General features: G+C 30.5%; 7 protein-coding genes across 13 annotated transcripts; 3 read left to right on the top strand and 4 right to left on the bottom strand.

Moving 5' to 3' along the window:
- Positions 1 to 7,224: 7,224 nt before the first annotated feature.
- On the bottom strand, positions 7,225 to 13,760 carry LOC106772114 (protein NRT1/ PTR FAMILY 5.2). Its single transcript, XM_014658292.2, has 4 exons — positions 13,528 to 13,760; positions 11,214 to 11,431; positions 8,605 to 9,170; positions 7,225 to 8,439 (listed from the first exon to the last, which is right to left on the bottom strand). The coding sequence occupies exons 1-4, from the start codon at positions 13,649 to 13,651 to the stop codon at positions 7,563 to 7,565; spliced, it is 1,785 nt and encodes a 594-aa protein (XP_014513778.1). The 5' UTR covers positions 13,652 to 13,760; the 3' UTR covers positions 7,225 to 7,562.
- Positions 13,761 to 31,426: 17,666 nt separating this feature from the next.
- Positions 31,427 to 34,817, top strand: LOC106772678 (multiple organellar RNA editing factor 2, chloroplastic). The gene is made up of 3 exons (XM_014659222.2): positions 31,427 to 31,978; positions 32,055 to 32,120; positions 34,423 to 34,817. Exons 1-3 carry the CDS (start codon positions 31,492 to 31,494, stop codon positions 34,563 to 34,565), a joined length of 696 nt encoding a protein of 231 aa, XP_014514708.1. The 5' UTR covers positions 31,427 to 31,491; the 3' UTR covers positions 34,566 to 34,817.
- Positions 34,818 to 36,099: 1,282 nt separating this feature from the next.
- LOC106769734 (protein NPGR2) lies at positions 36,100 to 40,291 on the bottom strand. 4 transcript variants are annotated; one of them, XM_014655471.2, is made up of 6 exons: positions 39,573 to 40,291; positions 39,024 to 39,295; positions 38,241 to 38,493; positions 36,871 to 38,078; positions 36,582 to 36,738; positions 36,100 to 36,416 (listed from the first exon to the last, which is right to left on the bottom strand). In XM_014655471.2, the coding sequence occupies exons 2-6, from the start codon at positions 39,270 to 39,272 to the stop codon at positions 36,100 to 36,102; spliced, it is 2,184 nt and encodes a 727-aa protein (XP_014510957.1). In that variant the 5' UTR covers positions 39,273 to 39,295; positions 39,573 to 40,291. The 4 variants fall into 4 exon arrangements, with proteins under 4 accessions (XP_014510957.1, XP_022641020.1, XP_014510955.1 ...); XM_022785299.1 differs by having other exon boundaries at positions 39,651 to 40,291; XM_014655469.2 differs by having other exon boundaries at positions 39,727 to 40,290.
- A 6,795-nt stretch (positions 40,292 to 47,086) lies between these two features.
- Positions 47,087 to 48,784, bottom strand: LOC106770578 (glycine-rich cell wall structural protein). Of its 3 annotated transcripts, XM_022785298.1 has the most exons (3): positions 48,137 to 48,784; positions 47,681 to 47,968; positions 47,087 to 47,598 (listed from the first exon to the last, which is right to left on the bottom strand). In XM_022785298.1, exons 1-3 carry the CDS (start codon positions 48,714 to 48,716, stop codon positions 47,354 to 47,356), a joined length of 1,113 nt encoding a protein of 370 aa, XP_022641019.1. In that variant the 5' UTR covers positions 48,717 to 48,784; the 3' UTR covers positions 47,087 to 47,353. The 3 variants fall into 3 exon arrangements, with proteins under 3 accessions (XP_022641019.1, XP_014511863.1, XP_022641018.1); XM_014656377.2 differs by having other exon boundaries at positions 47,681 to 48,784; XM_022785297.1 differs by having other exon boundaries at positions 47,087 to 47,664; positions 47,747 to 48,784.
- Positions 48,785 to 57,779: 8,995 nt separating this feature from the next.
- On the top strand, positions 57,780 to 58,538 carry LOC106770576 (uncharacterized mitochondrial protein AtMg00810-like). Its single transcript, XM_014656376.1, has one exon. It carries the CDS (start codon positions 57,780 to 57,782, stop codon positions 58,536 to 58,538), a length of 759 nt encoding a protein of 252 aa, XP_014511862.1.
- Positions 58,539 to 62,307: 3,769 nt separating this feature from the next.
- Positions 62,308 to 63,309, top strand: LOC106771698. The gene is made up of 2 exons (XM_014657702.2): positions 62,308 to 62,497; positions 62,622 to 63,309. Exon 2 carries the CDS (start codon positions 62,730 to 62,732, stop codon positions 63,114 to 63,116), a length of 387 nt encoding a protein of 128 aa, XP_014513188.1. The 5' UTR covers positions 62,308 to 62,497; positions 62,622 to 62,729; the 3' UTR covers positions 63,117 to 63,309.
- Positions 63,310 to 66,609: 3,300 nt separating this feature from the next.
- On the bottom strand, positions 66,610 to 70,781 carry LOC106769826 (peroxisomal membrane protein PMP22). Of its 2 annotated transcripts, none has more exons than XM_014655600.2 (8): positions 70,760 to 70,781; positions 70,435 to 70,565; positions 70,175 to 70,273; positions 69,791 to 69,892; positions 69,560 to 69,635; positions 68,285 to 68,355; positions 68,118 to 68,203; positions 66,610 to 66,887 (listed from the first exon to the last, which is right to left on the bottom strand). In XM_014655600.2, exons 2-8 carry the CDS (start codon positions 70,504 to 70,506, stop codon positions 66,836 to 66,838), a joined length of 558 nt encoding a protein of 185 aa, XP_014511086.1. In that variant the 5' UTR covers positions 70,507 to 70,565; positions 70,760 to 70,781; the 3' UTR covers positions 66,610 to 66,835. The 2 variants fall into 2 exon arrangements, with proteins under 2 accessions (XP_014511086.1, XP_014511085.1); XM_014655599.2 differs by having other exon boundaries at positions 70,675 to 70,762.
- Positions 70,782 to 72,089: the final 1,308 nt, after the last annotated feature.

The following is a 72,089-nucleotide window of genomic DNA, read 5'->3' as shown; positions in this document are numbered from 1 at the left end:
GAGAGCCATAACTTTTTTTAACCTTCGTATTATTAGTTATTGCAAAAGTTTACTTTCTTTCTCAAATTTTAATTTTAGAAAATATATTAATTATCTAATATAAAAACATATAACATTAAATTTGCTTAAATTTATAAAACATAATAATTTTTGTTTCAATGTCTATCTTATCCAAATTAAATAGATAAAATAAATATGTATTTGATATACCTTGATGTCAATTTTAAACTAGATTTAGAAAATATAAATCAACACTTAAAAAGGATTTAAAGTTTAAAACAAAATGTATTTTTATGGACCTTGTACTGAATATAGATTGTATTTCTAAAAATCTATTGTTCACGGGTGTAGAAGTTATTTTTGTATGCGATTCTCAATTCAACTTCACTAATTTAGTTTTGGTTAGAGAATCAAGTTCTGTGACGTGAGTTCTCTTCATTCAACATTAATCAGATGGACTGAAATCAATAGTGTAATGTACTTCCAAAAAAATGATTTAAGATAAAATAGTGAGTGATAATGCAACTTTTATAACATCTGAAGCTGACAAAAGAGTCTCTATTTCTGTCGTGTTTTTTACTGACAAAAGAAACACGCGAAAAAGGAAAACAAAATGACAACTAAATGGACAGAGATGTTTAGGAGGGTTAGATAAGCAGATCAAAACCTTGAAGTTGGTTCTCATATACATTATGCTTTCTACACAGTTGATAATTTGATATCTTGTATCAGAATAGGGTAGAAACTAGTAATTGAAATAAATGGAGATACAGAACCTTAAATAGGGAAGCTTTCTTCAGTAATGTAACTAATAAATTTGCATTCAATATTTACTCTAGGAACTGCAACGTCAGTAAGCCCAATTTAATGTGTTTCTAACCTTATACTAAATGCTTATCAATCTCCATAAATATCTTAAAGACACCTGCAAGAAAAGATTAAATTGTTACAAAACAATGTTATTTTTACGTCCAATGTGAAATAACTATATTCAATTTCTTGTATCAAGTAATACATTTGAATAGCCCAGATTTGATATTTTTGAGTCAATTTTTTGTGTGCTAACTTCTATTATTATATATTTGTTTGTAAAGTGTGTATATTACACATGTTTTGTTTTGACAAGATTTGCACTGTAAAGTTGTTAAAAACTACATTTCTGAAAGAGGCTAGCAGACCAAAATTCAATCATTTACTATCTCTTTTTTATTTTTTTAGTTTCTCTAATTTTTCTACATCACATACATTTATTTCACTTGCCTGTACTCTTTAGAAAATTCAAAAAAAAAATAACATTATATAGAGATTTTTCATGTTTTTACATTTTACGTTTTTCAAACAAATTTTAAGACATCAGAAGAAGTAAGGAGCGAGGTGAAACTTAGGAGCATGCTTTGAAAACGAAGCAAAGTGCAATGATGCAGAAGCAAGACGTAAAAGAAAATAAGAGGGATGACAAAGCTGCAAATGTATGTGAGATACTCAAACGAATAAGCCCATGGAACTCTGTTGTTCAATCATAAACAATTTTTATGTGTTTTTTGTGTGATTTATCATTAATTAGTGACCAGTTCCTTATAGCTAATATTAGAGATAAATTTAGAGTTTAATTCATAAAAAAATTATAATTTTTTATTCATAATAAAAATTATTTAAATACTAATAATTTTTAATTTATAAACTGTATCTAAATTAGTTATTATATTGATTAATTAGTTTTTATTCATAGCTAAAAAATTTTCACATAGTATTTTATTTTACTTTTTTTTAATAAATTTTCATGTGATATGATAAATAATTAATGGGTTGAGGTGTCAATAGCTGATAAGTTAAAGTTTATTATGATGTTTAAAACGAGGTTGAAAAAATGAGACAAAGTTAAAAATTTATATATCAATGTTTTACGGTTAAAATTGTGTACACATATATAAGATATAAGTTAAAATTTCAGGATCTGACATATAAAAGGCGAAGAGAATAAATAGAAAAGTAGGTTTAAAATTAATGAAGGTGAAAAATAAAAATGATTGGAAAGATTTAACATAAAGAGAAAGTGATATAAATGTTTTTTGGATGAATCGAAGGAAGAGAGGTTGAACCACAGGAAGAGGAGCACTATGAGCAATGAATGGCCTTGGAGGTTGAGCTACGTATCCAATTATTAAACCAATGACCTCAACAACTTATATAATATTCTTGTCATGAAATTACGAAATCATAATAAGTTTGTAAGGATTTTGATGGAGCAGTTTGTGCACTATATTCATTCTCATCTCGAACACTAGTGGAACCTATCTAATATTACTCCATCTTCGTCCCTACCATTTATATTCTCTCAAAGATACCTTTTTTCATTGTGGAAAACAGGTCCCCACCATTCATTTTACCTCTTTCATACCTTATCTACACATACCAATTATTCACACCATCTATCATTTCTCTTTTCTAATTTCATCGTCTCATCTATTTTTTCTCTTTTGGTTTAGACCATTATACAAAGTCAATGTATAATATATTTATTTTTGGAGTTTCAATAGAAACCATCCATCACGTAGCTAAGAATAAATTATGAAGAGGATACATGAGATTCTTATCTAACATGTGAAGGAGAAAGATTCATCAGAAAAAGATTGTATAAATATGATCACATTCAAATTTATATAAAGAATTAACATCATTTTTAATTCAAAACTTTGAATCAATGAATTGGTGAGTCTTCTATTATATCTTCTTTTAACTTTCTGTATTAAATATGGAACTTATACTTAGATTTCAACATGATATAGTGGTGTCGAATGTTTGAGTTTTTCTCATGATGTTTTGCACGTGTAAAACTGAGGAAAAACATTCATGATGATCAGATGTATCGCTAGAGTTATACATATAGTACGTCATAGTTTGGCAATTGCGAAGTGCATATAAGTCATGAACCGTAATCATTGAAAGGAGTAAAATATAAAAGGCAGCATAATTTGTTCTGATACAATACAAAACTTGGTTGTATGTAACACTAAAGTCACATTACTTGCATTTCTGCTGGGGAGAATTTCCATGATCGTTTGTTTACGTGCATGATATCCACAGAGTTTAATGTGGTTGATCCCACTTAACATGTCTACCTCCACGAAGGAGAGAGGTCAAATCTAGTACGAACAACATTACAATTCAACTTTTGAATGAAAAAGTGAACGAATTGACCCTCCACCACTACAACTTTGCACGGATAAAGCTGTTATTCTTCTCCCACTACGAACAACATTACAATTCAGGTTTTAAGTAAATATCTGATAGCTCTCGCATATCTTTCTCATTTATCACTCTTTTTTCACCTATCTTATTGACGAAATATATGCATCTTCCACTAAAATGGAATATTTTAACTTAATCTAGAATTACAAATCTGGATATAAAGTCAATAATTTGTGACTCCACTGATGAAAACAGTCTCGAGAGGTCCAATGATACACATACCATAAACCTTTGATTTCGCTTCAGATACACTCAGTTGCAGTGGCAAGTGGTCCTTAATTAGGAGCATTTTGAAAGGTTTCTAAGATTCGTCTATGGTGCACACACTGGATATCATAGCTCTTGCATGAATGATATATGCTGACAATGTTATACACATAAAAAATGGTTCCCAACTGTCTGGATCCATTGACTAATGTAGAAACACTTTCGAAAATAAAATAAAAGGTCCAACTGCCATTGGAGAAGCAAAAGCAGCAAATTCTTTTAACAAACATCAGCATCTCCAAAAGGATTGCTGCTTTCTTTACACTCAACAAAAACTAATGAAAACCAAACTTCCCAGATTCTCTGTCAACATCAAATCCAAAATAATGAAAAAATTCTCCAACTCACATCTTTTTTCTTAGTTAATCATATAAAACAACCAAAAATGAAACAGGGTTGCGTTTTCCTGAAGTGTAACTTCTAGAAATATTTGAATTTGTTCAGATATATTGTTTATAGAACTCTATAAGATCCTGATTATACGTCTCAAGAGTACCTTCTTTTTTCATTGAACATTTACTTCAATATAACCAGATTTTTGGCAGCAACACAAGACCTTACGTATCACGAAAAGTTCTTGTTAACTTAATAAACGACCATATCCAAATGCAGTCCCAATGAACCACTATTATAATGGATAACAATATGATTATTCTCTCACCGTCTTTTCAATAAGACGGATTTAATTACACTGACATTAAAACATTTATTAGTTTAGTTTATAACATTAAATAAACTTATGTTTTTCTTAAATATTTACAATTGTTATTAATTCATTTTTTTAAGACTTTATACATGTGAACTTTAATTGGACTCTGTTTTAATTGAATTTTTGCATGATTTTTTTTTTCATATATTTAGTTTTCATTTACTCTTGCATCGTTGTTATTTTTTTTTTAAAAAGTGTGGATTGAAGTATCATATCTGAAAGGAACTTTATAACTTTTACAACCTTAAAAAAGGAAGTGATTTAAAATATTACAAGAAAATATTTTTTTCTAATAGAGGTTATGAGGCACATTTATAGATAATTTAAATCAATCCTCAGAAGAAAATAATAAGCTTTTGAGAATCCTTAAACGATTTAATTTCTATTAGTGGTAGAGTTATTTCTTCCAAAAAAAATTTCTCCGTGCCTGTTAAAGTTTTTTCTTTTGATGATATTTTATATAATCGCTACTCATTATTGTTTCGGTTATAAATTTTTTATTACCATTATTCTTTTATATTACTACTTGTGTTGTTCCAATATTGAAAAACTAAATCAATGATATCATTTTTATAATTTTATTTGTAATTACCATTATTGATATTGATAGGTTTAGTTATCATTAAACAAATAATAAAATAATTTATTACATACATTCAAGAGATTGATAATAAATTAAGAAACTTACATTTTGTTTAGATTTAATTAATGGATTAGAGAGAATATAAGGGAAAAGAAAAAGAATGAAATGTAAGATTGACTAGACAAAGCCGGGTAAAAAGTAAAAATAAAAATAAAAATAAAAATTAGTGAATGATTTCTAATAGATATGATTAATTTCGTATAATAAATAAATATTTTATTTAATATAATAAATTATCAAAATATTTTTAGTTAAAATTGAAGTATTATTGAATATGAATAAATTATTTTATAAAATTTAAAATGTTGAAAATTTATTAAAAAGTAAAAGTTTTATAATTAAGATGTGAAGTTTATTGTATTAATTAGTCTTTAATCTATCATTATACCATAAGTTGCTTCTAATATTGTTGTCATGAGTTTTTTCTAATATTGAGATGTGTAATATTGGTGTTATGACAAGAGGTTTGTAGAAGCATATAGCGCCACATGATATGGACTTTATAAGATTGTAATACTATCTTTAATTGAAAATTTTAATATTGTTAATATGTGTTATTTTTCTGACCCATACCTATAGCACTTGGGAGTGTAGAAGTTGCATGTCTGGTGGCAGATGGACTTCATCATCCTCATGTTGAATTCAGGCAGCCACTACCTAGCAATTACAAAATAATTAATACCCAAATATTCTCATAAAACACTAAAAAAATCGATGTCAAAATACAAGCTTGCATTCCCCTATTTCTGAGCCCTTCAAACCATACAAACTACTCATTAATTATTATGCATCAAAGAATATTAATAACTTAAAGGATATCATATTATTAAGAGATATTTTATTTAATTCTTTCTATGTAAAGTAATTTTTTTTTTTGCCAGACTCCTGTAATTTACTGATATGAATAAGCATTTAAAAAGTATATATATAAATGAGTAAATTGTTTTGAATTCAAAATGAAAAAAAAAATGTTTTTCAAGTATAATTATAAGTTAAATTACTTTGAAATTTGTTTTGGAGAAGTTATTGTCTAAATATACGATTTTGCTCTTTTCTTTTCATATAGAAGTATTTGGTATGTATAATTTCTTTTTTAAATTTGTTATGTTTTTTTTTCATAGAATTATGCTTCGAATGCATGATTTTTTTTAAGAAAATAATCTTTTAAAAATTTTATGCATTTTTATGAAAATATTTATTTTGCGATTTTTTTTATAATTTGATTAATGAATTAAAATTAAAAAATAATCTTTTTTTACTTTTTAAAACTTTTCGTTCTTTTTTGAAATTTCATATAAACTTTTTTTTTTGGAGATTTGTTTTCGATAATAACTAAGAAATTTTAATTTAATTTTTTTATGACGACATAATAAAAAAGCTTGAACTTTTTTTTTTTGTTAATAATGGAATAGAGAAATAAATTAGTAATATTTTTTGTTACCTATTCAATATTTAAACTACCTCAATCTCAGTATTTATAAACTAAAATAAAAGAGTAAAGATTTTGTTTACATTGTATATGTAAAATACGTTAAAATGAACGACTTTATACTAGACTAAAAATTAAGTTTATTTATTCTTATTTATTAAAATTATATATGTGAATATTTAAAAAATATATATATATGCGATACTGTTTTAATAGTTAAATTTCAATTCATCAATCAGTTTATAAAAAAAAAAAAGGTATTCCAAAATAAAATACTTCAATCAATACTAAAATTCTGTTAAAAAAAAAAAAAGTTAAGCGTATAAGTTGTGTTTTCAAAGTATTTACTTTGAAAGTTGTATTTTTAAAGTACAACTTATTTATATTATTAATAAATTTGAGTCGAAAAGCTTAAAAATTTAAGGTTGTGAACGTATTTATTGAACGAAGTAGCGAACTTATAACAACATGCCATGCCCATTTATACATGCAGTCCATAATGTAACATTTTGTTTATGTTGCGAAAAAAGTGGTAAAGCAGTAGTTATTGAATCTGTGTGTAGTCATCGTCATCAAAATCAGTCTGTAAAGGATAATAATATATCACTCCAAATGCTTCCCACAAATGGAACTTCCAACAACAAAAGATAAGAGGAAAAAAGGAATTCTTCAAGTTTTTCGAATCATAAATTTTTAGCTTTTCAAGAAAATATTATTTCATATAATTGTAATTTTTTTAACATTTCGCTCTTTTTTTAAATATATACAAACTAAGTTTTTTTTTATTTCTCATTTTCATTACTATTTGTAAGAGTTTTCGAATTAGAATAAAAACGAAAATCAACTTGCAGTCTTTAATTAGCTGCCGACAAAGAAATCGCTTTAATATTAGAAAGAAAATTTATTGAATGAAATAAAAATCTAACCTGATAGATTTTGTCTTCAACCCTTTATTGTACAATTTCTTAACTAAAGAAAAGCTTGAGTGGCCAGAGAAATTCTAAAAAAGATAAACATCAAACACATTACATTTCTTTTTCCCAATATTGTTTTTTTTTTTTTTTGGAGATGCATGTGACATTTCTCGAAGGTTACAAAGGATAAGGAAAAACGATCACATGCTAAAACGACCTCCAATAACTATAACTTGATTAGGTTCTCTTCTGAAGTGGCTTCCAAAGTCAACACCCACACACCCCACACACACACACATACTTACTTCTTTGGCCATCCAAATTTCTACATAACACCAACTTTTCAAACTACTAGTCTTTCGGATTCACGACGTTCGACACGGTCTTTTCCTTCAGTTCTTTCGCAAGCACGTCAATGGAATCTGAAACTTCAACCCTATATACATAAAACCTTGTAACAAACGCGAAAAAGATGAGGTTCAGGAAGTTTAGTACTGCGAAAAATGCATAGTAGTAGTCAAGATGAGACTCGTTCAGGTTGTTCAAAATCCACCCCTTGTGACCATTTCTCTGGGTGACATGTGACACTGTTGAGAGAAGAAAGGAACTGATGAAGTTACCAATGCCCAATGTAGTTGTGGAATACGAAGTTCCAATGCTCTTCATATGTTCTGGGGCTTGATCATAGAAAAACTCGATTTTGGCAACCTCTAAGAAGGCATCGGCAGTTCCCATCAGTATAAACTGAGGAAGCAAAATGAATATGCTCAAAGGAACCTGTGCTCCACTTTCAACTACTCCATGTTCTCTTGCAACCTTTAGTCTATAGCTTTCGGTCCCAGATGCAATTATCATGATCAGTGTGTGGATTACAAGGCCAATTCCCATCCTCTGAAGAAGGGTAATGCCTCTGGGGTTCTTGGTAAACCTTTGCATGATCTTCACAAAGAAACGATCGTAGAGCACAACACACACAAGCAAGGACACGGTAACAAATGCAGCCAAACTAGCAGGGGGGATTTTGAAGCTTCCGATATGTCTGTTAAGAGTAGTTCCTTGCTTCACAAAAAGGGTATTTATCTGAGCCATCATTGTACTAGGAACAAAGGTAGCAACCAAGATAGGAATCATCCTCAGCATTTGTTTTGTCTCCTCCACTTGTGTAACTGTGCAAAGCATCCATGGACTAGTGTTTGAATCTGTTTTAACGCAGGCCTTATCAAGGAACCTACAAAAATATGCATTATTATTATTACTGAAGACATGAAAATTGCATTGTAAAACTACGCTCATCGTGTATACAAAACCGCATGCTCCATGTACAAGTGTCATTTATTATATTATTAAGTAAATTGAAAAAGAAAATACTCATGTAAATGGTAGAGTTTTGTACCTGAGTGTTGGAGTGTGATCAATTCTGTAGTTCACTTTCTTTGCATAGTCTTCCTTGTCAAGTTCATATAGTTCTTTAGAGTTACTAGGGACAGGCACTTCCCATTTCCTCAAAGCAGCCACAATGACCCTAGCCATTCTAGTGAAGGTACTACCAGCAGGCACTTTGTGCCTATAGAAAGGTGTGCCTGCCAGGAATATCATGATTGATACTAAAAGGCCAAGTGTTGGAAGAGCGTAACCAAGAGTCCAGCCCACATTATCTTGGATATACACCAGAACGCTGTTTGCAAAGAGGGTCCCAAAGAAGATGCTGAACATCCACCAATTGAAGAAAGAGAGCTTTTGCAACTTCTCTTTAGGGTGAAAATCATCAAACTGATCAGCTCCTATGGTGGAGATGTTGGGCTTGGTTCCTCCAGTTCCCACTGCTAGAGTGTAAAGTGCACCATAGAACACTGCTAGCTGTAGTGTGGAGGCTTTCGCGCATTTTGTGACATCCTTTTCCAAGCATTGAGGTGGCTTTAGGCTCGGAAGGGACACTGCCAGTGTAAGCAGAGACATACCCTGCCATTAACAATCCCAATACAGATCAAACAATCAGACAACCGCAACTAACTAATTTGACAGTTTAAACAGTTTGCATAACCACCAAATTAGTACAAAAAGTTATCCTACTCTTTAAAAAATTTCAGATGCTACAAAACCTACTTTATGGCTCTAACTCTGGCTTTAAAGTCTCAATCTACATTGCCTTTCTCCTTATGCATACATATAGAGATCATAAGAACAATTGGGGAGCCAAACTAAACATCATTGTTCAGATTTCTATATGCAAACAAAAATTTATCTGAATATATGTTTGGATTTATTGAGTGAAAATAGTAAGATTAGGATGAAGGTTATCATATAATTACTTAAATAAATAAGACAGGGTGTTATAAAAACACGTGTCGGTTTTCACTTTATATATGTAATGATTTAGACACTTTTGTCTTGTTATCAGATTCTCCTATACAACTTGTTAGTTATCTTTATTCGTGGCTCACTCTGACGCCCCACGACCGCACCTGCCCCAGTAAGACTTGAGCTTGATAAATAGTTTTGGACTTAGTGTGGTTTACTTGTGTATGGCTAGACTTTTACTTGTTGCAGGTACAAAAACATGATAACCTAAATTGTGGACCATAAAACCATACACACAACCATGAAAAGCGCGGTCCACTAGCGTCACAAGTATGAAAAGAATGCCACATGCTTTGAACCAAACTAGACAGTAGATAGTGACCGGGACACTTTCCTACTACCTTCCGTGTCTTTTTCTTAGACAACACTGTCATGAGGTCAAATTTTAATATTTCTCCAATATCATAATATCTTCTATCTCAATTCTATTACAGATTCACTTATAAAATTTTAATAACATGCTATTAGATTTAATCATGTAAAAACTTACTCAAGTTTTATACAACTAAATTATTGATAAAGATAAGAATTTGTGTGGCCTATCAATTATATTTAATAGAACTAAAATACTTCATATGAAATTACCAATATTTAAATATTTTATAATTCATTAAACATCATAGTCATAAAAATAGTATGCCATCTCAATAATCATTCATCCTCAAAAGTCAAGTTCCGATTCACTGGCTGAGCTGCAAGATTCTTTTGTTTATCTAGAATCGCTAATCAAACTCGAGAATTAGTGTATTATTGGTCCAGCGATAGCTACTGTCCACTTATCATACTAGCAATATTGCAAAAAGAAAAAAAAAATGTCAAGTCTTTGATCGAAAAGTGTTAGGGCATATAGTAGCTTCATATGGTTGGTTGGTTCTTGACAGATTTTTGTGTTGAGTAATCAGCAAGTGACATGCAACATGGTATCAAAATACGAAATCATTTTAATTAATCTCATAATGAAATATACATACACATACAAGAATCAGGGTTATGGTCAAAATATGCGGACTTAAAAAATGATTTTGTAAGATATTTTTTATATTAAGAAGAACAAGCACCAAGGATCTTGGGCGAGACTTTTCCTAGTTTCTAACATGTGGGAGTGGGGTGTTGAAAGGTGGTGATAATGCCACCGGGGTCTGTGGTAAGGGATTCACCAAAGGCAGAAATAGTGTGCTTTGACTTAAATCAACTTTACACTCAAACTTTCCATAATTTTCAAATATATATTGATAGAATAATCAATTGTTTCATACTAGCTATTAATAATTAAACAAAAATATAATATGATTTACACAAACGTAAGCTTAAGAAATGACATTTTATATGTCCCACCCATGTGAGATTAGAAGGGAAGAACACTTGACATCCGAATAATTGAGGTTAAATTGTCAAAGGCCTACCTAGACACTTTACATATGTTTTTTTGTGACAAGATTTCAATGACCTGAGTAAAGTATTTCTGACATATTATAGAAAATGGAATACGCTAATAATAGTTGACATGAGAAGTCAAAGAAGTTGAAGGATGTGGTATGAAGTTGTTAGTAGATTAATATATGAGGAGATTACACCAAATGAATGAATGTGCAGTGTTAAAGTGTATTTGAGGCGAAAAAAAGAGAAAAAGTTGGAGTGAATTACCGAGAGATAAATGGTAGAGGCTATGGTAAAAGTCCAATAGCGGCCGAGGAAAGCGTCAGCAACATAGGCACCTAAAATTGGTGTCATCCAAATGGTGCCAACCCAGTTGGTGACATTGTTCGAAGAGGCTACTGTGCCTTGATGAAGCTTTTTTGTAAGATACACCACCAAATTTGATGATATTCCATAATACGCCATCCTCTCGAATACCTCATACACTGCATCAACATATATCAATTCAAACCTCAATTTTCTTCTTTCAAATTATAAATAACCCTCCTCATCTTGCTAATTAAATTAAGTTACGTGTGCATACAAAAACAGGAGTTGCGTATATCACACTAATTATATAACTCTACTGATTGGTATCCGTGACAATTCAATCAGAAGCGTGGTATGTTCGTCAACGGTTTGTTTCCAATCCAAACCCTTTTTCTCCCTTTTTTAATATTCTTGCAGAGATATTTTTGTTTTATGTAATTCAATACGTTAAACATCGTATGCTATCCAAAAATAATTAGAATAAGCCCAAAGGACTAATATAATAAAACAAACAGTACGACGAGTCTGGAAATAAAATATCACGCATTATTTAATCCAGCTAACATACAATAATAGGCATCTTTGAAAGTGCAAGAAGGCTTTTTTAGTTGATTCTGTTTTCATTTTTTAAAATTAGTTTTTAGGAATAGCTTTCGGATAAGAACTAGCTAGGAAGAGATGAAAAAATTGTTAAACCAGTCTTGATTGATATAAAAAATAAGTTAAAAAATATATGAAAAAGAAGTTTATGATTATAGGAAAGAAGCATGCGTCATGGTTCGTGTGGTTTTGGAAATTTGGCATGATCGAAATCAGGCCTAAACCTAATCTACTTTGTACGATTGATAAACATCCGTTAGAATTCCATTAACGCAGAATAAGAGCTTCTGATTCTCTCACTCACGAGCGAGCCCACCAGCCACTACCATGGAGACCACCACTCTGAGAGGGACAACTCCAACTTCCATGCATTCCTTTCCAACACCCTTTTTCGATCCATAAAACAAAACTTATATCTTCACAACTATTTTAATTAACAATTTTTTTAGTAATAATAATATTTAAATTAATTAATCATGCTTTAATAAATAATTATAATTAGTTTTACAACTAATATTAATTGTCAGTATATAATTAGCATTCATTTTCGAATAACAAAGAAAGCACACACACCCTCGTGAACAAAGAGCGATAACGACACCCTACGAAAATATTCTTTGCCTTAGCTTCTAAAAGGCTTCACCCAAACAGATTAATCTTTTAAAAAATCATATTATTCTATAAAAGATAATACACTTTACAAATATAAAAGATTCTTACTTTCTCAATAAATACAAATGGTTTAGTATAATAAATTTATTCAGCTTTACAAGTATTTCAAAATGTCATTTTTCTTTATCAGTTTATAAACATAAGACTGTATATATAAATTAAACTTGATTTATAAACTAATAACGTATTGGATGGATTTATTAATAAACTTACTATAGAGTAAAAGTAGTATACATATATGGTTCTAAGGATCACTGCGAAAAAAATATATACTTTTAGGAAAAGAAAGGCAAATAATTTATTGAAAATCAAAGTACATATTATTAACTTCAATTGATATGATATGGAGAACATAATATTTATTTGGAAAAATATAAGGACTTGTGAATGTTTTTGTTGACTTCATCCATTAAATTACAAGAAAGTATATACAAAACTAATACGTATGTGGATAACATAACATGTAGAAAATATATATAAAAAAAAAAAGTGTAGTACTAAAGGAAAGAAGTTTGTTTAATGGTAAAATATACTTGTTAGAAGTAGTTTGAGTGAAAGAGAAAATGACAAACTCCTTTTGTCTTTTTTTTTTTTTTTTTTAATGTTATGCCAAGAGATATTTAATGCAAGGACAGAAGGTGCAGCAGGTACACCATCACTTCGCTGCCCAGCTAAGCAAAGCAAAAGCCCAATTTGCAGCCGAAAATAAGAAATGCGAAGCGAAGGACAAAGGTAAAAAATGGAGCAAGTAAATTTCTCTTCTCAGTTTTCACCAAGTCTTGCAGTTGCCGACAACAGCATAACATGGTACTACTACTGAGTTCAAAGTTTGGAAATTGGAGAAACAATCAGAAATAAAAGAAAGAAAAAAAAAAAGAGTAGCCTATGAGAGACATGGATGGGAAAGTTAGCGTTAACATGATAGGGGTGCGTGTGTTGTCTGTGAGTGTTGGAAGTTGATAGATAGTTAATGAGGAAAATGAGGATAGAAAAAGGTTACCGACTACAAAGGAACAAGCTCTCCAACCACCAGTTTTGGATCTAAGAATAGGTTTGCCTTTAATGTTGACAGTTCCATCTTGTGTGTAGTCCTGGTTCACCACCGTTCCCTCTTCCATGGTCATCTTTGCTTCCTAACTCAGTAACAGAAATAGAACAGGAAAGAAAGATTTTGGAGATGGGAAGGAGAAATGAGAGAAGTGAATGTATGGTGGCATGGTCTTCCTTCTTAAAAACTATACACAATTTATAGACCTCATACTCTGTGCTCTGTGGATACACTTCTACTCCACATGGGCCCAGTATCCTCACCATCGTCTCACTCTTTCCTCCTTTCTTTATTTCCTTTTTCAATAATTAAATATAAATACCTTTTCTTTTATTTTAATACTAATCAACTAATAAGTAGGTATAGCAGTTAAATTCATATCTACACACACATCCCTTATTTTCACCCAACTAATCACTTTTCTCTCATTTAGCTTTTACTCTATTTAACAAATTTAAAATACTTCTTCTTCATTTTTTATCTTTTTAAGTTTAGTTACTACTTTCTTTCTTTCTTTAAATTCTCGCTTAATTTTTTTTTAATAATATCTTATAAAATGTTGTTAAAGAGTGTACTGCTTCCCAGTAGCCTCACACCATACCTCAATGTCTGATTGGCCTATCGGCCATGGAGAATGTGCCGATCAATGATCCAAAGTCTTATTCTAGTAAGATGAATATTATTAATGCTTAATTAATATGATTAATAGTTATATCAAAAACAGATATACGACATTTATGAATAATTAACAAGATATATAACACAAAGATATATAATATTAATAGATAATTAATAGACCGACTTTTTTCAAATCTATAAATACAATATTAACGATGAGTATAAAGAGAGAAGAAAGGAGGACTGTCGGATTAAACAGTAGAAATTAAAGTGAAATCTAAGAAAGGAAGAAGGGATAAACTCGATCCCGTTCTACCAAAACAAAGATATTTCTTAATATATATATATATATATATATATATATATATATATATAATTTAATAAAAGAATTAATTTTAATAAAATTGTCAATATAATATTTACATAAATAATAAATTTACTTTCAATTTAAATAGAAATAATATTACTACATATTAAAAAAATATAGGATCGAATTATATGAATAAACACGTATATTTACTAAATTTAGTATAAAGTGACATTTTACACTTACACACCATGACATATTAATAGTGTCACATGTTGTATTGTGAAACTTGACATATTGGTAAAAGTGCAAATAAAGATATACTCATTTTCTGCTCGAAATAAATTAAAAATTTCGTACCTACTAGTGAATATAAGATAAGATTGGAAATAAAATTTTACTTTGAAGATAGGATGACATGCTGAAATCCATACTCGGTCATCCTTGACTTAACTAAAGGACAATATAATTTTAGATATTCAAACAAACATATTAAATTTATTATATTTAATAAGTATAATAGTTAATTATATTATTTAAACTAAATGTATATTATGTTTAACATATTAGAACAAAAATCATTCTCTTATATTTATCAAATAGTAAATATTCAATAAATATTTTGTATAGCTTTTAATAATATTATTATGCATAATATATATTTAAAATCAATTTTTTTGTTTGTAAGTTTTTAATGTATATATGTTAAATATAATGTCTTGTCAGAACAAACAACAAGGAATAATATTATTTTATAGAATTTTATTGGTTTTCATAGTTACTCATAAAATCCTACCTTATAATTTTTAACTAAAACGACGTTCGTAAGAACTTGTTACTTTTGAGGAAAGTACGTTTCTTTGTATGAAATTGTTTTCCTTCCTATTTTGGTGAACATTTACAATATTTTCTATCTCAACTTGGAAAAGTATGTGGCTATTGAAGGATAAGCTATCTTTGAAAGTCAAGTCAATTCGCATGATAAATTCTTAAGGGACATACTTAAGTCTAATATCCTTTTCCAACATTTTGACATTATTAAATAAACTATACTTTAATAAATTAAGATGTTGAATTTTTTTAAATTTTATTTCTATGCGTATTTATCTTCTTACAACCTACTACCGATCTATTTTAGATATAAAAGATTAAGATAAAAGTGTATATATATATATATATATATATATATATATATATTTATTTATTTATTTATTGCTACTAAGAGTATGTTTCATTATATACTCTTAAATGTAAATTAGTTAAGTGACATAATATATACTGAATTAATATGAATATTCTTTAAAAATAATTATAAATACAATGGTAATCAGGGACCGAATCCTAGGGTTATAAGAGGATTTTGACCCTCCCAAGTTTTTTTAAAATATAAAAAATAATAATTTATTTTAATTTTATTCCCAAAAGTTTTGTATATATATTTTCACACCCCAAAATATTTATTCAACATTCGCGATATTTACTTAACAATTGTTGATGGTAATAATACATGTAAAAGATATTATAGTTGATCCATCATGAAATGTTTGATAAAATGATGAACAATATTCTTTGAAAGTTACATGTCATTATTGACTTCTTATCACATTCAAAATGTATATTTAAAATTATGACAGAGAATTGTCCAACACAAGTGAAGTCATGTGTTTAATAGTTTCTTTATTTATTTATAATTAAAATGGATTATATTGTACGAATGTAATATATCTTTATTCTTGGTTATTTACGTTATTTCATATACTTATTTTTCATTACTTGATAATTTTGTTTTGTATGATCATCGATTGTTTATGTGGTGATATCTAATTGTTAAAAAATAACTTAGAATCATGATTATGATATAAAGATTAATAAATTTTACGTTTAAACATAAAGTTTTATTTAGTTTTATCATAATGAGTCATCCGGTTCAAACTGATCCGGCCCACTGTGACACCCGGGCACTGACGGGGGCGGGGAGTGATCGTCGGTGCAAGAAGCATGGAGTGCAAGAAGCACAAATAAGGAGCGGCTCCTGGCAGGCTTTCAATGGAAGGGACACATGGACGAATCGAATATACACCGAAATGAGAGGGATATAGAGACTGTATAGGTATGGGACTATACGGTTGAAGGATAGCTTAAAGAATTGATTTGGCTACTCATATCAACAAATGCATTTGCTTTTCAGTAGCCTAACCCATATGAACTTCATGGTTAAGCGTGCTTAGCCTGGAGTAATTTAGGGATTGGTAAGTTGTCGAGGCATTACATACTGTGGATTGGGTCACTAATATTTAGTGAGCTAACTTAATTTGATTCATTTAGTAGCAAGCTGAAAAAATCTCGAATTTGGTCCGGCCTACCATGGATTAGTGGGTTAAACGGGTTTACTCACTTAATTACAAGTTTTTTTTTTAAATCCAAAACAAGATTACAATTTTTTTGTAATTCAAATTTAAATAATTTCACTATAAAATTGTGTTAAACTCCAAAAAATATTCAAAATAAAAAATTAGCAAAGAACTCAAATATAATTCAAAAGTAAACCCAAAAAACGAATAAATAAGTTTATAATATTGATAATGTTTATGTCACTTATCAATTTATAAGATTAAAGTATGAATTTATAATTGTTTACTCTTTTGAAACATCTTTTTTTTTATTCTCATTTACAATACAATAAAAAAAATTTAACTAATAATATTAAAACACAAAATAATAAATAATCAAATTAAACTAAGTGAATTGGTGAGGCAATCCGGCTCATCACAAGTTCAATTTGGATGAGTCGAGTTCTAAGTGAATTGGATTAAAAATTGATCTATATAAAAAAATTTCATTTTTTTCAAACTCTATCCAGTCCGAACCCTTGGCCGGTATGATTTGTGATTCTAATATATTTTGATAGCACTAGTTTTTTCAATTAGTAATTCAAGACATTTGAATTTATTATGAATCTTTGGTAGAAATATCTAAGGCATTAGAGTTTTTATCAGTAAAGTTTATACTAGTTTTTAAGAAACTATAACTTGTTAACTTGCATGGGCAAGGTTAGAGTAAAACTTAAAAATATATTATTTAGTGTTTTTTTATTGAATTAGATCATGAAATATAATATTAGTGAAGTCTCTACCGCATCATTAATTTTATACTTTGATTGTTTTCAATAATTTTAGATTTATCTTATTAAAAATTAATTATTTTCATTATTTCAAATTGTTAACTTTAATAAGTAAATAATCATATAGTTTCATTAAACAAACGCAAGTATCTTAAAAAAATTATATGTGAACCTTTCACTTTATTACTGATACAATATTTAGTATATTCATCAATATCATAACAAACATTTATCTTTAAAGAGAGATCTAATATTGATAATCTTATTTATTTAAATATAATTTTTTTTAATATATTTATGTTTCAAGTAATAAATTATTTATATGACCAATGTGAATGAAATTGAATAATTTAGTACATTCACACACATATCTCTTATTTGGGTATACTATATTTTATTTTATAATAATTAATTAAACGTGCAAAAATTACTTTACTAATTTTTATTTTTGAAGCATTCGTTTTTTTTTTTCATATCCTTTTTATTAAAAATGAATTTTAAATTCCAAATAGAAATTTTTTTCCTATATATTAATAGATATTTCAAACATTTATAAATATTTTATTTTGAAAAAAAAGAGAGTACAAACATAAGAAAAAGTATATGATAAGTTCTTCAATGTTAACTTGGAGGCTAATTAAAGTTTAAGTGAAAAAACAAATCATAATATAAAATATTGGTTGAATTTTGTTCTTAGATCAAAAGTCACACTTAATAATAATAATAAAATAATTCTTTTGCGAGTGTAACAATTAAAATATTAAAATTTAACTATAACTTATCCTATTTCTCTCATGGACAATCGATGTTACTTACAACATCTTCTATATATAAATATATTGAATGATAATGACTGTTTTCATTTTTAACTACTTTATAAAAATCTTTCATTGACATTCTCTCACCACCTAATATGTTTATTATATACTTTGAATTTTTAAGAGGATTTAGATATCTCATTTCAACATACCAACTTAATACTCAAACTACATTTCACCAACTAAAAATCTTTCATTGACATTCTCTCACCACCTTTTACATCATACTATAACCAATTCATCACCATCAATTGCATTTAAGTACAATAAATCGACAATGCATAAGGCATTAAAACCATTTTCATATAATCCTTTGAATACATGCTGAATGACAAAATCGTTATTTAGTTTATACATGATCATTGCTTGAACAATGTTTTTAAATAGAAAAAAATACAACTTCTTCCTTACTATAAAGATCAATTATAGCTTGAGAAACAAAAATAGTCCCTTGAATGACTTGTGAACAATTAAGTTATATTTTTTCATAAGAGAAATTAATAATTGATATTATACGTTTCTCATCTTAAGGATGAGTTATCATTTAAACAGTGCTTTACAAGAAAGTATCAAAACATAAATTCAATTCTTATGACTATCATATCGCTAGAGTGATTGATTTAGATTTTAAAGGTGAGTTTAACTTACCCTTAAATATATTTTTTATTTACAAGAAATCTATCAAAGGACAAGGGGAGGGACTAATGATATTCAAAGATATACTAGATTTCTTAAAAAGAAACTAAACCTATCAAATAATTGCACTATTATGGATTTATACTAGTAATGGCTCATTTTTTTCTCAGTTGATCCAACATGCATTGACTCGCAAACAACGTGTATGGGAAAAGAACCAAAAGGAAAGTTGAAATATATATGCTCAATTATTAACTCAAGTAATTATTAAGAGAACTAAATTGGATGGTTAAACATTACAGAGACCACAGGGTCAAGTTAAAGCGAAATAATTCCAAAATCATCCTATTTAAAGGCTAAATCACAATTAGCAATATTTGGATCTTAATTATGCTGATCTTAATTAAAATTTATCACAAAGTATATAAACAATGTTTTGAAGTAAGAGTTACATATTAATTACACATTTATTGTCCTTACAATCTAAATTAAATTGATTTTCACATCGGAAGATCTTTTGATAGATACCTTTAGCCAATGTTTAACAAATGAGACTTGGATTTGAGAGTGACAAGTTGAAGATCGTTGAACACGAAGATTCGACCCTATATCAGAAACATTTTGGCACCCATTGTGAAATCAAAAGAATAATTTGTTAATCTCATGGTGAGTACAAAGAAAATGATCAGTAACATAGTTTTAGAGGAAACTTCTGACAAACAATCTAATCCGATAGAAATTATGATAAATTTGTAAAAACAAATGGATGAAATGCATTACGGGTACAAAACAAATATAAAGACCCTCCAAGTAGAAAATACACTTATGTGCGAAGAGTAGAATGCAAAAAATCTCGTGTCTCCACCACCAACTCAATCCATGTAGACCAAACATTGTGAAAAGTTTTGTCGAACTATCTGTGAAGACAATTATGGAATTAACAAGGATCATGTGTCTATCGCAACTGTGAATATAATCAGGATGTTTCCACTAATATTATGGGTATTGAAGGTCTTTGTCAGATAATAGAATAATGTTATTTTTATAAGAATAATGACTTTCTTAAAAATAAGATGTAATGTATAAATGAATTGAATTGAATTTAAAATATTTTTAAAAATATAATATATTAAAGGAAAAGAGGATTAGTGTGACAAAATGGGTAAATTTTGGCAACTAAGGAAATAAAAGTTAGAAGTGTGGTGGTACATAATAAAAATAAGTCTGAAATGAAAGCGGGCGGTTCTCCGGAAGTAGGTATGTATAGCCATCATCACTAGTAATATGAATTACAAGTGAAAAATAAAGTTTAAAAAATTGCTGAAAAATGAAATCTAGAGAGATTTCGGTAATTATATAATTTTATTCAAAGTGCTACTTTTAGAAAAAGGTCATCAAGCTTTAGCCTCTGGGCATGCAGATTCTTTTTTATTTTTTCCTGTTGACTTTATTAATCCTTTCCCTGTTTTTCTTCGAACCTATCATGTAAAACAAACACTTTTGATGGTTTAAATTTGATCCAAGAGAATCTCCAATTCAAACTACAAAATTTTGGTATTACTAGTCCACAAAATCAAAATACAAAATCTTCCCATTACAACTCCACAAAAATATTCATTATAATATAATATTCTCTCATTTTTTAAATAAGTGTAAATAAAAATATAATACGTGTAGCTAAACTATAAAAATATAAATGTTTTTAAATTTGAAAAATATTATTGTTTTTAAATGTAATCGTGTATATAATTCGTTAAAAAAATAGTAGATTAAAATCATGTCATTCTTGAAATAATTGAAGTTAAATATACAATAAAGGTGATAGTGGGGAATCTTGGAATTTCATCCAACCGAATCCCTGTCTCAGTGTTCCACGAGTTGTGGCAACGGAAGTTGAGTCCACCCAACCCTATGGTTGAAAAACTCGTTTACAAATTTGTGTACACGTATTTTTCTTTTATTTTATTTATTCATCAAAATATAAATTAAATAAAACAAATTAATCAGAGCTTTTACAAATTAATTTATAAAAAGTAATTTTTTTCTTTCTTCTTTGTTGAACATTAGTCAGAGTTATGTTTACTAAAAATTATTAGTTCCGACCAAACTTCAAATACTCATATATTTAGACCTCAGTAATACTTCTATCTAGCAAAATTATTTTAAAAAAATATCTTAAGTAATATAATTCAGGAGCAATGCCACACTTGTTTTTAATGTTAATTTTATTTAATATTAGAATATTACCTTACTAGTCTACGTTCTTTGAATAACAGTATATTTAATATTGATATTTTTACTAGGTAAATGATTAAATAATTTTAAATTAAAAAAATACTAAAAGTCGTCCCTATATTTTGTGTCCCTGTTTTACACTTAACTAGAATGAAAGATGCATAATTTTACATAAATCTGAGATTAACCTGCTTGTAGTGTTTATTCATTGGTAGCTGACTGAGTTTTACCCTTATTGCATTTTTTGGATTATATATACATGTTTTTAGTCTTGGAAAATGAATATTAATTTTTAAAGTTTCCATTTTACTATAAGTTAAAATCAATGTTGCTAATTTTTAAAACAATAATTTACTAAGTGCATTTAATTAAGAAAATTATTCACTGCTCAATGGAAGAGATATTATCCTATAAGAGGAGTTATTAGACAAAATTATTTATAAATGAATTTTTTACTCTTTAATATTAGATTCATTAACGAATTTTCGTCTCCTATATATAATTCAAAATTCAAAAGACAACCATAGAGAATCCCATCAATTCTTAACATAAAATCAAAATTATTTAACATTAAAATACATGTCAAATACAGCACTCAAATGATTTAACTCTGCTCACTTCAGACAATTCTTAAACTCTTCAATTCAATTTGATACATTCTATCAAGTTTCAAATGTATTTTTATACTCTTATTCACATCACCTTGTCAAATACCCATTCAATCTCAAATTGACTGATAAAAACCCCAAAATTCTATGCAAGACTACAATATCCAATTATACAAAAATAAAAACAACAATTCTCAAAGACGTCAAATCAATTAATATTTTTAATAATCTACAATCATCAATATTATCAAAAGGAATTACTTTTTCTTTGATAAAGTCAACTCCCGTTTACTTGAGAGTTGCTTGTTCACTAAAAAACAATTTTAAATAAAAAAGAGATTTATGAGTGTATTAAATATTAAAAATAAGGTCTAATTCATAATATATAAATGAAGTATTAACTTATAAATAGATTTTAAAAGATTGAATTATGATTAAAATCCATTTCTGACCTTAAAATCTTTAAAAAATTTAAAAATAAAATACAACCAAGACACTAATTAATCTAAAATTAATTCAATTAGAATTTTTCCTTTCTTAACTTGTGGAACCTATAGCAGGAAATATTTATAGCAAGAGTTTTAGAATAAATAAAATATTTTTTTGGAAATAAATTATAATTTGTTAAAATTGTTACTCACTTTAATCTATTCAAGAGAAAGACGAGAAACACCTTAAAGGAATAGAAAGTAAATAAAGGAAGAAAAACAATCTAGAAGAAATACTTTGTTAATAAAGGAAGAAGGAAATTGGTAGAATTTTCCAAAAGTTGGAAGCCATATATGCAAAGTGGAAATCAAATCAGTCTGATCAAAATCAATTCAAAGGCACAATACTAAAAGCATTTTTCTCTTACATATTATTTGGGTACAGAGAAGATGCAAAATATATGGTTCTTGCACTTCAGTCAACAAATATATATGCATAAAATTCTGCACAATTCTATCACGATGATAATAGATATACAAGCTAGCTTATATATTCCCTCCAAGGAACCACAGAATCCAGAATCCTCTGGTTATATGGACCCGAAAAAACTTCCAATTGTTTTTCAAGAATCACACTGCCTTTAAAGAACACAGTATAGAAACTGATACGTTAAACCTCAAGCTTCTTCCTGGATTTAAAATGTGTCTTTTTATGAACTGTAGTTGGGATTTACTCAAAGCCATCGATTATAGAGTATAGTATTACTAGATTTTATTCATTCCATAATCCTCACATATATGCATGAAAAGAGAAATGTCTCTAATTTTTATATAGTTGTTTTGAGGGGTCTTTTTTTGAGGAATCATCATCATAAAAACATAATATTATTAACCCTATACAGACATAAAAGATGATCCGTGCCTCTAATCCAAAACTTCAATATAATACTAGTTCTTTTACTTATTTTTTTATTTATTTTTAATTATACTATATGATTGTTCAGTCAGTTAAGAATTGAACAATCCCATTAAACCAAGAACACCTAGTGGATCAGACAGTCGAGTAATATGAACCAAATGATTGTTCTTAAATAAGAATTAGAAGGAAGGATGAGTATCTTAAATCAAAGAACAATCATTACTACTTGGACCATAATTAGGTCAACGCTAATCCGAAACCCATTCAAAAATCTATAAATATAAATTTAAGATATTGCGATAAATTTGTTACATTTTGATATGCATTTATTGCTAGACTACCAAATTTATACTGACTTTGGCATAAGAAGAAGGAAACACAAAGAGGAAGAAGAGGATGTTCTCACAAGCCCCAGACAGCCTTAGTAAGCTCTAAAGAGTGAAATCCTGCCTCTAAGCCACCAAAGACTCGGTTTCCTTCAAGAGAACTTGATTAAATAGAGCACTTTTGACACATAAGCAAAGCCACCACTCAGCATTATGTCTCTAGCACTCAGCCTTTATGGTAACCATAGATGAAGATACATAGACAATCGACACTATTACCTAATAACAAGAGAGATGTGGACGCTCGGTTCTTGGAGAAAGATGAAGAGCAGTAGTGAAAATGACGCTGAGACCCATTGATATTTATAGTAAAAAAGGATGTCCTAACGGGCAATGCTCAGCCATCAGATCGAGCCAAATCTAACAATCCATAATGTGCAACTTGCGTTTTTTAGAATGCCCAAATATTAATGCGCCACATGTCTATATCCCAACGATTATAACTTTTCCTCTAATTATCATACTCCTAAGAACCACAAATGTAGTTATGACCGATCATACAAGCGTCTACGAAAGACCAAAGTACTCTCAAATCCCTACGAATTTTGACTATCAAATAAATTAGTGTCTAAATTGGTCCATAGTTAATTAGAGACAAATTTAGTCATTAATTCTTTTGGCCATTAAATTATATCAAATTTAGTATTAAGAAACTAAAATTGGTTTTTTGAGACTACAAATATACTTTTGTTTAATTTGGAAATCGAAATCATAATTATCTAATATTGCAAGGATTAAGTATATAATAACTAATAGAAAATAGACTTTTATTTAGTTGAAGATAAAATTTAAATGACAAAAGCTGGTTTTAAGACTTTTCAAATTGGATTTTGAAAGCTAAATAAAGAAGAGGGGAGTAGGTAGTCGTTCTCATTAACATACTGCAGAAGAATCTGAGAAAGAAAGCAGACAAATATATTGCATTTTTTACTCTAAGAAACAGACTGGCGCAACCATGTGGCAAGGAAAGAAGAAATTCTAAAAATGATGAAATAGAAAGTATGACATAGAATCCAAGCCACCAACCTAGCACAGTATTAGAGCCAAGTATTTGAAGTAAAATGTGATTTTTTCAATGAAAACTACTGAATCAATAGGAAGAAAAGAGGAAGCATGTTGATAATGGGATTGGTGGACTTTAAAAAAAGGAAGAGAATCGTGATATATTAAACTTCTTAATGAACAGCCCTACATACAAGAATTTTATTAAACACTCAACTAGTGCATTGGGACTACCGTCACATCACAGAGGAGGTTTGCAAGAAAATGTTGCCTCCAGTGTGACAGAAATCGATACACAATGTGTTAGATATGAGGCTTAAAAGTTTAAATTAAATAAATAAAATTCAAACATTTTTACTTGTTTTGTTTTTTCAAACCTAATAGTCGGTTCATTTTGCTATTTGACATCTTAAAACTTAGAGTGTCAAAGTAGATAATATCGATTATACGACTTTAGTTACTACATATTCACTTAAAAAATAGTTAGTTCAATCCCATTTATTTTTTAATAAATAAAATATTTTTATAATTCAACTTGATCTACCAATGGTTGGTTGGTGAGTTAATGACACTCACTCAGGAATATTTTAATTTTATAATTTATTTTAAATTTTTATTGTAATATAATAAAATTGAATTAACTCAATTTATATTTTATATCAGTGAAATCAAAGTATTAACCTAGTTTTTATATATGATTATAAATATAGTAATTAAAAAAATAAGTATTCACATATATAACTTGACCAAAAAAATAAATTAAACATCCAAAATATTCACATGTTATTAAATAATATTCTAATATTTAAAAAAATATAAATCATTCAACATAATAATTAAGTAAATTGGTTTAATTTAACTCACATTTAAAAAGAGTTAAAAAAATATTTCAACTGAAATCGCCTCGAATATGTTATTAACCTAGATTGAATTAGGTTCATTTTGACATTTTTATTAAAACTGATTCAAATTCAATAATTATTCACATATTATATTATATATTACTTTATTCATATTCAAGAGATAAATGTAGATAAATTATTCAATAGGTTTGTGGATGAGAAGTAACATGTTTAAGATTAGATTATGAGTTGAAATAAAATTGGTAGTTTTATAGGGGAGAGAAAACTGTCTTGATGCGTTTTATGGGGATAATTACTCAATTTAAGTAACTTATTCCCAAATAAATTATGATTAAATTGTTCCTAGGAGGGAAACATGGAAGGTTGTATGACTGTCTTTTAGCTACTAGACAAATATGGATATAATTAACTCTTCTCAAACCATTTTCTTTTGCAGAGTTTGTACGCATTGAGTTAAAGAATAGTACAATTTTACTCTTTTTTTTTTTTTTCTGCTTCAAATTCAGAAAACTTGTTTTATATTTGACTAATATGTAATCTAAGGGGCAGATCAATACGGCTTATCTTCTCAAAAGTATATTAAGAACTTACTATTAGTTGAGTATTTCTAGAAGTAACAACATGGAATAGGTGAAACAAGTTTTTACACTGAACTTACAATAGTTATATAAGTTATATATTGAAGACATTTTCATGTTGTTAAAAAGATAACCTATACAATGAAAGAAGACATTTTTGAAATATTAAATTTATATTAGATCTTGATTTAAATTTATGTATTGGAAATTTTACATAGACTAAAGATAAGACAATTTATAATATATAGGTGGGGTACAAATTTCATCTTTGAAACCGGTTATGTGGGATTGAATTAGACTTAAACTCCATTTCTTAATATAGTATTAAAATTAGATAGAATTTATATAAAGTCAATTTATAATATATAAGTAGAATGTAAACCTTATTCTATAACTATTGTCCATTATTTCATTTTTCTATCTTATTTTATTTTGCTATTCCAAATCCTTTCTTTCTCATGATCTTGAGACCATGACTCTAATGTGGTGGTATCATCATCGTCATCATTGAATGCAATATGGACTTATCTTCCACTAACTTCTTATTCCACAACAGGTTGTCATCAATGTTATGCACATGGTGACCTTCGTTATTGTTAGGGCTCTTTCTGTGGCAAACTAACCTGATATACGTGTCACACCACTTTATATTTAATTAAATCAATAAAACAAAGGTAATTTAGTTTTTTAGTAACTAAAATCGAGTCTCTGTAGTCTTTATTCCATCACTAGTAATACTTTTTATAGTTTATGAAATTCTTTTTCAAATACTTCATAAAAACTTTACAAAATCTATGAGAAAAAAGTAATTTTTTACAAATTTTTATGTGAAATTCATAAGAAAAATCTTACAAAATATAAAAAACTTGAGCAACAAATCTAGAAATGAATGGATAAAAAAATAGTGTTTACATTTTTTTTTCAGTACTTCCTTATTCAAAGCATGATAGAATCTCTTGAAAATGTCTATAATATTTGTTTTGTAATATTTTATACATTTACCTTTTTTTATGTTAGGCTAATTAGTATTTTCATCAGTCTATTAGTCTAACTATCTCACTATTTTATACTTTTGAACTACACTAATACTTTTATGTATAATTTGTCATTTGAATGAAATTATGGAATAATTTTCAACACTAAAAGGTGGAAATAGATTTGTAACTTTTTTTAGTCCCATTTGAAATAAAATATAAGCGGTTGCTTAATAAAATATTATTGTATAATTTAGATTTGACTTGGAGTGTTAAAACACGTTTTAATTAGAGGATGAAAGAGATTTAAAAAAAGAAAAAAACTATATGAATTGAGAACTTTTTTTAAGTCAATTTTTCCCCCTTTTTCTAATCCTCCTCATGTTTTCTTTAATTAAACAAAATAGGTAAACAGCGGCCGCATTTTTCCAATCAATTTTCTCCTATTCACACGTGAACATAAACCGTAATGACAATCAACCAACTGGTAATTGAAAACTTAAAGTTATTGAAAGGAGTGACTAAAGAGTTTGAATTATTGTGAGTCTTATGTATTAAGAATACTTAATTGGAAAAAGGGACCCAATAAGAAATTCCACGGCATTCCTAACCCAAACCCTTGATACGATAAATTTATATAAGTTTTTATAGGTTTAAATCATTTAGTTGTCCTTATTTTTGAGAGATTTTCTCATTTTGATCTCGTCTTATTAGAATCCCCAATTGAGTCCTTATAAGTGCTAATTTCAATCAATTAAGTCTCTGCCGTTAAATTTAGTTAACGGGATTAACTTTTTTGCACAGGTAGAAGGATGACCTGTTAATTTCTGTAAACGTGGCCTATTTAGAGTTGAAGTGACATGAATTAGAGTTGAAATTGATTGAAATTAGCACTTATGGGACTCAATTCATGCCACGTTTCAACTCTAAATATGCCACCTTTATAGAAATTAACAGGTCATCCTCCCAGCTGTGCAAAAAAGTTAATCTCGTTAACTAAATTTAACGGCATGAGCTTAATTGATTGAAATTAGCACTTATAGGAACTTAATTGGAGATTCAAATAACACGTGATCAAAATAGGAAACCTCCCAAAAATAGGGACAACTAAATGGTTTAAACCTTTTTTATATTTCATCCCTAGTTAAGAGGTAAGTTTTTGTAAAAACTTGAAAGCATTTGTTATAGGAAGAAAGAGTGATAATAGAGAATATATGAAACAGTATGGTAAAAGTGAAGAAAAGAAATGTGAATAAAGGTTGTTTTGAGTGATGAGAGAATAATCCCGTGAAGAATTTGACTTCATATTAGCACCACAAATTCTTCATAGTTGATTCACATTTACATCTGTAATTGGATCTATACCTAAAAGAACAAGAATCTGATTTCTCTACTCAAATTTCAACTTTCAAAAAGGATTAACCAATTTCTCGTTACACCTTATTCACGTGCTCCACTCTTTTCAAATAACAAAAAATCTGATGTCACTTATCTGATTAAATTACCTGTTTAATTGATGTTGAATTAAAATAATAGTAATTTAAGTTCCAAACAACTATCGATTCGAATCCCTCATAGATATTTATGATTCCCTTTAGCTTTTCGATGTATAAAATACATACAGATCACAAATGATTCAGACGCAGCCAATTTGGATAATATTAAACGGAGCTTCAATACTTGAGATTGAGAGCATGTGTAAAAATATATTATTTCTGATTTTTACTATTTTTAGAATATGAATAAATATTTTCTAATATATATTTAAGTCAATATTTGGAACTTATAAAATAAAAATATATATTTTTTGAATTTTCAAAAATTATATTATACTTTTTTCACCTTCATATTCATTCTTTATTTATGAATAAGCTGATTTTCTTGGCCTACAAAAACATTAAGATTTAATAACATTTTTAGTCCTTAATATTAGAATAAATATGTTGTCATGATTTTAAAAATTTAAAAAATATAATTTCATTTCCATGAATTTTCAAAAGTAGCGTTAAAATAATTAAGTCTAAAAATAGTTATTTATAAGCACTTTTTTAATAAACTCACTCAGATATTTGTGATGTAATAAAAATAATCAATTATTTTTTATAAATAAAATTAGTTAATTACAAAATTATCACGCAACTTTTATATTTAATTAGCACCACATCCTTTGCGATTGTTTCAAGTAGTTTTATTCCTAGAGAAAAGTAACATGCCTCGTTCCTTAAAAAAAATAGCTTTGGCAACATTCTCTTCCTTGATGATTCATCAAATTACTGTTCATGGGCCTAAACTTTATTTTGTTGTTCTTATAGTGAAATAATAGATAAATTGTACTTATAATAAGTTACATGTTTCGTAATTTTTGAAAAATCCATTTGATTGATTGGAGTTGGTACCTGCCATGTTTTTCAGTTTTTCATATACTGGGTTATGAAAAATAAAGAAAACTCCAACAATAAATATATTATATAGAATAAAAATAAACATTTAAATTGATTATTTGAAATAAAATTTAACTTTATAAAATAAATATTTATTCCCAAGATTGGATAAGCATATAGATGTGTTCAATAAAGGAATGATCTTGTCTATATACCTATTGTAAGCTTAAGGGTTTGATATACCCATTCTGTGGGTGTCAAAACGACCTACCACAATAACATTCCAATTCGTCAAGTTAGGTTATCACGTTGTATATATACAAAACAAAAACAGTGAAAACAAGCAATACCGGAAAAATTAAAATACAAACAAAAAATCAAATTTCCAAATTCAATCATTTCTTAGTTTCATAAATATTAAAGTTTTGCTAATTTTTATTTAGTTTTTCTGTATCACTTAAATATAATAATTTATATACCGTTTTGCTCACAAAATAAAATATTTTTTACTAAAAGAATATTAAATATAAAAAGTTAACTTTTTTCAAGATATTTAATAAGATTTCAAATATTTAATATATTTAAATATTTTTAATATATAAAATATTACAAATATTAATTTTTTTCCTTATAATATATGTTTTATATTAAGTTTCCATATATCGGATTAATTTAATTTTAGGGTAAAATTAAATCTAAGCTAATCCTATATTTTTGGTTTACTCAATCTTAAATCTAACCTCCACCTTTCACTCCAATAGAAAGAGTAAAATGAGATTTTTATGTATTAATGATTTATACGTTTATTTTTCTCGCTTAAAAATCGTGCAACGGTCATAACAGAGCTCCCCCAGATAATGTGCTATGAGAAAACATGTATTGTAACTAATTTAACTTATTAATAAAAGATTAACTCGCAGTTAAAAATATAAAAATGAGAAACTATATTTTTATAAGAATTAAACGAAAAAAAAACAGAGAGAATAGAATGAAGGGTGTTTTATACGAAGTGATCCACTCATTAGCGTCATCCGTTCAATATATTCTGTGAGCAAAGCCATTGACTAAGTTATTGGACCTAATTGCCTATGGATCTTCTCCACTTTTTATGCATCTAAATATGGCTAACGTTGAACAACCACAATAATACATTCTAATATTATACATTTTAATACTCAAACTATATATATTTTAATTTATTGATAAACAAAATTCGTAATATGAAATTGTACTTTAATTATTAGATTGATAGACATCACTTTTTGGGTAAAAAGTCATTTAAGAATTAGAACTTCTAAGTTGGTGGGTCATATATTGAGTTTTTATAAGATACTTGCATTGGATAATAGATTTAAGATCTTAAGTCTTAAATAAGATATTAAATTATAAAAATTAAAGCTTTTTTTTTTATATAAAAAATAGGATGAATTATTTAGTGACCTTCATTCATGATAGTAATTATGTAAAGATTTGTGAGTTTAGAATAGTGGTTTCATACTAACGTCATATATGTTATCACATCAATTATTTGTCATTTTAATGTTTCAACCTGGTTTTCACAATAACCACCTTTAGAGTTGAAAAGTATAACAAAAACAAAAAATAGGCCATTCCTCTACTCTTCAAAAGTAGTTTTATTGACTATTTCTAGCACCTACGTCTTTTCAGGATAAATCATGTTCGAATTATTAAAATGGGTTTTAATTTACTAAAATATCCTCATTTACCATGAATATTTTCAAACCTGAGGATCCGAGGACACTTGTCATGTTTGGCACATTGAGCCCATTCGATCTTGCTTAAATTTAGGTCAGAATAACAAATGAAAAACGGTGGTGTCCTAAAAAAAGTGTGACCGAAAAACAATGGCTTAGCTTCAAACTAGCTTGGGCCGGGCCAGGGTACACATTTTGTGGACAGCCCATGATATTATTATTTTATTTTAAATTTGTGATATTCGTCAATAAAAGGTTGGGAATCGGACTGCTCCCGCAACAAAACCCTATCCCTAAAAACCCTAATCCTGAAGCACTGTAACTGTTATGGCAAGAGCCATTTCCTCATCCTGCGCACGGTTCACCATGCGTCTTCTCTCCACCAGCACCTTCACTGCTACATTACCCAAACCCTCATCACTTTCACTCCCTTCGCGTCGTTTCCTTTTCCCTCTCTCCCATGCCATCGTTCCTCCCTCCACTCGCGTTGCCGGGATCCGCTGCCGTGTCAACAAAGCTGGCGACTCCGCCTACTCGCCTCTCAACTCTGGATCTTCGTCCTTCAGCGATCGCCCTCCCACTGAAATGGCGCCTCTTTTCCCCGGCTGCGACTACAACCACTGGCTCATTGTGATGGACAAGCCTGGTGGTGAGGGTGCCACCAAGCAGCAGATGATTGATTGCTACATCGAAACCCTTGCCAAAGTTTTAGGCAGCGAAGAAGAAGCTAAGAAGAAGATTTACAATGTTTCCTGCTCGAGGTACTTTGGTTTCGGCTGTGAGATTGACGAGGAAACCTCTAATAAGTTAGAAGGTATGTCTCCTTCTGTAATGGAACTTTTTCGAGTGAGTCTTTGTTTCTCAACGTTTTCACTCTTTTATTTGTGTAGGGTTGCCTGGAGTTTTGTTTGTGCTGCCGGATTCGTATGTCGATCCAGAAAACAAGGACTATGGCGGTGAGGGTTTAATGCTTTTCGTTTGGTGTCTTTTTAACCATTAATGGATATTATTTTGCTACTAATTTCGGTTTTTATGGTTCATTTCTACTTTCAAAAATGTGGAAATAAGACTATTTTTGTTTGTTTATTTTCTCAACAATGTTATAAAGATGTTCCATGCTTAAAAAACAAGGTTTAAGCTGTGAAGTATGGGTGTACATCTAATGTCTAACTAAACTGTTCTATATGTATACTTTGTGAAAATGTAGATTAGTAGAGATTCATGTGTTATCATCATTTCTATTAGGTTTTTATTGCGTCTCTTTTTAACTTGTTATACTTAAGTGTAATTGTTGTAGAAGGATTGATGTGGATTGTCATTGTGTATATTGTGGATTTTTTTTTATTACAACACATGTAAGATTGTTTTTTGAGCTTTCTTAGAAGGTTTTTGGTGAGGGTAATTAAAAATTTCGGATTATGTTATTCTTCGTCTAAGTTTGAGTGTACACTACTCTTCTTTTATCAGCTGTCCATCTTGGCGAAGCTAAAAGCTCTCAATGGGTAATGGCTAGCTTTGAATGCTAATGTACTCATACTAATTTCTCTCTAATCCTGTTCTGTTACTTCACAGTAATGGAGTTTCAGAATCATTGGAGTTGATACATTAGACTAGGTCATACGCTACTGTGTTTAGGCCAGTAATGCCAATTTTCTTGTGTATAGTGTTTATAACTTGTCTTCATATAACTTATGGTGTTTAATTGTTCTTTATGGCGATGGTTTGTCCCTTATTTAAAGTTAAGTTGTTATGTGTTTTTGTTTACTGTAATCTGATGAAACTCTGGAGTTCAGTACTTATGGGTGCAAACACCGTAAGTAAAAAATCAGCAGAAAGAACCTTCAGAGAGAAAAATACTGTACTTTTTTCTTCCTACCTTCATCTGCAGTCCATCTTGGCAAAGCTAGAAACTCTCAATGAGTAATGGCTAGTTTTGAATGCTAATGGACTCACATAAAATTCTCTTCTATCCTGTTCTGTTACTTCAAAAACTTGTGGAGTTTCAGAATCATTGGAGTTGATACATAAAAATTCTCTTCTTCCATATCAGTAGTGCCAGAATTTTCATTTGTGTTGTCGCTGATCTGGATTTAATCTTCATAAATAAATACATGAATTTTCTCCCTTTAATGGCAGTCCATCTTGGCGAAGCTAAGAACTCAATGGGTAATGGTTAGCTTTGAATGCTAATGGACTCACATAAAATTCTCTTCAATCCTGTTCTGTTGCTTTACAAACTTTGGAGTTTCAGAATCATTGGAGTAGATATATAAAACAACTTGATATGTCTTGTCTTCAAGGCCAGTACTCCTCCAATATTTTCTGTTTGGAGCATTTACTCCCTTTTTTAGTTGTATTGTCCATATGTACTCTATGAAGAAGGATTGTCACTCGTTTTAATTAAAAAATGTCTCTGCTTTCTGATCAAACTCTTGATTCAGTATTTGTGCACATACTAGCAAGGAACTAACTAGTAGCAAGCTTTATAGAAAATTAGTGTACTTTTCTTCTTTTATTGGCAGTCCATCTTGGCAAAGTAAAATTTCAACGTGTAGTGGCTATCTTTGAATAGTTACTCGTGAAATTTTCTTTATCCTGTCTTTGGAGCTTCACAAAGATTTAGTTTCTGAATCATTGCACTAGATACACGCATTACCCACCCTATACCTAGTGAGTGTTTTGTTTACAATAACAGTGTACTAATAACTTAGTTATGTATAATTTTTAATGCTAATGGATTTTAATAGAATTTCTCTGCTTCATTTCTGTCATTTAATCCATTTTTGGAGTTGTTACCAAAAATGAATATTCCTTTTCCATTCTGGGTTGAGCATTTTGAATTATCTTTCATTAATTGGTTAAGGCTTGTGTGTATTTTTTTGTTTCTCTTTCGGTATTTTAGTGTAAAAAGTGAATGGTTGTTATATGCTTCTTGGTTGAGCAATTTGAATTATCTTTTGGTAATTGGTCAAGGCTTCCGTGTATTTATTCGTTTCTTTTTTGGTATTTTAGTGTAAAAAGTGAATGGTTGTTATATGCTTCTTTGTTTTGTCCACTTGGTAAGCACATAACAATGACATTAATCCCTGATTCAATAGAGTAGGCCAATGGCAAGTCCTCTTGTTCTTTATTATTCATCCCCACTTCTATTGTTACAAATCCTTATAGATCTTATTCTTGGTTATCAATGTTTTCTCCATTTTCGCATGATCGACAAGTTATTTATTGGTTACAACATTTTTATTATTAATGGTGCAGCTGAATTATTTGTAAATGGAGAGATCGTCCAGAGGTCACCTGAAAGGCAGAGAAGAGTGGAACCACAGCAACAAAGGCATCAAGACAGACCAAGATACAATGATAGAACAAGGTATGTCCGCCGCAGAGAGAACACGCAGTGAAAGACCAATTTGTGATAGGGAGAGGAATGCAATGTGTATATAAAACCATGGAAGTACTGTAACATGCATTGTTTCAGTCTTGCCTTTGGAAACATTTCTATATTATATTTCTGGTGTCACTGACTATGTTAGTGCGGAGCTTCTATTGGTGTATTAGACCTCTTTTGTTATAACTTTTATTATAAACGGATCTTGAACTCATTTCACTGTGTGTTCTGACCGACATAAAGTTGCCATATTTGGTTTCGATGCTTTCATTTGATTTTGAATATTAATATGTTCTTCACGTGGAACGATTAATAGACAAGTATATAAAATGTAGTTTATAACGAAGAGCATACGTTGTAAAACTGAGACAGTGTTTGGCCGTAAGTTTGATGAAGGCAACGTTGCTGGTTAACTCAACCCACCTTCAAATTTAATGTGAAGGAACTTCCTTCACAATTTGATCATACCTTCTCAGTAGTTATTTTTGGATGATTTTTGAAAGCTTATTGTCAGCACTGTTGTTGTACATCAAAGATCTAGTTATAGGTGCATGATACAAACGACGGGGAAGGGGAAGTCTGTACAGAAATGTTAATGGTATGTTGCGTTTATGTAAAATGTATTTTGTTGAAGGAGAATTTTGGAAGCATATGTTTTGGACGAGAACTTCAGCGAGAAGGCGATGAACAGTAGCAATAGGTTAAGTTTCACGCCTTTGCTATTGTAAATGGGATGGCTTATCCAAAAGTGAATAATACTGTATACGATTCTTTCAAAAAATTGGTTGGCAATAAGGAAACTAAATTTCGCAGGGGAAAAATTAAAAGCATTCAGGGAACTATTTAGTAATAAGTATTAGAATGTGAGTGTCAGTATCGAGAATGATAGGTTATTCATGGGTAGAAAGTGAAGTTAGTTTGATTGATAGATATAGATAATCTAAACTGTGTATATAACGTTTTCCCCAGAAAATACTAGCACCCTTGATCTTTCTATCCCACTCAATATATGAGAGTAGTTTTTATATATCCAACAAAACAACTACATTACAATATTACAGTATGCCAAAGTGTAGATTAAAATGTCAAAAAGTCTATACTTTTGGTGAAAAACAAATTTACATATACTATACAAGTGGGTATTTCGCTTCCAAGCTAGAGAACGAAGCCAAATGAGAAATTTTAATGCCCAAGATAATTTCAGAAATCGTAGCGAACTATTCAGATGGTAAATCTTGGTACACTAGATACAAATTGATATGATTTTAGTTCAAAGAAGAGATGAATCAAAGTGGGTACATAAATGAGTTTATTTTCTTTCTTAATTAATTATATTTGGTAAAAGTATATGGTGATGTTGAGGATACAAATGGTGAGGAATCTCTATTCATCTTTCAACCAGCATAAAAAAGGAGAATAAATTATTAATTACATCACATAGCTAACCTGTGTTTTTTCTCATATTTCAGCTATCAAGATGTAAAAAATTGCTGCTGACCTTTACAAACAAACTATGATATTTTGTCAACAAAATAAGTGTGGAAGTGCTATCTAAAGGGTTCGATGGGAGAAGATTCTTCAAGAAAAGCTGCAGCTTCAAAGCATTCAACGGCTTCCATTGCCGATGTCCCCAGATCATCTCTGTAGAACAGTCCAAGATTGTACCAAGCAGATGGGTTTGTTCTGTCAAGGCGCAACGCATCAGTGAGAAGGCTTCTGACTATTGAAGATGATTGACCACCAAGTTGTCTGAGTACACACGCTGTTGATATCAAACTTGGCACATGGTTGGGATCAACATCTAATGCTTTCCTAAATGATTTCAGAGCCTCTGGATGAAGACCTCTAGCTTCAAAAAGTAAACCTGCAAAATCCTAACCTATGAATTTTGCTACCTAAACAAAATCAGACTTAATAACTTAAGGAAATTTGGAATCTAAAACACGTTAAGCTTCAAATAATTTAAGATTCCTATTTCTTGTGGAGAATTATATCCTTTCTAAAATTATATTAAAAACAAGCCATATACCCTTTGTGTGCCATCTAGAAGCAGAATAGGGATTAATAGCCTCAGATTTTGCCAGACAAACTTCAGCATCCTGCCACTGTGATAAGGCCATATACACATTGGCTAAATCATGCCATATTTCCATTTCCAGTCTTCTGTCACGGTTTCCCTTACTCTTCTGTATCACAAAAGTAAAGTTATTCTACATACATTAAAAAGGTAGAATTTAAATGCATTTTTAATATCTTTTTCCGCTTGATAATGAGTAATTTAATGAATTAAAGTGATATATGGCGCATATCTTTACAACCTTACATGCCGTGCCTAAACTTTTATTTTGGACCTGAAGAACAGCTAGAAGAAAAGTATATGTCTCCACCGCATTCTTTAATTTTCCCTGTGCAATCCTTAGTTTAGCTTTAGTTCTCAACAATTCTCCTTGATCCCATTTCCCACTTTGATCTAGAGCAGCATCGATAACAAGCTCTGCATCTTCAAACTTTCGTTGAGCAGATAAAATCCGCGCTAAAAGAATATATGCACTGACACTAGATCCACCCTCAAGCTTAATCAGTTTCTTTGCATGATCAATAGCAGTGCTCAACTTCCTCTGTTCAGCATATTCTAGACAAAGATGAAGGACAATATAAGGATCGCTCTCCCTCATCGTTCTCTCCGAATCCTTTAGAGCACTGAGTGCTTCAGACTGCAAAAAACTCTTCTCTGATTCAGAAGCGGCTGACCTGGATTTTGATGACAGTAGAACGCCTAGAAAGCAATTTACAATAGCTGCCATCTGCATGCACTTTCCATTCAGCTGAGAAATGGCTTTGAAAGAATATCTGATTCCTTCTTCAGTGTAAATCTTCTTGTCTGCACAAATTTTTGAAGCTAGAAGTAGCTCCTTTATGCAGTCTGAGTTCTCTCTGTGATTCAGAGAGTTCCTTAGAAGATCCAAAGCAGTCGTATGTTCACCTTCTCCACAGTAACAAAGAGCTAAAGTATAGAATCTTTCTTTTCTGTCCATGTTTTCAGGAAGCAATTCCTCAACCTGCTGAGCTAGAGTCATGAATTCCCCAGAAATACTTAGAGCAAACGAAAGGTGATCAATTAACGAAGGGTCCCATTCAATGTATCCAAGAATAAATTTTCTCAGCAAAATCAGAAGCAGAAGAACAGCCTCTTCTAAGTTGCTTCTTGGCACAAAGGAACCATCCAACTGAGAGCGGAGAGCAGGAGGGCTAGCTTCACAACCACTATACAGAAGAAAAAAAGCAAATTCCTTTTGTATTCTTGCGCTGGCTTTAATGCCAAGATTCCAATGATAAAGAAGGGCCCTCCTAAACGATGAGATAACGTCTTGAGGAGAGCCTGCAAGCTTCCACAACTCTGGAAGCAGTTCCACAGCATTTGCCACTGTGTCTTGTAGTTTACAGTCCGAAACTAAGTTTTCAGGCCACCCTTCTGGTAAAGCTGATTCAACAGTGTCTAAAATCGTCTTGCATGACTGGGCAGCATCTGCAAGTAAGCAAAACCATAGACTTTAAACTAACTGATTTTGATATATTTATTGTTGAAAGGAATCGAGCCTTTCCACCGAAACCAGAGACAAAGTGCAAGATCATTAACATGGTATGCATGGATATAGTTAAATGAGAACTAAAACGATGAAAGAAACACCTTGAAACCTTCCTAGAGCCTGCAACGATTTGGCCTTGAGAAAGACAGCTTCAAGAATTAAAGTAACAGCATGCATTGACATAGGAGGCTGAGCATCACTTTGCGAACGGCGTCTATTAGGCTCAGATCTTCTAGATATGGAAACTTTAATCTTGGGAACAACAGTAGCAATATCTATTCCTTCAAACACATGAAGTGCAGCTTCGACATTGCCTTTCTGATACTCAAGTCTTCCAAGCAAAGCTCTAGCTTCCTATTGTCAAACAAGTCACTTAGTTTCATAATATCTTATAAGAGGCTAACATAATATCTGCACAACAACCTCGTTCTAATATTATCTGATACCAACTTTCTTTTTCAGACACGAGTAATTATCATGTGATATTCCACATCGAAAAAGTTTCCTCGGTACGATATATAAAACTTTAATCAAGTGTTCTTCGGCTTATGTATTCCAACCTATAAATGGCTTTTTTCTCAATAAATGCAGAATACCATTTACGTATCACTTAAAACATCATATACATCACAACTCTGTTTGGAAAAGCCATTCAACACTGTAGACGGCAGAGGACTCAATTCAAACTTGTAAGATAAGTGTCTGCCTCTGAAACAGTAAAAATTGAAATAGTCAAACTAAAAAATTGATCGTTTCCAGCATTATGTCTCTGCTATTTCTTCGAAAAAAGCTTAACACGAGTAAACACGGATTGGGATGTTAAGTTGAAGAATCTAAAGGTGATGCTAGATGGGAATAAGAGGCAAGAAAAAACATAATCTGACCTCATAGTTTAAATAACCACTTTCACGAAGAGAAGACTCTGCTTCTTCGATGTTGGTATTGTCAATCTTTGTGTCATTTTCACCAGGACGAGAAAAGCCACCACTTGCTGAATAATCTCTGGTTGCTAAGGACTCCGATGAGTAACCTAATTCGTCCACCTTTAACTGCTCCCCAGAGCATATACACTTAATCATTTTTCTCAATCTTAGGCTTATCTGCTTTTTACTTATCAAACTCTTAGCTCTCATACTGAAACATTCCACTCGGTTTCCTGAAACATCATCATACAATAACAGAAGAAGAAGAAGCTATTCAAAATTACATGCATATACTCGTGTACTTGGCATATATTATATTCAAACAAAAAGCTTGGTATTCCTAAGCCCTACTATGTCAGCTTTTCAACATCAAATTTTGTGCATTTGCTTGCTTTGAAATACACGATAACGCAATTCCAGGTTTAAGAGTATGGTTTTTCAGAACTGGGTACCTAACATCTGACAACCAAGTCAACCAAAGGATCTGATCAAAATTCAACATTTACTTACCCAACTTGCTGATCAACAAAACTAGGAAGCAAAGGAGTTAATTTTAAAAAGTAATAAAAGAAGAAATGACCAAACTACCTAGGAGAATATTATAGTGAATGCAATGGCGAAGTGAACTGTTGTAAAAGGAAAGAGGGTGATTTGATTTGTTTACCTAAAGTCGAATGTAAGGAAAGGCCTTATCGGAATCATAGAGAGAAGAAGAAATGTTAGGAAAAAAACGTAAAAGAGGAAGGAAAAAGTGTTTTTTCCATCATAGAAAAAAGTATAGACTTAACCCACAAGACAAAAGAAAATGATGTCCTGTTAAATTAACCCATTAAGAAAGTACCCCATGAAATGATTTTCTCTTGAGAAGCAAGAATCCAAAGCTGCAGATGCTTTAAACAACCTTTTTGTCTTTTTTGGTAATTTTCAATGTTAAAGGATGAGTTAAATTGACTGTTTCTTCTGCTCCAACTTCAAATAGTAGCAGTAGTAGCTTCTAACTCATGACGCTGCATTAAATTATTCATATCAAACTTCTGAATCTCTCAGACCTGAACTTTGAATCTTCTACCCCAAGGAAAAAGGCACCTCTTGTTCACTACGTCTTCTCTTTTTCTTTTTTTAATTAATATTCTGTCTGCCACTGCCACCCTTCACAATCACCTATTCTCCATTCTAACTGTGACTGTTTCAAAATTTAAATATCTTTTTTTTTTTCAATCTTTATTTTACTCTTTACACACTTTATTTACACATTTAACATGAATAACGACACTGTTTACTATTATTATCTATTGAGGATGAATTGTAAACTGATATTTTATTAACGTCAAATCTTCTAGCAAAACTGACGAATATCAACTAGTTTTAAGATGCAGGCTCTCTGGAAATTTTTTGCATTAGAATTGCTGCATTTAAATTGAAGGTGATGGTTGTCCCAGTACAAAAATAATTTTATTTTTGTATTGTTGTGGCAAAGCATTTAGATCTTAAAATTAAATGACGATGCCTATGAATTGTGTAGGTTGGTGTGCGAGTTAAAGTCAGGCTGTGCCGTATATTAATTTAAGTGATTTTGAGAGGACAAAAGGAGTAGGTGAGAAGAGAAAGAAATTGGCAGAAGAAAAATCATGGAATTCAAAAGGAAGAAATTTGATATCATTGTTAAAGTGAGTTTAAAGAAAAAAAAAATAATTACAACTATATAATGTTTTATTAATTGAATGCATTGACCAAAGAATTTTCAATTAATACATGCAATTCTTTTTTCTCCATAAAACTGTTACCACTAAGTTCATCACTTCTAAGTCCATTTCTAGGTTTGCCACAATCACAAATAATTACCGGAAATGGAGAAGGAGAAGATAACTCTAAGGTGGTTTGTTGTAGTTTGCTACCAAAAATATTTTATATTCTTTTATAAAGTTGAGGAACACCAAATTGATACAGATTTTGAAAGTAGATATGAAATACAACTTTAGTAAATAGACTGAAACACGAAAATACATTTCATCCAATATTTTAATATGTTAAATAATAAAATTTTCATATTTTTTAATTAAACTATTATCATTTATTTAATATGTTAGTTGAGTAACTTACAAAAAATGTTATTTTGTCTTATCATTGTTAAGACAAAGGTTATTTTAATTTCCTCCTTTTATTGAAATTTGAGATTTTGTAATTATTATAACAATAAAAACAACAAAAATCACGTAGCATTTTCTATTAACGATAATATCTTTGTATAAACAAATAAATAAGATAATTAATAGATATAAAAATGTTAGTTCTTAATATAATAAAAGTATTTGGTAGAAATTAATTAAAAATATTTAGATTTATGAGGACTTAAAAAATTTAATTAAACTTATAATAAATTATTTTCATGTGATAAAGTAAAAATAATAAATTATGTTTATAATTATTTATAATTATATTCTATAATATATGAAAATAAATATAAAAGTAATATTAAATGAATAATAATAATGATAATAATAGAAATAATTTTATTTATACTATTATTAGACTATTGTTTAGTGTTGTTAAAATGGGTTAGAACCGACGAGCAAACTCAGTTCACCACAAATTCGGGTCAGGTTGAATTACATTTGAATTGTATAGTACTTCTTTTTATTTGAGTCGTCTTTGGAGTTTAACATCATTTTATAGCGAAATTTATTTAAATTTGAATTACAAGAACTTTGTGATTTTTTTTAGATTTAAAAAAAAAATTGTAATTAAGTGAGTGAGAGAACCAATCTCATTTAATCTACCAACCCGTGGTGGGTCGGTTCGAGTTCAAATTTTTTCAGATTACTAATAAGTGAACCGGTTTGGATTGGCTCACTAAGTGACCAGTTAGATTGAGTTACCTGTTTGGAAAGCATTACTTTTTAATATGTCATATTTTAATTAGATAAATTTATCTTTCAATAAATAAAAATTAATTGATTTAATTATTTGTAAAGTAAGTGATTGACTCACTTTTCTTTATTTTAAACTAATTAAATAACGAAATTATTATTATTTAATTTTTAATTAAATTAAATTTATAGCAATAAAGACACTTTAATCATTTCATAAACATATTAATTTACAATTTTTTAAAATTAATTATATCGATTAAATAATTTATCATTATTTTATTCATTTTTCTTTACTTTTCATATTTTTCAAATCTAAACAATTGTTCTCTTCATTCTCTTTTTATTTTCTTTTTCTTTTTCATTCAATCATTTATACTCTTAAATAAAAGAAATCCGAGGAGACTTTTAGTGAGAAATAAGACAAAAACAGTAGAATCATTACAAACTAAAATAACATTTTTTTTGTTCTGTGTAAATATATTACAAAATGTTAATACTATTTGTATTCATGAAGAAAACTTTGGAAACATGCAGATATTGTAACATAATTTACGCACTTGCAGTTTATGTGAGGAGAAGCTGAGACACACTTCGTTTTCGTGTTATAAGGGCTTTGATGACCAAATTTAACATCTAATTTGCATTTTTATTAGTATCTTGGGTTAGGTATTTATGTCTCGTTCTGTATTTGGGCCGTGTTAAGCCCATTAGCTAGCATTTTCTTTTGAACATTTGGCAGGCATAATGCTATGCAAAACAAAATATAACTATAGGATAGGAGTGTTTTTAAATAATTTCAACATTATCCTTCTGAGCATAGGTTGAAATTTTTTAACTTAGTAAAAAGTTTTTATATTTTCTCTCTCCTATTTAACTCACGCCACTTATTAACCATACACACATTTACTTTACTTGAAACCATAGCCGTTGCACTGTTTTTTGTTGCTTTACATGGCTTTACGCTGCTTTATGCATGAACTTCTCCTTCATCGCTGCGAAGTATCACACCTTACACACATTGTATTTTGTTGTCCTTCAAATATGTTCATTTTCATTTGAGATTTATAGTGTATTCAGAGTCTAGAGATCAGAACGGTTGTTTTAATTGGATTTGGAAAACTGGTAAAGGATGTACAGAGTTATAACGAAGTTCAAAATTCGGGGAAAGTTTAATTGAATTTTGAAATTTGATGAAGGTTTAATGGAATTTTAAAATTTAGTAAAGCCTTGATCAGAAATGTTTATTGGATTTCAAATTCAGTTGAGGTTTCATTGAATTTTGAAATCTATTTTGTATATTTTTTTTAAAAATTTGTAGTGTTTTTATATTGTATTTAGATTTTAATATTTGATGAATTTGTCTCTTACGAGTATGATAAGAACACTAAGTGCATTGATATATTGAGATGAGAATTCTTTACAAGATAAATGGAGTAGGAGACTTATAGTATCAACTTGTAGAAGACGACTTAAAGAAGCTAATGTTGATGCTCACAAGGAGTATATAACAATATTATTCAACAATAGTTGAGCAACATGAGGATGTTCAAGAATAAGGTGAAGTAGGTAGATTTCCAGAAGATCCACGTGATACATCACATATGACTCACTATGCGAATCGTGTTGCATATGTGTTGTGGAAGGTCGAGGTTAGTACAATATTTCAATTGTAATGGCTAATGAGTTGTTTGAATGATTTCATATATAATTATTTTTTATAGGAAAAAGGGGAGATCAAGTTGATCTCCCATGACAAAAAAAAAATTAAATAAATTTAGAACATGTCATGAGGTAATTCAACATTTTGTGTTGAATTCTAGTTTGATGTCCCTACATGATATTTCTTACGATTACACCAACAAGAGTTTGATATTAGCATTCATTCATATATGACATTTCAAGACAATAAGTTTTTATGTCTTGGTGGGTGAGATGACTGTCACACTATATGGTTGTCACACTAGATGACATGTCGACATTGCTACACCTACCTATAGTGAACAATTATATCCAATTGAAGAGTTCGAATTTGAAGAAGTTTAGTCTACTATCTAGAACCTTTAGGCATGCACAACGCGATGGTTGGAGCTGAGATGAGACAAGCATGTAGTCACAAAGTTAGGCTTAATTGGTTGAGGGATGTTTATAATGAATGTTGTGAATAACAATAGTGGTAGTGTGTCACATAGGCATACTTGTTGCATAATTTTGAATGCACTATTTTCACTAATAAGAGCGTCAACTTGATATGTCTATCTTGCTTAGTGCTCTTCAGAGACTTACACACATGTGGCGAATATGCCTGGAGAGTTGTTGTACTAGACCACTTGTATGAACAACTCAGAGATGTTAGCTTTGCTAAGACAAAGCAAATGATTGAATATTTGACTCTTTTATAGGTACACATATATCTTACACTTTGATTTCTTTTATATTTTTATTATTCACCTAGCTTTTCATCGAACCCTGTCTATTATCCATGACATTTTTCCATGCTTATGTCACAACATTCCTTGCATCAATAAAATCTATTAATATTTTACACTTGGCTTTTATACTTTTTAGAATGTAGAAATAACACTGGAGATAATAAAATTCAGGAAACATACTGTCAATGATATCTATAATCATCCATCTTTAAATATTAAGTATCTATAATATAACATCTTCACCACTTAATACTAATAATAATACCCCAACAAATTCTTATAAAAAATTCTAACAAATTAAAAATAAAATTAGAAACAAAAAACTTCAATAAAAGAATTAAAGAAATAATATAACTTCGAAATTTAATAAAATCTTAACCGAATTTCAAAATCTGACGTCCACCTTAATCAAATTTCGAAATTTAGTGACTTTATTATTTGAATTTTAAAATCCACTTAATTTATTAGTCGAATTTCGAAATTTGATGAACTTGTAAAACAACTTTCGACATCCTTCAAAATTTGGAGTCATTAATCGAATTTCATAATCTAATCAAATTTTTAACCAAATTTTGAAATTTGTTGAGATTGTAAATTGACTTTCAACATTCGATTTGTTTCCTAAAACTTTCAAATGCAATGAAACTAAATAAAACCAAGTTGTGAAGAAGATGAACAGGAACACCACTACCAAGGAAGATCACCAACAAAACTCGAACAACAGATAATCACGAATGACAAAGGAGGATCAATAAAGAGAGAGAAACCATGAACCAAAGGAAGAAGAATGAAGTAGAGAATGAATGAAACGGGTGCAGGAGTTGAGTAAATGTATTGGTGAAGAATTAAGTTTCGTTTAGTAAGCATTAACTATTATTTTCCTATCCTATATTTTTTTTTTTATTTAATAAGAGACGAAAGAGTTTACTTGAATGTGTAGAAAGAAGTGTTGAAGTTGTAGGAAATAATACTCTAAATATAGTGATTATATATATATATATATATATATATATATATATATATATATATATATATTTGTGATTTCAATTAGAAATACTTAAAAGAAAGAATTAGAGTATTTGATGTTATGTTACTAGGGTCTCTCATTTTATAAAATAATAATTATATTAAGAATGAATATGGTATTAAGTTATTGAGGATAGTGGTGTTGTTTGTAGGTACTGTAATTATAATTAGTGTAGGTTTTATTTGGAATGTGAAGATGACTTCCCAAATTTATTAGGTATATAGTTGACTATATAAAGTCCAATAATAAATGTCTCCTTCTTCTATATTGCGACAACAAGAAAAAAGTGGTTATGTGTTGTGCACCTCATTTCTAAAGTCAGCATTGACAGAATGAATTCCTATGGCCAATTACTCCTATATATACAAACGTCTCTTTCATATGCTATATTTTCTTTAATTTATATCACTTAAATAATTTAAAATCGAGTTAATTATCATGACGTAATCCTCACTCTCTTCCATACCTTTTTATCATTATAGCAAAGACACATAATTTACATAGCAAAAATTATTAAACTTTCCAACTAGAAAGAAAAAAGGATCGAAATAGATTAATTCATACGCAGAGATGAAACTAAAATTGATTTTTATTTTTTAGTTATCCACTTAATAAAAGTAAAATATATGTCCATTAATCATAAACTACATATACATATAAATTTTATACAAATCTTCTATAATATGAGGATTCAATTTAATTACATTAATCATCAATTAAAATACATATGTTTTAATTATGTAATGAAAATAGACTATAATTATTGTTCAACTTTATTTTTTTCTTAACGTATATTATTTCACATCACTTAAAAATCCAGCTTTCATCTTATTATGAACTGCAGTCTTGACAATATATTCATAGCTACAAAAGGATATTGTTTTATAGTGATAATTGGAATCAAGTAGTGAGAATTAAAATAATAACCCTATATATAAGAAGATAAAGTTTGACTCTCTTTTTTTTCAGTTTTTGGCAACCAATCACAAATATCAGAAATAGTTTAAAACTTTTTAAACTGTGAAATAGTTTCACCTAATCAAAGTGTTCAAATTGTATCCTCAATCATGTTATATTACGAGTTTCTGAACTATAAATTCCTACAATTGGAAGTCTTTCACTGCACTGTAATCATTTCTCCATAATAATGCCATCATGTTCATGTTGGTCCTTCCATACGTACGGTAAAATGATGAGCAATCAAATAAGATCCAAAACTTATAGCCAATTTATCCCATCTATCTTCTTGCTCAGAAATTAATGGTGAGCTAAAACTTATTTGTTCAAAATAATCTTTTGACACCAATTGTATACCTACTGAAAGAGATTAAAAAAGTAAAATATAAAAATATGCATGATAGGTAATATAATTATTTGTTAAGAAATAGTTTTTTTTTTAAATAAACATTACTTTGTTTAGAACGAATGACAATAAAGGATAATAAATCTATAAATCACATTCTTCAAAAAAAGTTAGAAATTTCAAGAATTTAATCGTAAAATTAAATTTAAATTATTTAACAATAGCATGCTACGATAAAAGTCACAATTTTCTATCAATGAGTTTGTTTCATTAAAAATACTGATATTCACATATTTTTATATTTATTTGACATATAATATAAATATAAAATAATTATAAAAGAATAAAAAAATTTATATAAAAATAAAATTAATATTATCACACCATGCGTAAGATATTGCAACTCTTGAAAATACTGTCATTTTGTTCTTATGGAAGACAAAGGAAAAAAAGAAAAGAGAGTAAACATCACTCTCATGCTTTCATGCTTTCATTTAACATTAAGTATTAAAGAAAACGAGGAGTAGTACATAAATGTTATAATAACCAAAAGAGCAAATAATTCTCTTTCGCTCGGACGATATTTTCTATACCAATCATCATGGCTAATGCAAAGACGACGTTGAAATATAAGTTTCTCATGCATGCAACGTCTACAATGCTCAGGGGTGTCCAATTCCACCACCGCCACCTCCTCCACCGCCGCCGCCAAATCCACCTCCAGATCCTCCGCCAAATCCACCACCGCCACCGAATCCACCACCACCGCCAAAGCCTCCACCTTTGCCTATTCCTCCTCCAATGCCACCACCTTTTCCAATTCCCCCACCAAAACCTCCGCCTTTGCCAATTCCACCCCCTATACCACCACCTTTTCCAAAGCCTCCACCACCACCTAAACCTCCACCTTTGCCAATTCCTCCTCCAACACCGCCCCCTTTTCCAAAGCCACCACCACCACCTAAACCTCCACCTTTGCCNACCTCCACCTTTGCCAATTCCTCCTCCAACACCGCCCCCTTTTCCAAAGCCACCACCACCACCTAAACCTCCACCTTTGCCAATTCCTCCTCCAATACCACCACCTTTGCCAATTCCACCTCCTATGCCACCGCCTTTTCCAAAGCCACCACCTCCACCTAAACCTCCACCTTTGCCAATTCCTCCTCCGACACCACCACCTTTGCCAATTCCACCTCCTACGCCACCACCTTTTCCAAAGCCACCGCCGCCGCCTAAACCTCCGCCTTTTCCAATTCCTCCTCCAACACCACCACCTTTTCCAAAACCACCACCACCACCTAAACCTCCACCTTTACCAATTCCACCTCCAACACCGCCACCTTTTCCAAAGCCACCACCACCACCTAAACCTCCACCTTTACCAATTCCACCTCCAACACCGCCACCTTTTCCAAAGCCACCACCACCACCTAAACCTCCACCTTTGCCAATTCCTCCTCCAACACCACCACCTTTTCCAATTCCTCCTCCAACACCACCACCTTTTCCAAAACCGCCGCCGCCGCCTAATCCTCCCCCTTTGCCAATTCCACCTCCAACACCACCACCTTTTCCAAAACCACCACCAGCACCTCCTCCAATGCCACCACCCTTTCCAAACCCTCCACCAGCACCACCACCAAGTCCTCCACCTTTACCTATCCCACCTCCTTTACCAAATCCTCCACCAGCTCCACCTCCAATCCCATGTCCACCCCCAGCTCCACCACCAAACCCTCCTCCAGCACCACCACCTCCACCTGCTCCTCCTCCTCCGCCAAACCCTCCTCCACCTCCAAACCCTCCACCGGCTCCTGCTCCTCCACCAAACCCACCTCCGAACCCTCCCCCTCCTCCTGCTCCTCCACCAATTCCACCACCGAACCCACCTCCCTTCCCAAACCCTACATTCTTTTCTTCATCATTTTTCACAGTTACTACATCCCTTGCAACCACATTGGCAACAAAGGCATGAACACAAAGCAATAACAACAAACCTAATCTTTTGTTCCTTAGCAACATTTTTAATTGCTAGCCACTCACTCACTGACACTCTTCAATCCTCGTTGGTGAAGTTTGTAGAAGTATGAAGGGCTTTTATAACCCAGAGTATCCATATCGCAATCACAAGCTGGACCCTCTCGGTGACTTTAATTGGTTTCAACCACTAACTGTTTACGGCATTAATTGCACACCGTTTTGCAATTATTCATGGCCTGTTTGGCGCACCTTCATTTCACACTGAAGATGTATCCCTTCAAAACTTTGTACTACTGGACTGACAATGAAACTAGCGCCAATTTCAAAATCCCACATGGCCATAGCTGAATAATAAATTTTTACTATTACTTATCATGTCGACTATAGTCCTTCTTCCACTGGCCAAGCTTTGCATTGTCTATATGCCATTCTCGTAGTTCATTCAATGAGCAAATTCTCGTTCTATTTCTGCAACTTGTCTTTATGTGGGTGTATGAAATTTGTTCTCAGTTCCCATTCATCATGTGTGCCTTAATTGTTATGTGCAATACACACAAGTGTACTTGATAGGTTACATAGAAGTGTTTGAATGAAAAGAAGTTGCATGGATGTTTCTGACCTAATCTCCATAAGTTAGACTAGAATTAGGAAAGATAATTATACGTTTTTCTGCATAATCCGATATAGTATAGCAATTAGTTAGCTTGTGAAAGGAGTGCCAGAAATCATATAAATTAAACTTAGCATTATTAAAATTAGTGGGTTAGTTGGGCTTTATTACACTTTGTAAGCATTTGCCGACCAGTGACAGTGAATTGCACACTATGTGGCTTTCACAGTTGAAAAATATCTGAGGCAAGATTCAAAGAATACAGTAATCTGAAATGAAAACTAATTATAAATCTACGTTAGGCAACGTACGTATAGTAAATATGATGGGCCCAAGCGAAGTCCTCTCACAGAAAAATTAAGTGTTGTATAAAGATTCATCAAAGTTTTGGAAGAAAGAAGTGCTTTGGTGAAGCAGTGCATGTGCTCGGCAGATGCATTATTAATGCCCAGTGGAATTCTATTTTGATCTCCAGATCTGTGTGCCTGGCATCCATATATATCTCACCAAATTAAAGTAACCAGATAACAGAAAGAGACCCACAGTATTGCCTCACTGTATTTTGTTTTTCTTTAGCATAGGAAAGATAGGACGGGACGGGACGGGACAGCGTCTTTCACTTTATATCTCAATTTTTTTTTGCCACAGTAAATTTTGGAAAGGAATAATTGTTTTGGTTTTTGATCCTATCGTCAGTGGTAGCAGTAGAGTATGTCTTTGCCTTACCTCATGTGTATATAAGTAGAAAAAGAGAAAACATTAAATGCGCAACTCAACTTGTACAGTTAGAGTTGGTTTTCAGGCCTCCACATATGACCAAGCTCTCTCACTTCCCATTCACAAAATAATTGCCCATAAATGTTATTGCCAAAGTGAATGTCTTTTTCGAGGTGTGAATTTTGCTAATGGTGTATGGATAAGTCCTAGCCTCTTTTTATTAAGCTCTTTTTAGGGGTTTTAAACCAGGGTTAAAAATGCGTTTCAACCCCACAACTTTGTACCAAGTGAGTTAGAGTAATAGCCAAAGCACTTTTAGTTTCCTTTAATTGATTCTTAAAAGTTTAATACTTTGAATATGAGTAAAAGATTAAGTTAAATTATTATCTAAAACAAAAACAAACCAACTCGTATCAAATGTAAAATCAAGTTGACTTAGATAAAAAATCAAGATGAACTCATATAAATAAAAAATTGAGACAAATCAATTCAGATTAAGGATTGAGTTGAGTTAACCCAAACCCAAAATCAAGATAGATTAAACTAAAACTCAAAATGTTTCAATCAAGATTAACTCGAGCTAAAAACAAAAATCATGTTACATGAGTTGAAAACAAACACATAGCAACCGAAATGTTCAAACACACAAAATTCATGAACAACTCTAATTTATTATAGCTACATAAGAAATTCAATTCTCTTCCCTTTTTTGAGTTAACTGTTACTAGTAAAAATAAGCAATCGGTTTAGCCTTTGCCCGTAATTCTCTTTTTTAGTTAACTATTACATAGTATAATCGATAGGTTTAGCCATTACCAGTAAAAAGTACTTCATTGCATCATCTATACTATATGGATCAAACAGAAATAGTTATAAAAATTTAGTAATGTAAAATTTTTATTTAACAAGTCTTTTTACCCGTGAGAGCGAAATTTAATATTTATTTACAAATTGGACTTAATAATTTATAAAAAAATGACTAATTTAATGAATATGTTTATAATAATAATAATAAATATTATTATTATTATTAGAATCCTAAGCACGGATACACAACATCAAATTGGATTAAAAAACTTATATATATATATATATATATATATATATATATATATATTTAAGAATTATAATCTATAAAAAAATTCATCAGTAAAAGATTTTTAAGTCATTAAAAGATTTTGAATCTTTTGAATAAGAGAAAATGAAGATGACGATTGTGTCTTTCCTAATAAAATGTTATGTATATTTATAAGGTTTTTGAATTTTGTAGTTTATGTGATAAAATTAATAATATAAAAAGTACATAAAATAATATCGTCAAATATAATAATTTACTTTATATGATAATTAACAAAATAATAATGATAACATCACACTTTATTTGATTTATCAAATATCTTTTTAATATATATGATATTAAAAAATATTACAAAGTTATTAAATTATCAAAATTTGACGACATATATTATTAATATGTGAATATTTGTATCATAACCACTTTAGTTTAACGAAAATGAATGGATTTGTATCAACAAATATAATTCTAAATATTTCATTCATAACTACTTTAGTTTAACAAAAATGAATGGACGGTGTTAGACTATATAACTTAACATAATTACTGGTAAGATATGTATAATAATAATTATAATTATTATTATTAAATAAATTTATTTAATAAGAATTATAACTCACTTATAAATTTATAAATAAAATAAAATAATTATATCAATTATAATTTGGACTAACATTATATTTTTTATGTCAGTTAAACTTTTAACAAGTGTATAAAAGTATTTTCCAAATTCGTTTAGTTTAAAATCGATATCTTTCTAGATGGATTTAAATTTAACTTATATGATGGAAACATTATTAAAATTGCAATATTTATTCTGTAAAAATAAATAAATTACAGAGACTCAAGAAAAAACGAGTTGGTTGCTATGTAAATTTTGAAAGTTGTATGAAATATTTGTAAAAAAAAAAATAAAATCCATAGAATATAATATATTATAGTAGTGAAATTCTTATCTATCTAAAAAATGAAAATTTATTTTTGTGTTTTATTTATTTTTTCTCTTTTTTTCTTACGTTCTACTTCTCTTTCTTTTCTGTTACCATAAACTATCACGGTATTCACCACTGTGAATACTGTCTCCATAAGACATTCATCATTTTCTTATTTTTGTTGAGAGAAAAATGAATAATAACAACGATTTTTGAAGAAAAAAAAAAGTTCGTTATGTCAGTTTCTTTTATAGTTTATATAGAATATGTTTTACCATGTTATGTGATTCATATTTATGTTAATCTTACAAAGAACATAAAAGTTTGTAAAAAATCAACAAGTCATAGTTTTAGTAGTGATGTATAGGTATTTTTTTTCCATTTTTCCTTATATATATATATATATATATATATATATATATATGGGGTTTGCTAATTTACGGGAGTTTTTCAGTTGGTAAATTTTAGCAAAGTGTATCCAGTTTTAGGTTACAAAAACATCCCTATTAAAAAAGAAAACCAACTTTAAATTCAAGGGTATTTTGATAATTTTAAAATTTAATTTAAAATAAAAAAATAAAAGGTAGTTATGAAAAATCTTGATTGGTCCACGTGTTGAGAGAAGTTATTAGCTTTTATTATATAATTTTTGAAAGATAGTTTTTTTTAAAATAAAAAGTAAAATAAAAGGTAGTTGTTTTTTTAACCTAAACGGATTTTATAAACCCAGACGGGTTCTATAAACCCAAACGGGTTCTATAAACCGTTCTATAAACTCAGAAGGAATCTATAAACCCCGGGTTCTATAAACCCAGACGGGTTCTATAAAGTCATGGAAATAAAAATTGCAAAAGATACCTTTAAGTCATGGAAAATATGTTACCTATGGATGTGATCCACCCATTTTTAAAACACAACGTAACTATAAAAATTATATCTATTTAAAAATATTATAATTAAAAATATTCTGGTGGAAAATAACTATCTTTCTTTTTATTTTTATTTTAAAAAACAATTAATGAATAACTACTTTTTTTATTTTTTATTTAAATTAAATTTTAAAATTATTAAAGTATCTTTATATTTAAAATATGTTTTTTTTTTTAAATAGGAATATTTTTGTAACTTCAAATTTGGTACACTTTGCTAAACTAAAATGTACCAATTGAAAAATCACTTTACGTAAATTAGCAAACTCATATATATATATATATATATATATATATATATATATATATATATATATATATATATATATATATATATATATTTTGTAACACTATGACCTGTTATCACCCTCTTCATTATTCTCTCTTGAGACTTGATGCACGTTATTCTGCATTCTTCCTTTCTCATCATCATCATCTTGTTTCTTCTCTCATACTTATATATGTTGGAAATGTATATGCCTTTATTGTTCATGTGAAGTTGAAATTGTGGTTAGGATTAAAGAGAAAATAATTGAAGGATTGTAATTAAAGACAGAATTAAGATTAAGGTGAATCTTATTGTAAGAGGTAAGATGTAAGAACGAAAAAGTAGAGGAGGAAACAATTTCAAAGACACGTGTGAATCTTGTTAAACAATATTATGTATATTAATTTAGGATAATTTATTCTGTATTATTTTATTTATTTACATATTTATCATGCTTTATATCTTTTCATTGTGTTGAGAATCTTTCAATTCTCTTCATTGTCTTGTTAGGACAGTTCATCATTGTCGTGTTTGAACAGTGGTTTGTTTGTTCGTTTTTATTCTTTTTTCTGTTTTCCGTTCTCCCTTTGAAACTCTATATATACAGAGTTCCTTCCCATTTTCCCATTATCAGAAACACAAAATCCCAACGCATTTTGTATGAACATTGAAATAATAAAAGGAGTTGTTTTTCTTTCTTACCTCATCGTGATCTTCAACTTTCTCTTCTGCGTCGACGACAACCGCCGCCGTATCGGAGCTCTGCCGACCACCGTCGTTTATCTCTCTCTACCATAAGAGGAAACCTCTGGACGCTTCTCTCTCTCTCTCTCACTCTGCTCCCACTTTTCATAATGCCACGCAGACATCCACTTTCTTCTTTTCATTCAATCTAACGGGCCGAACATGTATTGGGCCTCAAGTGCACAGTGCTCAGTCCAAACCAATATGGTATCAGAGCAGGTCTAGTACCTGCTCTGCTTCCGTTGCCAACGCTGCTGTTTCTTAGATCTTCTTGGGCTGGTTTCTTGGAGTCTTTTTGCTGCCATGGACCAATCTGACCAATCCTCCAATCCAGTGAGCCCATTCTATCTACACCCGGGAGAAAACCCAGGTTTGACTTTGATTACACAAATTCTTAACGAAAATATCTACTCATCCTGGAGCATAGCCATGAGAAGGGCTCTGCTTTCAAAGAACAAAATTAAATTCATAGACGGGTCCATAAAGAGACCCCAAAAAATTGATGCTGCCTATGACGCATGGGAAAGATGTAACGTGATAATTCTGTCATGGATAACGAAGACTTTATCTCCACATATTGCTGAAATCGTCATCTACGTCGAAGAAGCGAAAGAATTATGGGATGAGCTTAAGGAGAGACTTTCCAAAGGAGATTATTTCAAAATCTCAGACTTGTTGCAAGACATACATTCGATTAAACAAGGAGAACAGGGAGTCAGCCAGTTCTTCACTGACCTTAAAATCTTATGGGAAGAACTGGAGTCTTTAAGACCTATACCTATCTGCACTTGTGAGACTACATGCAGTTGTGACTTGTCCAAGGTTTTGTTAAAATATAGAGAAATGGAACATGTGATTTGCTTTTTGAAAGGATTTAATGATTCTTATAATATTGTTAGAACGCAGATTCTTTTAATGGATCCTTTACCCAATGTTAACCGTGTTTTCTCTCTGATTATCCAACAAGAAAGACAGGAAAAGCAAAGTACTGCAGAAACTAGAATTCTGGCAAATGTTGCTGATAGAAGCAATCAGTGGAAACCAGACCAGAACTGGAGGAATCAGGGACGGGGTTCTGGAGTTCGTGGTCAAGGCAGAGGAAGGGGAAGAAACCCAGATTATGGAAAACAATGTTCTTATTGTAACAAGATGAATCACACTATTGATGAGTGCTATTCTAAGCACGGATACCCCCCATGGTATAAGAAAGAAGATAAAAGGAATGATTGGAATTCTGTCAATGTTTGTCAAAGCAACACTGATTCAGAAGGCACCTTGAAGATACAACAACAGACCAACAGTAGTAATAATACAAATCCCTTCACTCCAGAACAGATGCAAAAACTTCTAAAAATGACAGATAAGGCTGAAGAACCATCATTTCACAAGATTAATCAAGTTCAGAGGAAAGAAATTGAAAATAAACCAGGTAATTTCTCCTGGATTATTGACACCGGTGCAACAGATCATGTTACGCATGATAAGACTAACTTTGTTGTTTTTTACAAAATTAAACCTATTTCCATCAAATTGCCAAATAATACTATCATCATTGCTGAACATCCTGGAACAGTGCAGTTTACTGAAAATTTTATCATCTTCAATGTTCTCTATATACCTAATTTTTGTTTTAATTTGATCTCTGTTCAAAGTCTTATCAAAGACTTGAATTGTAATCTAATATTTTCCTTTGAGAATACTCAGATAAGGGAGAATTGTTCATTGAAGATGATTGGATGTGTTAAACCTTGGAATGGTCTCTATTACCTACAAGATTTCCCTAAACCTAATCAAAGATATATTTCAAAGACTATTTTCTCATTTAAAAAGAATGATGTTAACCTGTGGCATCATAGACTAGGTCATCCAGGACACAAAGTTGTAAAGCGCATATGTGAAATGTTTCCTTATGTTAAGACTAATACAGATATTGTATGTGACACTTGCCATTATGCAAAACAGCACAAGTTACCCTTTACAAAAAGCTTATCTGTTACTACTGAATGTTTTGAGGTTATTCATTGTGATATTTGGGGGCCATTAAATATTGTTTCTGTTCACGGGCACAAATACTTTCTTAGTATAGTTGATGATTTTAGCAGACACACATGGGTGTTCCTAATGAATAACAAAGGACAAACCAGAGACTTATTACAAAATTTTGTTATTAAATCAAGAATCAATTTAACAAAATGATAAAAATCATTAGGTCTGACAATGGACCAAAATTTAAATGTGTGAGTTTCTATGATATGCATGGAATCATTCATCAAAAAAGTTGTGTAGAGACTCCAGAACAAAATTATGTAGTTGAAAGAAAACACCAGCATATACTCAATGTGACACACAACCTTCTTTTTCATTCTAATATACCTAAAGTTTACTGGTCTTATGCTATAGGACATGTTGTATACTTGATAAATAGATTGCCTTCCCCCAGTCTTGAAAATAAGACCCCTTATGATATGCTTTACAATCTACCACCTACTTACTTAGACCTCAAAGTCTTTGGATGTTTATGTTTTGCTTCTACTCTTGAAAACAATAGAAACAAATTGGATCCTAGGGCTAGAAAAGGGGTTTTTCTGGGATATAAGAGTGGTGTCAAAGGCTATATTGTATTAGACATAAACACCAAGGAACTTTTTATAAGCAGAAATGTCATATTTCATGAAGAAGTGTTACCTTATAAGAATTTTCAAGACAACCAGCAAAACACAGAAAATGGGAAGGATGAAGATGAGTTTTTAATTGATCTTTCAAAAGATTATTATCCCATTGATGAAGACCGACATGATGAGCTAGAAGAAATTAACCAAGAGGAGGAACTGCAGAACCCTACTGACACAAATAACAATCAAGAGAACTACAGACACAGAAGACCAGAAAGGGCTAGAAAGACCCCTGCATATCTGGAAGATTACATCCACCAGGTGAACCAATCCTTGACTATGAAAAATAATTTCAAAACTCCTTATCCGATTTCTAATCTGTTATGCTGTAACAATTTGTCAGAGAAACACTCAAAGTACATCATGGCTGTCACTGGAAATAAGGAGCCTCGGACTTAAAATGAAGCTAAAGACAAAAAAGAATGGGTAGAGGCAATGCAGAGGGAAATTAAAGCCTTGCAGGACAATAATACCTGGTTTCTAACTCAACTGCCACCAGGAAAAACTCCTATAGGGTGCAAGTGGGTATATAAAATTAAGTATAGAGCTGATGGAAGCATTGAAAGGCATAAGGCACGGTTAGTGGCAAAAGGGTATACTCAACGGGATGGGATAGACTACCTTGACACTTTTTCACCAGTAGCAAAACTCACCACTGTTAGACTTCTGATAGCACTTGCTGCATCTAATAATTGGTTCTTATACCAATTAGATGTTGACAATGCGTTTCTTCACGATGACCTTAATGAAGAGGTTTATATGCAACCCCCTCCAGGACTGGATATTTATATAAAGGGGCAGGTTTGCAAACTAACTAAATCCCTGTATGGCTTGAAACAAGCAAGCAGACAATGATTTGAAAAATTGTCCTCTTATCTAACCTCTGTTAACTACAAACAATCTAAATCTGATCACTCATTATTTACTAAAAGAACTGGTGCCTATTTCACTGCCTTGCTTGTATATGTGGATGACATTGTGTTGGCAGGAAATTCTTTGGAGGAAATCAATTACATCAAAGAACTCTTACACAATAAATTTCGTATAAAGAATCTCGGAGAACTCAAATACTTCCTCGGACTAGAAGTGGCTAGATCTAAAAAGGAAATTCACTTATGTCAAAGAAAGTATGCATTAGAAATACTTGAGGAAACATGAATGGAGGGATGCAAACCTTCTACTACACCCTTCCTTAGAGACACAAGCCCATTATACAAATTGGACAGCCATCTTGATGATCCTGGACCCTACAAAAGGTTGGTAGGGAAGTTTCTTTACCTTACAAATACTAGACCTGATCTATGTTATACAATCAATTTACTTAGTCAGTTTATGCAATCTCCTACAGAACACCATTATCGGGCTGTTCAGCATGTGCTCAGATACATCAAATCCACACCAAGTGAAGGATTGTTTTTCACTGCTGATTCTCCTATGCATCTAAAAGGTTTTAGTGACTCTGATTGGGCTACCTGCCCCAATACCAGAAGGTCAACTACGGGTTTTTGTATCTTTCTCGGGACATCTCTTGTTTCCTGGAAGTCTAAGAAACAGAAAACTGTTTCCAGATCGTCTACTGAGGCTGAATACGCCCTTGCTGCCGCTGTATGTGAAATACAGTGGCTCCATTACCTACTCAAAGATCTTCAAATTGAAGAATCTGGAGTTCCTGCCCTATACTGGGACAACAAGTCTGCTCGCCACATTGCTCATAATCAAAGCTTTCACGAACGGACCAAGCACATCGAGCTTAACTGTCACGTTGTTCGTGAAAAAATTCAGGAAGGCCTTCTACATCTTCTCCCTGTGCGATCTGATGAACAGCTGGCCGACGTCTTCACTAAATTCCCGCATCGCGTCAGCTTCAAGAGTATCGTTCCCAAGCTTGGACTGATTAATATACACCGTCCAGCTTAAGGGGAGGGTGTTGAGAATCTTTCGATTCTCTTCACTGTCTTTTTAGGACAGTTCATCACTGTCGTGTTTGAACAGTGGTTTGTTTGTTCGTTTTTATTCGTTTTTCTGTTTTTCGTTCTCCCCTTGGAACTCTATATATACAGAGTTCCTTCCCCTTTTCCCATTATCAGAAACACAAAATCCCAATGCATTTTGTATGAACATTGAAATAATAAAAGGAGTTGTTTTTCTTTCTTACCTCATTGTGATCTTCAACTTTCTTTTCTACGTCGACGGCAACCGCCGCCGTATCGGAGCTCTGCCGGCCACCGTTGCTTATCTCTCTCTACCATCAGAGGAAACCTCTGGACGCTTCTCTCTCTCACTCTGCTCCCACTTTTCATAATGCCACGCAAACATCCACTTTCTTCTTTTCATTCAATCTAATGGGCCGAACATGTATTGGGCCTCAAGTGCACAGTACTCAGTCCAAACCAATACATTGTTAAGATAAAGAATGGTAACAATTTGATAATGTTGGAGGGTTTGAATTAACAAAATCTCAAAATGAGCAAAGAATTATGGAGAGATAAAGAAATGACACATACACTATTATTACATTTTCATGATAGGAAAAGGAATATGAATCAAGTTATTATTAAGAGGCAGTGTTTGCATGGGATGTGTATTGCGAGGGTATTAAGGTACATGAGAATGAGATAGAATGAGTATATATTAAGGGGTGCGAAAGGTAAGGCCTAGGTTTAAATTCGTCTAGGATCTGACCCAAACCCATTAGGAGGAGTTGCAGTATTGGGGGACTTGACAACAGAAAAATACAAAAAGAAAGTGACAGTTGAAAACGTGTCTAGCTACTGATAATTGATGCTAGTGGAGGAATTTGTAATGGGGTAGACATCAAAGATTCCTTCTCATGTTCTTCCTTTTCTACTATTATTAAATTATATTAGTCTACATATAAATTATTAGGTTTATGTTGACAATTAAAAAACTGATACTTTGGGGAAATTTTCAATTAACAAACCAATTTTTATATATTAATAACGCGTGACAATTCAATTTGTAAATTTAGAATCACATTATAATAATAAATTATGAATATAATTATATAACATGAAATTTAAATAAAAAGAAAAAAAAAACAAAGGAACTCAATGTATTAGACCACTGGTAAAAACTTATTTTACCGAATAATTTCTGAATGTGCGAGATTCCTAGAGATGCAGCATTGGATGTGAAGGTGGAGAAATTGTTGTGCCTCTTATGATGGGGAGAGGGTGATGTGTAGTTCGCGTTTTGAGGTGAAATATAAATAGACCATGATATCTTAATAATTTTTTATAATAAATTATGTATTAATATTTTATTAGTTCGTATATTTAAAACAGATCAATCACAAATTAATATATAAACAATTGTAAAAAAATTGTTAAAAATACATTTTTCAAATCTAAATTTGTGTTGGGGATGCATGATTGATGGAGGAAATCTAATAGCTGTGCAAAAATTGTTTTCATGATGTTATAAACGTCCATGGTGGTCAAGGAATGCATTTGAATTTGGAATTCATTCTTTGTGGGTGGTACCTATTATAAAACTTCATGAAAGAAAAGATAATTGATTTGTATGAGGGGATAGAACCGATTCCAAAAAGAACCATTGCATGCGTTGTTGAGAACTTCGTGTATGTCTTAATTGGTACAAATTATAATGTTTCCTTGGATGATTTTTCTCGTTGAATTTTTATGGGTTAAATATGTTTTTAATCCCTGTATCTTGGAGCGATTTTGGTTTTAGTCTCTTTTTCAAACTAAGGTACAATTTAGTCCTTCAACTTTAAAAAACTCTGGTTTTAGTCCTTTTTACCAATTTTTTTTTAACTTTATTTGCTGTTTCAAACGAGTTTCTGAGATAACATTGAAGCAAAAATGTGTCAAACAGTATAAATAATCCAAATGTTATAATGAGACACAGCAAATAAAGTTAAAAAAAAATTGGTAAAAAGGACTAAAACCAGAGTTTTTTAAAGTTGAAGGACTAAATTGTACCTTAATTTGAAAGAATGACTAAAACCAAAATCGTCCTAGGACTAAAAACATATTTAACCCAATTTTTATTTACATTTCAAGGCCCTTTTCCTTTTCTCAATATATTTATTGCCAATTATTTGTTAAGGAAAAGTTTTTACGTACGTGGCATAAAGAGAATCATGTATATAATATGCTTTTGATTTTAGGGAATGAATTATAGTTTCTCCAACATAACTGTGCTTAATATTTTTCAGGGTTTTACTAAAACTAATCACAACAATAATCATTAATTATGTTTAATAATAATTAAAAATTTTACAATAAAAATATTTTATTTTTAAATTATTATTAAAATACAATGTCAACATACTTTTAACCACAATAATAATTAATATCTAAATAATTTTTTTATACAAATTAATTGCATTATTTATTTATATTATTTATTTTTAATATTGCATCACAGTTTTTAAAATAAATATTTTTAACTCATCCAGAAAAACATTTTATATTAATTTTACATTAATAGTAATTTTGTAATTTTGTTTTTCTGTCTATTAAAACTTTATTTTTTTTTATCTATTATATCAATAAAATTGCTCAAAAAATTTTTACTTTCAAATTCAATTAAATTCCTCAATTCACTCTTCCTCAAATTTATCTTCACAAAAAATACATCATAAGAATTTATCATTTATTCCATCTACTATTGAACTCTTCAATTCTCATATGTTTTGACATATCATGTCATTTATTATTGGATATTTTATTATTCTCACACTTTGTCTTTGATATAAAAAAATTGATTAAAAATAAAAATAAGTTATAGTAGATAAGTATCAAATCTAAATTGAATTAAACTTAAATAGATAATATTGTAATCCTATATTATCTTTATATCTTATATTTATATAAATTTTACAATAGGGTTGTTATAAACATCTTTTTATATTTTGATTTGTATGCTAAAATCTACTTCCTTCAAATTCTATACTAATAGAATTTTAGTTTTTTTTAATGTTTTAATTTTTTTTTCTTTTATCTCCTATATGTTTTATTTTTGTTTTCCTTTCCCTCCTCGTCACCTTCGATCTTATTAGAAGGCACATATTTACAATATACAAATATGTGTATATTGCATAGTGGAGTTTCTTGAAAGTTAACATTCTTATAACTCGTCAAACACTCTCGCACTTACATAAAGGAAGCTATCCCAAGATGGGAGATAAAAATACTCCATTTTTCGAAAATGAAGTAGATTGTGTTGTAAGAATCTGAATAACAATTTAACTGGCTTGAACCACTTTCTCAAAATCAAGTTTAATACCATGAAAACAAGGCTACCAGTTCAACACTGAAAAAAAAAGGCTTTGTAACCATGACAACATAATTTTTGGAGTATGTTTTTTTTTTATAAAATATTTAATTCCATGAAGTATATACATTTGAAGGAAAAAATATTATAAGATTACTTTTTACGATTATTATTTAGTTATTATTTTATTTGTCGTTTTTAATCATATAGAAAAACACATATATATTATTTTTAAATAATTGTACTGACCAAATATGAATTAATTTATATAAATAAATAAAAGAAAGTATTTAAGCAATCAAGAAGATTAAAATTGTATTTAACCTAAAATAGAAAATAGTTATAACTTATTAATGGTGACATAGGAGTTATATATTGAAAATTGAGGGACAAATGAGTAAAACAAATTGTTAGATAAATATATTATGACCCTCTTTTTTCCTCAAACACAGTATTATTCATTCCTCTTTCCTCTCGCATTCGTACTCCCAAACTCCCAAATCACAATTCCTCTCTTTTCTTTCTGGTGTCTCACTCATCTCCGTCGCATGCGGTGGTGATTACTCAAACCCAACAAGATCTGTGCTCGTTTTTTCACCCAACGCCGATCCCTGGTTTCCTTCTTCCACAACCCTAACCCACTCTTTTTCGTCTAATTTTTTAAATTATTATTGTTATTAATTTTATTTTTTTTACCGTTGTTGTCGCGGTTTTTAATTGCATGTTGGAACGCCTTAGTTGTGGGCCCGGTCTGTGCTTCCTTCACTAACGACAAAACTTGAGATTTCGCAAATTTGCCCTTCCAAATCAAAAGTAGTGTCCTCTACGCCTTCGTACAATACGATAATGAGTCAGCATCCGCGTAGAAATTTTCCGGGTGGCAACTCAAGAAAGGGGAAGCTTGCTGAAGTTGACAAATCGGCTGCGCCAAAAGCCGCGGAGCCACCACCATCAAATGGGCTTCTAGCCGGGTATCTAGCCCACGAGTTCTTGACCAAAGGAACTCTTTTGGGTCGGAGGGTTGAACTAGACTCAGCCCGACCCGACTTATCCGGTTCTACCTCAGTAGAACAGAAGAGAATCCGGTTGAACTCGCCGACTGGGGAGGTGAAACCCAGTGCGGTGAAGGAGCATGGTAGTTACGAGGAGGTAGCAAACCTTTTGAAGATAAAGGGAACCTGCATAAAGGGGATTGTGAACCCCACTCAACTTTCCAACTGGATTAACAAGTGACAATGATTTTTTTTTCTTTTCTTTTCTTTTGGCTATTCCTACAGACATATTTCTGCCTGCAAATAACACCATTCCTATTTTGCATACTTCCACAGGTTAGTTTTAATTTCGTTGAACCTGTTTCAGAATGTGCAGATCATCATCACCCATGTCTTTCTCTGTTGCTTCTTCCATATGTTGATTATGAAAATAATTTACTTCTTCTATAAACCCAAATTATCCAAAAAAAAAAAAGAACATAAATTAACCAAAGTAGTAGGTTACTTATTACAATGGTCTCTGTTGATATTTCATTTATTTTATAAAGATCGATTTATTAATATCGCTCTTTTATATTAATACATGTCCTTTAACGATTATATATTTATTCATTTGAATTGAAAATTGACTTATATAATTCAATATCATCAGCGTGCATTATTATATCATTGACATGGATTTATAACATCGGTACTCGTAGTTTCCTTTTTTGAATTAAAATTGTATAAACGACACTGACTATAAATAATCTTTTTTGTTAGCGAATCTGTTTTTTCTATAGATGAAATTGCAGTTGCTGAAGTATTATTATAGATTGATGATTCTATGTGTTTTTATTTTTTTAAAGTAAACCTTCAGTTTTGAAATGGTAGAATTGCTTTTGGATACACCTTTTTTATATGTACAGCAATACAAATATAATGTTAACCTAAAATTTAAATATTTTATTTCCAGACCCATTTTTGGTTTGGATACATATATTATTGGTAGCACAATATTTTCACATTGGGTTGTTTATTATGTATCACGTTTCGGTCTCAAATTATTTTATTTCATATATTTCAAGCTAGATGTTTGACACTATAAGCTTAGAGTATACTTAACGTTTTTTTTTTTTCATAAATATTTATATCAAAGAAAACTTAAAATTAAAAATAGATATGCATTAATTATTATTTAGGATCTTTTTTATTTCTTTTTAATCTGTGCATCTATTATTTTTTCTTATACTGATTATGAGAATTGTAATTCATCTCTCATAATAAATAACATAATACTTTTATAAATTGGATAAAATTTATTGTCACAGGCGTAATTTGAATCGACATAATTTGAATTGACATAAGAAACACACCTATTACGATAACTAAAATGTTAATAAAAATATACAGTAAGTATTTACTATATTGATTCAACTGAAATTGTCACGGTAAAATTTAGCGTAACAATACTTTTTCTCTCATTCTAATTTACATGAAACTCACTTGATCCTTGATTCATTAATCATCTTCGTATATCACAATAATTATCAATAATTATCAACGTAGTTATCATAATGATCACCACCTTTCGTTAAAGATTATAATATATTAAAGATAAGAAAGAAAGAAAGAAACATCCTTCGTTTTTTTTTTTCTCACAAGCTTTGAAGATCATTTATTAATTTTAAGTAAGTTAATTTAGATTGCTGTTATTATTGACATGAGTATCTGATTCACGGTAAAAACAATTAAAACTTATTATGTTAGTAATCTTAAATAAAAGTTTAAATATTTTTATGTAGGTTGGATTTATATGAATTGCAAAATTGAGATAGTAAATCTAAAATAACTAAAAAAATGTTCTTTAAGAATATCTGGTATACAAATTATGCTCATATCAATATCTAGTTTATCAAATAAGATATAATTTGTAATGTAGGTTCAAAATTTTTATCTTAGGAACTAATAATAAATAATGCTAATTCTTACCATTATTTAAGCATTAATTTAGTAGCAAAGTCAATTCTTTTCTAACTTGTAACTTATTTAATATTTTCTTTTATCTTAGTTTTATCAATAATTGTGTTTTCGGTTACTTTGATGTAGCTAATTAGTTTTATCAATAATTTGATATAATGTGTTTGAAAGAATCTTCAACAGTGTAAAGAACTGAACCAGGCACAGAATCAAACAGATCTGCAGAAAAAGATGCAGTGCAGCAAAGTCAGGCTGAGGGCCCCTAGGTCAGGGGCGTTGAGCGCCACTTTCACAAACTACACAAAAGTTGATTTCTGGTGTGCTTGCGCTGAGCGCCCCTTAGCAGAGGACACTAAGCACCATTATACTGTCAGAATTTCTCGCCTGGGCACCCCCTATAGGAGCATTGGGCGCCACATCCTCACAATTTCGCCTGGGCGCCCCCTCTAGGGTCGTTGGGCACCCCCTCAAGGAGCATTGAGCGCCACCTTCACTGATGTGGCAATTTAAGCTTATTTAACCTTAAAACATAAAGGAATTTGGGTCTTTGGTGGTTTGGAAGCGCGATTTCACTCAAAGGAGAGCTTGGAGGGCTGCTAGAGTTTGTGGGAACACTCTCGTCTTCCTCTTTGGGTTCTTCTTCTTCCATGGTCATTTTGTAAGCTTAAAGGCTCTACATGGAAATGGACATCCAAACCCGTTTGTTGGGGTTAGTTGTAGCCTTTGAATCTTGTGTAATTGTTGAATGATTTGAATATATATATATATATATATATGCCTTTTATATGGGGACGTAAGATGGAACCTAGAACTGAAACAAGAGTCCTTGTGATTCATTGATTCTAGAGATAGAAGATGATTCACATGTTGTCTTAGATCCTAGTTCTTAATGTGGGTTTTACTTGTTAATTAATCAAGAGATTGATAGTTAATAGGTAAAAGCTAGGCTCTTTGACCTAAGGGATTAGGGCTAGAATAATTTTGTGAATTGACTTTAATAATTTGATGGAGAAGAGATGAAATTAGGTAAACACAATAGTGAAATAGATGAAAACTAACCTTGACAATGTCATTTCATATCATTTCTAGTCTATTACATTTCTAAGTGCTTTCAAAACAACAAAGTTGCAATTAACTAATATTACACGAGTCTGTTGGAAAACAATATTTGATCTTACCATTTTATATTGCTTAAACGATTCGATACACTTGTCCAAAAGTTAACACCAACACATATGTGGTATCATAAGTTAAATTTTGTCTAAATCTATAATCGAAAAGATGTATTTTGTTTTTTTTTTTTTTCAAATTTTCACCGTAAAATTTTAGATAGTACGAATTACTTTTCGTCATAACATAGGCCTTTTCCAATCTAGATCAAGCAAAACTTAGATATTTCATGAGATATCTATTGGATTTATGTTCTTTTTCTCTTAAATAAAATAAAGTTAAATTTAGTTTTTTAAAGTGCATTTTAAATCAATATAATAAAATTTCGTTATCTTTATTTCAGGTATCATATTTAGAAGTTGAAGGGCTCGCCACCTAAAGTAATTAATCCAAATAACCTCTTTCTCTCTTAAAAGCAAAATTAGACATCATTCTTAGAAAAAAAAAAAGATGATAAGTATTCTTAGTCATAAAATCAGTTTTATTTTTTAAAATCGGTTCAAGTCACCATAAAATTAATTTTATAAACACAAAAACCAAACAAATCTATTCCTGAATTAATGCTATCAAGCAAAAGTATATTTAAAAAATGAGCTTGGAGTAGATGGTTTTTTAAAATCATATGATTATAATTGATGTCGATAAGAAGTAACATCACATTTATCAATAGTGCGACTGAAAGCTCAACTCAACTGTGATGACAGCCAACGGAAATTAAAAAGAATAGTCTAATGTGGCAAACAAACTTCCGTGAATGCTCCCATGGTAGATTTTTCATCCCACTTTACATTGGAAGCAGGCAGAAAATTACCCAAAAGTATGAAATTTGTCCTACGCATTCTTAATTGCAACAGACCTTGCTTTCAGATTCAGAAAGATTCCCCTGATGTAAGAAAGTAAATCAGAGGCCCATTAATTGCCAAGAAATTCATGGAAGGTATCACAATAATTGATTTATCAAACTTAAAGCTTGGAAGAAACTATTATGCACTTCAACCTTGTGCTAAAATCAAAATCTTAGCGACTTGGTAAAACATACTGACATAACTTAATCCGTTTCAAGCCATCTGACCATAGTGCCTAAATCTTTACAATATTTTAGAGAACGTCTGTTTAGAAAAAAATAGTTTAATCTACACAAACAAAGAAACAAATTACAACAATATATTATACCTGGTTTCATTTACTAGGTGTTATGTCAAATTACATAGTTAGGATCGATCACTCTGTTACGAAAAGGTTAACCAGTCCATACAAAGCTTAGAGTTTCCTATAACAAACGCTCTCCTTGAGAAACCAGCACCTGGCGGCTTGGAAAATTCGGGACTTCCCCAATGATAGGAATAGGTTCCTCCAAGGTTTGAACTCGAAACATCGAGTTTATAACCTGACTCTGATACCATTGTTACGAAAAGGTTAACTCCTCCATACAAGGCCCAGAATTTCCTATAACACATTCCTCATCCAAGGTATTATTTGTTTTGAAATCTGTATTCTCGGCGTATCAAAACATAAGCCCTAGTCAAGGTCTACGGGAAAATGACTATTCTCGTTATGGGCCTACAGTGAGAGTTAATGTTTCAATTCCAAATCCGTCGGACTGACATTATTAGAGTCAATCACCCTCGTCTGAGATATGTCCTCTTTGCCTATATATTACTATTAATATATGAATATTTATATCAATAAATATATTTCAAAATATCTTCTAACCATGTTAGGTTAGTGAAGTATTATGTATCTTGTTGGACCGCATTATTCAGCATATCTATTGGGTCTTCAATGTACATTAGGCATAAGACTTTAGCTAAGATGGTAGGTCTTGCAAATTACTAAGTCACAGTATGATGGTTGATGGCAGAATTAATACAATAGGTAATTTGTCCGCTTTAAATATACCCTCTCCTATGACCTACTTATAAAGTCAAAACTGAACCTGCTTCTAAGAGTAAAATATAATTTCATTGAGTTCACATCACTCCACAGGAACCTTCTGTAATTTACAATGCAATGCATACCTATCATAGTATAATTAACTCATGATGCTGATTCATTAATTTTTAGAACAAATGAGAGATGCCATGCAAATAATAAGTTAAAAGATGTAGCTCACCAGCAAGCAGCAACAAAGCTGTGAAATACAACACGGAGCTGCAAAGGCATATACTGGTAATTCACCCAACCAACTACCGGCCAAAACTGCAAGTAAAACCAAATAACTTCAAAAAACTAACTCTTCAAACCCATGAGCTGAATAGAAGACTGTTTTCATTGCCATACCTTCCATGCAGTCAATTGAACAGAAGGATAATCCTTTTTAACTTTGTTTGTGACTGTACTCCAAGGTCTTCCTGCAAACCAGTTAATTACAATGCAATGCAGATAAATCTGTCAGGATACTTTATTCACAGGTTGTATTAATCATGTAATACTGTCTGTATTGTCTATAAATTACAAAGTCTTTCAAAAGCTTATTTTGTCATTCTTAAGTCAGGTCTTCAAAATGTATTAGAACACTTAACAATAACTGAAAAGCTGCCTTAGGTTTAGTACATGAAGAAAATCAAAGAAATATGAGGTGTATTTCAGAAAAGCTTAAATGTTATCTATCACTCAATGTGTAAAATCTCTTAAATCTTGAAATTTTGTTTGTGATTTCTTCTTCATTGCAACTTTCCAGACTCTCCACCCTCTTGGTTTGATCAAATCATTTCTATGGGAGTTCTATGTGATTCACATAGTTGAGAACAAGTACCTGTTGTAGATCGTAACTCAGACACATGCAAGTAGCCCTATATTGAACTCCTCCAAGTTATCCAACACAAAAATTCATATAGACGGGATAATTTAGGAATATAAAAAGTTCGTTGTTAGACTCCTTTGTATACTCCAAAGGTAGGAACATCAAAAAGACTGTTAGACCTTATTTTATTTATTTACTTATTTTGCTAATTATAGTTCACCGATGTCATATTAGTCAAGGGGTGTTTGATAAAACTGAAAAGTTTTGCACTGAATTTGTTTCCTTTGAAATGCTAAAACTGCACCAAAAGAAATTACTAACATTCTTGTCAAGAAAAACACCCGACATCATTTATCATGTAAAGAATTAAATGATTAAATAACTGTTGCAGAACACATTTAGCACATCCCATGGGTTGAAATTCATTATCGGTGTTATGCCAGGAAATATAAGAATACAGTGAGGAGACTCATTTTAAAGTACCACATTCTAGTGCAATACACCAAATTGACATACAAATACTAACTTCAGCACTACATCAGTGACAGGATCAAAGTTAAGAATTAAGCAACGACAAGCGACCAATTTCTTGCATTGGCATAATAATCATGATAAACACAAGAAAGCAGGTATTTAAGGAAGAGTGAAACAATTGAATGGTTTCTGTTTTGAGTAGGGAGGTGAGATGCAGAGCAGACAAGACATTAACAGCAAAAGTTGGCATTAAGGTTTAATGTAAATGTTTTCAAAATTAATTTGTGTAAACTAAGGTATAACATAAAAATGAGAACATATTTTATCAATGAGAATACCTTCTATAACCAAGCCATAGTACATCATGAAAAAGAAGTTGTTCCATGGGGAACTGGTTATCTGTTCAAGGATCACCTATTCATAGAGGAATTTCATTCACTGGAGAATTAGTTAAAGCCTTGTAGCATGACTATAAACATTATAGAACCTAACACAATACAAAATAATGTCCCTACAAGTGAAAGGACCAGAGAAGAGACCAAGGGATAACAACAAAGGGCTCACAATACCTTCTTAGCAACGGTGTCATTGCCTTTCTGCCCCTTAAAAATTTTATCCATCAATTTGTGGAGAAAATGTCCAAAGGGTCCCGAGTAGGCAAAACCATAGAGCTGCAAAAAAAAAAAAAAAAATTGATTTCAGATATGCTCAGTCCTTAAAAATTTCTCTACAAACTTTAATTTCTGCCTCATCTTCGGTGACACAGGGTGTTTGTTTTCTTATATGATCACTGAATGAGAGTTCTGAAAAGGTTGATGGTAACGACGATATTCTAGTTAGCTCCATGGAAAATACCAAAGATTTTCAGAAAATCTGATAAAGATACTGTACAAATTGAAAATGAAATTGAAACAGTGATTTAGGAGAAACATGGTTAAGGAAAATGGACATACCATGAAAAGAAGCAGCCTTCTGAACTGAAGTTTCTTGGCCCCAGATATCTTCTGTGCAACTGCATCACTAAAACCAGCCAAAACTGCTGCGGTAATTGCCTAACAACCGACAAGGTTTTTTTAGCAATCCCATTAGTCTCTTAAAACCCATAAGGAAAAATAAATGAGAAAACAATTTCTTTGAATCAAACCCAATTGTTTATTCTCTTTTAAATGAAAATAAGAAAAAAGAGAAGAGTGTGAAAAGAGAGATTTGAAACCTTGGTTCTGAGGGGATGGTGCTGAAGCTGGTGAAGATATTTCTTGAAAACATGGTTGACTTTGTCAGACATGGTGGTTGATGAAGCCCGGATCTTGTGTATTTTTACTTTGTGATAGTTTTACTCGTATCCTTTGAAAGAAGGAAGAAGATGGAGAGTGAGCAGAAACATAGAAAACATAGAAAGGGTAACGAAAGTAACAGAGGTTAGGTGGCAAAAGCAAATGGAGGTACTACACACGAATCACACGATTCACACAAAGCATGGCATTGCAGAAGGTTGTTAACGTATTCATGACAAGACTAGACCAAAATCGAAAGTGTACCTTCCCAGAAATTCTTACATTTTAATTAGCCATTAATTAATTAATTAAAACCTACCCTAAACATTTCAAAATAGTAGCAGAAAACAACGAAAGATAAAGGAATCTCTTGGTTCCGCTGGAGAGGCATTTAGCCATGTTTATGGTAATTTTGCAAGCGTGGAACCCTGTCTTGATTGGATCCAATTGATCCCGTAGATTTCATAATCCAAATCATACTAATTCGATTTGTATTCATATGATTAATTACTTTTTAAAAAAAACAAAAAAAACAAATGGGATACTGTGAAATATGACTCGGTGAGTAATCCGATTGAGTTGAGGAATTAATGATTAGAAAGGTGATAGTTTGACGAACTCAAAATTTTAAATAAAATTCATAAATGTAATTCATAACTCAACAAATTTACCAGTTGTAAATATTGATAATATATGAAAAAGAAATCTTTAAGAGATATTTGTATATAATAATTTCCAAATAATCCACTTCTAGTATTTACATATACTGTACTATTGTGTTTAATTTATTTTCATTATATTTTTCAGGGTATCATTTACATAATATTTCTAAATGACTTAATTTGATCACGTACTTTAACTAAAAAAATTAATCATACCTCTATAACTGTAATTTAGACAAATCTAAATATTTTAAAATTAAATAATTAATCTTTAGAATATAAAATAGTTTTAAGATTAAATATATTTTTCTTTTCTATACTATTATGAAATATTCTGTTATGTTCCTAAACTAAATTATAAAATATTTACGTAAAATAAATGTAAAACATTATTTTCAATCAAAATTTATATATAATAAACAATATTTCATAATGAACTAAATATGTATTTTATCTCTTAATTTTTAGTGAAAAAGAAAAGGGTTAAATATGTTTTTAGTTCTAAGAGCGATTTTGGTTTTAGTCTCTCTTTCAAACTAAAGTACAATTTAGTCAAAACTCTGGTTTTAGTACTTTTTACCAAATTTTTTTAACAGAGTTTTCTAAAGTTAAAGGACTAAATTGTACTTTAGTTTGAAAGAGAGACTAAAACCAAAATCGCTCCAAAGTATAAGAACTAAAAACATATTTAACCCAAAAGAAAATTAGTCTCTTTTCGAAACTCAAAATGTGTAGATTTAATCATTTTAATAGAATTTGTTTAAGTTTAATAAAAATGTTTCAAACACGTTTTTCAACTCACATTGAAATGGAGATGTGTAAACAACTCAAAATAAACCTGAAAAAAATTGATTAAAATGACTAAATCCACACAGTTTTAAAAATAAGAGATTAAATTGATCCAAAATTTCGAAGAAAGACTAATTTCAAGT

This window comes from Vigna radiata, chromosome 8 (genome assembly GCF_000741045.1).
Source record: "Vigna radiata var. radiata cultivar VC1973A chromosome 8, Vradiata_ver6, whole genome shotgun sequence".
NCBI lineage: Eukaryota > Viridiplantae > Streptophyta > Magnoliopsida > Fabales > Fabaceae > Vigna > Vigna radiata.
This window is presented reverse-complemented; position numbering and strand designations above follow the sequence as displayed.

What these genes read in the sequence shown, in the direction of transcription:
- LOC106772114 (XM_014658292.2), bottom strand. Translation starts at nt 13,651, where the DNA reads ATGACCATGGAAGAGGGAACGGTGGTGAACCAGGACTACACACAAGAT. An exon ending in AGCTTGTTCCTTTGTAGTCG is followed by an intron (nt 11,432 to 13,527) that starts GTAACCTTTTTC and finishes ATGTTGATGCAG; the next exon opens with TGTATGAGGTATTCGAGAGG. An exon ending in CCTCTACCATTTATCTCTCG is followed by an intron (nt 9,171 to 11,213) that starts GTAATTCACTCC and finishes TGTTAATGGCAG; the next exon opens with GGTATGTCTCTGCTTACACT.
- LOC106772678 (XM_014659222.2), top strand. Translation starts at nt 31,492, where the DNA reads ATGGCAAGAGCCATTTCCTCATCCTGCGCACGGTTCACCATGCGTCTT. An exon ending in AACCTCTAATAAGTTAGAAG is followed by an intron (nt 31,979 to 32,054) that starts GTATGTCTCCTT and finishes TTATTTGTGTAG; the next exon opens with GGTTGCCTGGAGTTTTGTTT. An exon ending in AGAAAACAAGGACTATGGCG is followed by an intron (nt 32,121 to 34,422) that starts GTGAGGGTTTAA and finishes TTAATGGTGCAG; the next exon opens with CTGAATTATTTGTAAATGGA.
- LOC106769734 (XM_014655471.2), bottom strand. Translation starts at nt 39,272, where the DNA reads ATGAGAGCTAAGAGTTTGATAAGTAAAAAGCAGATAAGCCTAAGATTG. An exon ending in GTGGTTATTTAAACTATGAG is followed by an intron (nt 38,494 to 39,023) that starts GTCAGATTATGT and finishes GTTTGACAATAG; the next exon opens with GAAGCTAGAGCTTTGCTTGG. An exon ending in GGCTCTAGGAAGGTTTCAAG is followed by an intron (nt 38,079 to 38,240) that starts GTGTTTCTTTCA and finishes GCTTACTTGCAG; the next exon opens with ATGCTGCCCAGTCATGCAAG.
- LOC106770578 (XM_014656377.2), bottom strand. Translation starts at nt 48,716, where the DNA reads ATGTTGCTAAGGAACAAAAGATTAGGTTTGTTGTTATTGCTTTGTGTT.
- LOC106770576 (XM_014656376.1), top strand. Translation starts at nt 57,780, where the DNA reads ATGGAGGGATGCAAACCTTCTACTACACCCTTCCTTAGAGACACAAGC.
- LOC106771698 (XM_014657702.2), top strand. Translation starts at nt 62,730, where the DNA reads ATGAGTCAGCATCCGCGTAGAAATTTTCCGGGTGGCAACTCAAGAAAG.
- LOC106769826 (XM_014655600.2), bottom strand. Translation starts at nt 70,506, where the DNA reads ATGTCTGACAAAGTCAACCATGTTTTCAAGAAATATCTTCACCAGCTT. An exon ending in GAAGGCTGCTTCTTTTCATG is followed by an intron (nt 69,893 to 70,174) that starts GTATGTCCATTT and finishes TTTTTTTTGCAG; the next exon opens with CTCTATGGTTTTGCCTACTC. An exon ending in AGCTTTGTTGCTGCTTGCTG is followed by an intron (nt 66,888 to 68,117) that starts GTGAGCTACATC and finishes TTCTTACATCAG; the next exon opens with GGGAATCTTTCTGAATCTGA.